The sequence below is a fragment of the Gossypium raimondii genome, chromosome 7, assembly GCF_025698545.1.
Source record: "Gossypium raimondii isolate GPD5lz chromosome 7, ASM2569854v1, whole genome shotgun sequence".
Classification (NCBI taxonomy): Eukaryota; Viridiplantae; Streptophyta; class Magnoliopsida; order Malvales; family Malvaceae; genus Gossypium; species Gossypium raimondii.
Window position 1 is genome coordinate 13,823,924 of NC_068571.1, and position 72,089 is coordinate 13,896,012.

Below are 72,089 nucleotides of genomic sequence, written 5' to 3' on the forward strand. Positions count from 1 at the left end.
CATTTTTCACAAATTCAAAATTTTACCATACAATTTATCACATTTTCAATTTAATTCTTAATTGATAATTTCATAAAAATTCCTTTACAAAAGTTGTTTATCTAACAACAATCATTCATTTTCTACCATTAAACTTTAAAACCCTAACATGTTCATCAATGGAAAAACTCAAATGCTTTAACAGTTTCAGAAATTAGTCCTCGGACTAGCTAAATTAAGTTACAACGATATCGGAAACATAGAAATCAATAAAAAACGGGACAAAAATCACTTACCAATTGCACACACAAGCTTGGTCGAATGTGAAGGATGAAAAAAATGGCTTCTTTTGGCTTAACAATTTGTTGAGGAAGATGATATCAAATCATATTTTAATTTGGTTTTAATTATTATAACATTAATTACATAATTACCTATTTAACCTATTAAAACATTAATAATTACACTTATGCCAAGCCATGTACATTCACTATCACTATTATTGGGTCAATTACCATATAAGGACCTCTACATTTAAGTTCCATAACTATTTAATATCTTTAGCTATTAGAACCCAACTTTTGTACTTTACGCAATTTAGTCCTTTTTATCAAATTAAGCATGTAAATAGTAAAATTTCTTAACGAAATTTTGTACGGTATTTCTATCGTACTATAGGACATAAAATAATAATAAAATAAATTTTTTAAGTTCAGATTTATGGTCCCAAAACTATTGTTCTGATTTCACTAAAAACGGGTTGTTACATGTGTGGACAGGCACACGCCCGTGTGAAAACCACTGCACCTATTTTTGCAAAAAAAAACTCGATTTAAAACCCAATTTTGCATATTTAAATGGCCATTTTAACCCGATTTAACTACGATTAACTTACATACATATACATACAACTTCAATTGAATTTATTGACATCAATTAAGCCTCAATTAAATAGAATTAGGCAATCAAATTCATACACATCAAACATCGAATAAATCAAACAAGTGGCGTACCTTAGGCAAGCCAATCCTGAGAGAAATAAATGAATTCCAAAAATCTTGGTCAAATCCAAAGAAGGTTTTCCTGTGCGCTCATCACAAAAAATTTCTAAATCCCAATATACCCAATGCCAGATAGCTGCCAAGAAGCACAAGCCAGAAAACACAATATGTGCTCCGGCCACACCTTTGTAACTCCAAACACCTGGGTCTTTTTTACATAATTTAGAATTTTTTTTTTTTTTGAAATCAAAGCACAAACAGTGAAAAAGCTTTTTCCCCTTTTCTTTCCAATTCTTTCCAAAGGTCAACAATCTGTTTATTATCTCGTCAAAACTTCCAATTAGGGATCAATTTGAGGAGTTAGATCTTTTCAGAATAAATCAAGAAAAAAAGGAAACTCTTTTGGTTTAATTTATTTATATATTTAATATTATATTCAATTTATTTATATATTACATCTATTTTATTATATATATTTTTTATATTTTTATATTTACACGAAAGCTTCATTTAAAGAATCATTAGTATAAATTTCATGCTTCACACACCATGTTATTAATTACCATGTTATCAAACAACAACACACCGTAAATCATTCAATAATTAAACTTAAATATGCCTCAAAACTATTATAAAATCATCCAAAATAAATGTCCAATGTCCAAAATCCAATTACAACCAAAATCAAACTAATTCCCTGGAGTTCCACAATGCCCGATTACAGTATCTAAAATGTGTAATAAAATCTCTACCAAGACTAAATCTCTTGGAACTATCTTGCCCGGCTCCTTAGCTCCTCAATCCCAACGATTATCTACACAAATTGTGAGGGTGTGAGCTTTATAAAGCTCAATGAATGTTAATAAAAAAATCACTAGTAAATTAACATCCAATTCATGCTTAATTCACAACCAACCATTCACCAATTTTCAGCCAAAATAATTAAACATGTCAATTTAATTTCCATAAGAATTTTCAATACTAAAAATAAATTATTCATGGCTTTCAATCATCAATTGAGATAGAAACAATCACACATAAATATATTGGAATACATTTCTCATGGCTTAATTGGGTGATCATACATCGGATAAACGAATTTCTAAACTCCCATAAATATCAAATACAGTCCACCGAGTTGAGCAGGCCGAAGCACACCCTCCCTTATAGTACCTCAAATAACCCATTGAGTGGAGACTCATGCTGAACACTCCCTTATCTACTCCAAACAAATCAGTCTACCTAGAGCCATATGCTCACAATGTCACAAATAAAGGTGAGTACCCACAAATCCTATGTCATGCCAACTATATCCAATGGATCCACCATGCTAATTTTGCCAATATATTTAGTCAAACATAGCATATAAATCAATCATTATTGTGCTCAATTTAATGTGACAAGAAGCTTATGTGTAACTTGTAACATAGCCATTTAACATCCAATTAAATCAAGTAATTCATTTGCCAATTTCCCATATTCAATTACCAATTGTAACACCAACATATCATGATAAAAAAATTTAGTACACATGCTTTAGATCATCCTTAAGATTAATCTAATTAAATAGCACAACACCACCCAAAAGCTTACTTTCCAATTTTTTTTTCCAATACAAATTCAAATTTTGCACATTTAATAACAATCTTGCAAAATCAACCATTCAACCATAATTAATTAATTGAAATCATTAATTAAGCTACTTATTAAACATAATTGAGGGTCAATTTACCAAATCTCCCATAGAAACACTCACCACACAATTTTATTCTATCACAACATGTGATCAACTAAGCAATTCCAAGCTTCAATTTCAGTTATCTCGGTTGTCTTCAAGATTCAGAGCTTCAAAAGAGGTAAAGTAGACATTACCACATTTCCAATGCTATAATAAACACAAATTTTAATTAACTATACTAATCAAAATTCTATCACAAAGATACCTTACCAGATTTGTAACATGAAGTCGAAAACTTGATTCCTCACAAAATCGATCTCTTCAACCCTCCTAATCACTTCCAAACATCAATACTAGACCAAATACAATTAAACTAAGCATTCGTTTCACATTTAAATTAATGTCACAAAAATCCAGAAAATTGATTCATAAAGATGATGAAATTCAGATTTCTTCAAATTACCTCACAAATCATGTTTAATCTTGATAAAGAAGACCAGAAACCTTTTAATAGATCCATTTTGATTGGGAACATGCATTGATTTGTGGATTTCCTCTGAAAATTCAAGATCTACCATTAAAGAATCATTTGTTCTTGGAAGAATATGACATTGATAAAAATCCTTTAATTGACTATCAAATCATGTAAAAATATTTCTATTCTTCATAAAAAAAAGTTTAGGATTGAAGATTACATTTTATTTTCTCTAAATTCGTTGATTGAAAATCTTGATTTAAGAAGCTTGAAATTTCAGAATATTTTGGGTGAATTGAGAGAGTATTTTAAGAACAAAATTGGTTGGATTTATTCACTGATGATAGATGTTTAAAAACATGCAAAAAAATTTAATTTTATAGCTTTCTAATCTGATGTAAATGGTGTGAAAAGTGGACTAGATGCATTGTGTTTAAAACTAAAGCAACCCACCAGAAATATAAAAATTGGGAAATTTACCTAGTGGCCACTCTCACATTTCCCTTACTTTACCAATTGGTTCTTTCCCTTAAAAAGTTTGAAATTTAAGGTTTATTTTCCAAATAAGTGCTCCAAAATTTCCCTTATTTTATAACTAAATCTAATTTAATTAATATTTAAATTTAACTCGAATTAACCTCCAATAAAAATTATTTTAAATTTCTTTTTCGACCCAAATTAATTACTCCCACTACTAGTTATTTAATTACTTTAAAATTGATTTTCCAATAATATTTTTATTTTTTGGATTATTGTTTAATCGATTTTAGATGAAATTAACCTCCTAAATTGAATTAAAAATTACTAGAAACCCTATAAATTCGTAGTTTCACACTCAAAACCTGAAAAATATACCCGAAACTTCTTCCTTGAAATTTACATGAATCAAATAGATAAGGATACTGATGTTTCATCACATCTTTCGTCTCCCAGGTGGCTTCCTGTAACAACCCATTTTTTTGTGATGTCGGAACAGTGGTTTTAGGGCTAGAAATCTGACATATGAGTCCGTAAATATTATTATTTAATATTTACAAGTAATGTATAGTGTGATGATAAAAAATTGATTCAGTGATTATTGTTAAATAGAAGAATAATTAGGTTTAAATGGTAAGACCCTAAAGTCAAATGATTTTAGAAAATAAGGTATCGGGACCTCATTTCTATAAACCGCACCATAAAAATTTTATTAAATATTTAAGGAATGTTATTAAGGTTGTATTAAAGTTTCATTAAGAAATTTTAACGTTTAGATAATTAATTAATTAAAAGGACTAAATTGTAAAAGTTACAAAAGTAAGTCTCTATTAGTTAATAAGATAAATTGACAAAGTACAAGGGTTTGTGAAGAAAATATACCATGGTTAAAAGGTTGGCATGGTTAGCATTGTTTTGTTATGTATATATATGTTTTAGTAATTAAAATAAAAAAAAAGAAAAGTTTTAAAAGTTAATAAAATAAAACAATAGGCATCATCTCTTTGTTTTGTTCTTTAAACCACAGAAGGTCACCATGGAAAAAGAAAAATAAAAGCTCCAAGCTTCATTCTTGCTATAGTTAATGCATGTAAGTCCATTTTTTTATTTATTTCTTGTAATTTTATGTTTTTGAGATCATTGTAACTAAGTCCAGTTAACCTGGGGGTCAATTTGTAAAAATGTTAAATGTTTAAAATTTTACCATGGATGAATTTATGATGTTTTGAAATTTTATAATAGATCATTAAGCTTGGTTGTTAAATATAAGTATTTTGTTAAGTAATTTTGATGGTTTTCAAGTTTACGACCGATTTATGAAAATGTAAAATTTAAGGAAAATAGTGTAAATTTTGGATTAATATGGGCTTTTATAAAAATAGGTAAAATTGGTTTGCATTAATTTTAATTAGAAATGATGAAATTGAAAGTTTGGGTTTAGGGACTAAATTGCAAAAAGGGTAAACTTTAAGGGTAATTTTGTAAAAATGTCAAAATAAATTAATTGCATAACTTGGATTGATTTTTTATTAGAATAGTGAATTGAATGGAATTACTATTTTAGATCAAGAATGAGTGGAAAATCGAGGAGAAGAGAAAATTACCAAATAGCCCTTATACTTAGTCGATGTTGTGATTTAGTAAGGTAAGCTCGTATGAACAGTTATCATTTTAATTCTATTTCAAATAGTATGTTAATATTTTATTTATCATGTGAATTGATCGATATATGAATAAATTAATGCCATGATGGTTATCAAGTCCTGATTGAACTTTAGGAATTTGTAGGATACAAATGACATGTCATTAGGGATTTCATGTTTCGGGTGCTAGTCTTGAATGTCCTACCGATGGTGAGGTCTTGCATTTGTTGTGGATTCTCCACAACTTGTGTGAGCAGCATCGTGTAGTTTACATTCCGACCCACAGCTCGTTTGAGCAGGCCCATTTTACAGCTCGTGTGAGCAATGATGTAAAAGAAAGGTTACGGCTATATGTTTAAGCACACTTCGTGTGAGTTTTCCCGAGTATTCGATGATATTCTAGATGGTTAAACGAGTAAGAAAAGGGATTGAAATGATAAGTTCTCAAGTGGAATTGTACTTATGTTCATGAAAATGATGAATGAATCAATTGATGTATGTTCATATGGAAATGAATTATCATATATTTAATTCAAGTGAATTATGTATAAATGCACTAACTTGTGTATTGATGATGATGCATAGGCTTGTGCCAAGCTTGTGGTTTGGGTTATATTATGCTTATACTTATTGTTACGAAAATGAAATGGTAAGTATGAAATTGCAAGGAGTTATGACATTATGGTGATATTGATTATGCAAAATGGTATGTTTATACATGGTAAATCATATATCTTATGGATGAACTCATTTATATCATGGATAAGTTCACTAACATGTGAATTGATGATGTTGTTTAGGTTATTGTAAAGCATTTGGAATGAAATGGTAAGAAAATTAAATGGAATGATTCATAATTTTATGAAAAGGTCGATGATTATGTGATATTGATAAACTTACCAATTTGTGTATTGTTAGTCTTTCAATAGGCTTATATTAAACTTATGACTAGGTTTGATTTATACCTATTCTATGAACTGTCTTAAAGAAGTGGTAAGTTTAGTTTAAGTTTATACGAGCTTACTTTGCAGATGTGCTTACTTATTTTCTTTACTATGTTTTTTAGGTCATCAGAATCTTGAATTGATTGGAAACTCATCGGAGATCTATCACACTATCTAGTAATCAAATCGGTAGTTTATGGGTATTATGATTTAGGTTTATAATGGCATGTATAGGCCTTTCGTATTGATGGCTCATAGGTGCATTAAACGATTGAATTATTATATTTATGTCTTGAAGTTTATGTTTTTATAGTGGAATTGTATGGCTTGATAAGTAAGGCCAACTTGATCACTTCTAGTGATTGATAAGTATGATCTATTGGTATGTTTTGAATGGTTGATGATGGTCAAATGTGGTATGTTTTAGTACCTATATGGGCTAAATTAGTAAGCATGAAATGTGGTTTATGAGCATGTTTAGGTAATGGGTGTGCATAGTCATATGGTAAGATAATGATGGCTTGGAAATGGTCTTTTGTAATGAATTCTATTTACATCATGAAATTAGGTATTCAAGCTTGTAATAAGACAATATTGACATGTTTGATAGGTGATGCTTGGATGCAAATGTGGTGTCTTTGAATGACACATTGGTTAGTTGACTTAAGATGTTTGAATGTCATTTTGATGTATTTTTAAGTGATGTTTAGGTACCTTTAATGTGTGCATGAATGGTTTGAAAGATTTAAGCATGATACGGTATTGAAATGGTTTGATTCTAGGTAAATTTTAGGTCCACACAGCCTAAGACACGAGCATGTGACTCAATCGTGTGTGACACACGGCCTGGCGACACAGCCATGTGTCATCTGAGGGTTCTTTTGTATGCAAGTCAGTGAGTTACACAACGTAGCACACAGCTTGTCATACGGGCATGTGGGTAATTTCAAGAGTTACATGGCCTAACACACAGGTGTGTGATACAGCCGTGTAACTCTACTCAGAGAGTTACACGGGTAAGGACACGGGCTGGGACACGGCCGTGTGTCCCTAGCTCAAAGGTTACACGGCCTGAGTCACGGGCGTGTGATGGATACTAAACTAACTATAAATATGACTAAGGCAAGTGCACCTATTGAATAATAGTATAGTTATGGTGAGTAGGGAATATCATATCCACGAGGACTAAAAGTACTAGTAATTATCGCTTTTCTATTTAACCGAAAAATTGGAGTGATTGTTTTTAATCTAAAATTACTAAACTAATTTATCTAAGAACTCAGTAGAGAATAAATCCCAGAAATAATCGAATAATAACCAATGAGATAAACAATACCCAGGAAAGAATCAACCTAGACTTTACCTTTTATTATGAATCTAAATTAAACGATTTATTCACTTGTGTCTTGATCAGTAGAAATCCCTCAGTTATGTTAATATCTCTTTTGAGAGTAAGAACAACTGACTCTAGGTTGATTAATTGAAATCTCTTTCTAAATAAAACCCCTATTTTTAGATTAACTCGATTTATAGATTCCTTTATTAGATTTGACTCTAATCCGATAGATTTATGTAGTCCTAGTTCTAGGATTGGATGCAACTCCACTCAATTATGCTAGATTTACTCTTAAACAGGGACTTTTGCTCTACTAAAATAAGCACATTAAACATGAATTAAAATCCCAAAAATATTAAAACAAGAAATAAGCATACATAATTGAGAACAAGAATCACGTATTTATAGCATAAAAATGCTAATTGGTATTTATCGACTTTAGAATGCTTAGAAAGCCTAAAAATTGGGTTTTTCCGTGCATTTGGGAAGCAGGGTGTGATATCGACACAGGCTAGCACATAGGCGTGTGGCCAGCCCGTGTGGCTCACACGGGCATGTGGCCTGCCCGTGCGGAAATGCCCAGGCTGTGTGGATCTTAAAAATAGCTCTATTTGTTCAATTTTTGCTCGTTTTTCACTCCTTTAACTCCCAAATGCTCTCCTAAGTATAGAAACATGAATTTAAAGGATTAGGAGCATCAAATTCACTAATTTGCATAATTAATCATCCAAAAACGTATTAAGAATGAGATTAAAATATGTTACTTTTACAGCTTATCAAATATCCCTACACTTAAGCGTTTGCTTATCCTTAAACAAAATCCTAAACTCATTAAAATTTCTTCAATCTCATCTAGATGTAAAGAATATTATGAACCATATCCAATTGGACATTATGAACCATTTTATCCTAACCAAGGATATTATGAACCATATCCAATGGTAAACCAACCGATTGGAACAAATGTTTTAAATTATCCAATGGTAAACCAACCAATTAGAACCTCTTTTTCATTAACTTCAAACATGGTGTATCAATCACCAATGTCTCAAGATCTGAATTTAGCATCACAAACCAATTATGCTGAAATTATCAAAGGATCAGAAAATTTGTTGAAAAAACAACAAATTGAAGAAGAAAAAGAAATTTCTAAAATTAAAGATTTTTATAATCCTGGTTTATCACCAGAAAATTATGATTTTATAAACGAGATATGGAAAACCCATATTTCAAATCAAAGAGCCAATTTCAGAAGAGCGCTTACCAGATTTTCACAAATTTTAGTTGAACAAACAACTAAGGAAAGTGAATCTGAAGATTTATTATTAAAATCTATTTTATATCGAGATTGGGATGAATTCCAACTCTTTATATGGATATTAAGGAGATAAACAATCTTCTTGATATTTTCCAATATTTTATTCATAAAGGAAAAATAATCCTATTATGAATAAGGTATTTAAAATATGTATGTATAATAAAGCTAGGAAATTATTACCAGTAGAAATATTCACAAAATAAACAAAGTAATTTGCAAACAAAGAAATTCAATTTCAAAAAGCTTTTTCGAATATTTTCTACAAGAATATGTTTTAATGATTCTTTAGATAACAAATTTCCTACTTTAAAATACAGATTAGATCATGAACCATTTGATATAACCAATATTGAATGGGGTTATACTAAGGAAGTAGTTGTACAAAACTTTTCTTTTAATCTTTTAAAAGACTTCCCTTCTATAGTAAAATCAGTTTTACAAAACATCATAAACAAGGATGATTTCTTTTACTATTTTCATATTGAAATTAGTAGTTTAATTGGTATAGCTGAAAAAGAAAGATTTTATCAGCCATATCAAATTTGGGTCATTAAAAAGATGATTGGAACTCCCCAATTATCTGCTGCCAATGAAGATAAAGAACATTTGGCAAAAACCATTGACGAATGTTATAAAATTTTTTAGCATTATCAAGTCCAAACAGGAATTGATTTATTATCACAAGCCCATTATCTTCTCCATGATGATGTTTATAAATTATGGACGGATGGAAGAAGGATACTGGCATTTCCTTATAGAAACATTCAAGAGGATAGAGATGAGGAATCTGTGAAGCTGTTAAAAAAGATAGCTGACATGGAATTAGAAGAATTTCCATCTCATATTATAGAAAAAATCAAATATACATGGGAGACTTGGAATTCACCACCAAGACTTTCATTTGATTCTTTATATCTAGATGAGATTGAAGAAATGAATCTCAATAATATGCAATAAATTTTAATGATTTATTAATATGCAATAAATATTAAAATTAATATTTCTCAACTCATAATTCCCATCAATAATGTCTCAAAATAATTCATAAATAATCATGCATTGACAATTCATCTAAAAGAGCACTAAAGTCTCCAACAATCTAAGCTAAAATTTTTAAACATGAAAACATAGGTGTCTCCCCTTATTTAAGTAGCTACCTTTAATTCAAAATTAATAAGAACTGACATCCTGACTAAAGATTCACTCAAGCACTAAAAGTGTTTAAGGTTCAAGAATAAGCACTCGATAGTCAAACAAGAAAGGTTATTACCATAGGCTTGCATGAAAATCAAATCTCCATCACTATAAAATGATATGAAACACAAATCAAAAGGTTTTTAAAAGGTTGTAATTGGGCTTAGGTTCAGGGTGTGGAGAAAGGCCGAAAAACATGGTTAAAATTGAGATCGATTTGAAAAATTACCAAACTAGAAAAATAACAAATGTTGAATTAAAAATAAGTGTATAAATCAAGAACTATTCAAGAATAAGAAAACGAGCTTCTTCTCAAAATATGAATTTAACTGTTCAAGCTCAATCATAGAACTAAAATAATAATCAATATATATATGTATATATATTTTTCAATTTTTTCTCTTTTTTAACAATAAGAAATAACTCAGCAAATTAAACAAAAAAGCATAGTTAAGCAAGTAACCAAATCAAATTTCGATAAAAAGGTAGTTAATAAAACAGGAAAAATTCTCAATGAATAAAAAATGAGTTAAAGGTTAACATTAATACGTAAATTAAAAATGGAGTGTTAGGCTCAACGGGGTTCACTAAGGATTAATTAAAAAGGTAGGTTATTTATGGGATAAGTGGGTTAAAACCTAAGTGGCTTTATCATCTCAGTATATCAAATCAAAGGTGTGGTTTGACATGCATAATCGAAGCAAGTTCTAGAATAACAAATCAAATTGAAACACTCATAACCAATAATAAAATGAGCAAGATAAATGTATGCTCTGAAGGCTCAAAATCTCACAAAAATTTATGTTTTTTGATGTCAAACTTGCAAATCTCAAACTTCAAGGTAATACTTCAATTTAGGGAAACAACCTAAACTTTTTCATTTCTGAAAATTAGCTTATCATGTTTAAGTCTCTCATGTCTTCAAGTTTAAATCAACCAATACACAATTATTGGAAAATTAATCTAAAACACATCAACAAAAATTCCAAATCCTCAAAAATTCATTCTAATGGAAGTATGAGAAAATTACTACTTAAATACAAGACATAATTCAGGGATTTTCGATAATTATATAAATAACCTCCCCACACTTAAGATGTACATTGTCCTTAATGTACAAACAAATATAATCATAATATAAACAGAATATCATATGAGAGAGAAAACACATCAACAAAAATTTCAAATCGTCAAAAATTAATTCTAATTGAAGTATGAGAAAATTACTTAAATACAAGACATAGTTCAAAGATTTTCTAGTAAATATATAAATAACCTCCCCACACTTAAGATGTACATTGTCCTCAATGTGCAAACAAATATAACCACAGTATAAACATAATATCATACGAGAGGGAGGAAACTGAAACTACCCTAAATATTGGATGAAATTTCCAGAATGGTGAAAAGAGGAATTGTAGACAAATCTTGACGTAGTGCATGATTTCGAGCAAACTAATAAGAAAATAAACACAAATGGTGAATAAGAGTAAAGGGTTATAACTCAAGTAGAAACAACCATAAAATGTAGTTCAAAAGATAATAATTAAAAGAAGTACAATAAAATAAAAATAAAAAAACAACTAAAAATAGAAATAAACATAAACATAAAAAAGAAAATTAAAAATAAAACAAATAAAACCAATGATCCTTATCGTCGGAGGCATCAGTAGGGTGAGTCATCAGTGCCGAAGAAGAGATGTGGAGGTACTGACAGATCTACTGCAATGTCGCATCAATACTATTGAACCTATGAAAGCAGTGCTACTCGAAGTGAGTGAACCGCTCGGATAGGTCCTCTAATGTAGCAGCAGAAGAAACAGGACGGTGACTTGAAGGTGGAGGTTGAGGTGGGTCCTCGTGATGGAAAGGGACATCATCAATGAAGTACTCGGGTTCATTCTGAGAGTCAGAATGAAATAATCGGTACTAAGGAGGATCCACTCCATAAAGTCACTTAATCATCCTCATATGGTTCATGCTCGATATTCCCTGTGGGGACATTGGACTAGCGAATTTAAGCGTAGAAGACTGCTCCAGTGTGTTGAGGAAACTGAAGTGTCGAGCAAGTTCAGTCACATAAGAGCCTAACAGATAAGACCCTTCCTATTGTAGTCTGTTTGACGGTGAAAGGTGAGAGCGATGAAGTAAGCCAGATCAAAACCATGCCTTGTGGCCATGCTCCGTAAAAAATAGGCATTGATGGTACTGACGACTCCGGTGCTCTCCCTCTTACCGGTCAATGTGTGAGCTAAAAGAGCATGAATATACTGTAAAGCTAGAGGGAGAGAAGTTGCCTTCGAGTGACTCGCGTCATATGGTGTCGTACGCGCTGTAAGATCTACCTAACAACGAGATGGCAAGTAGTGGATGTGGTGATGGCAAGGGTCGTCATGAATCGTCATCACATGCTGTAGAGTAAATATAAAGTAGAACTCTAAAGTCAACTCCATGTACGTAGGCTCGATGATGGAGAAAAACCGGTCCCATGGGGCTGTGGCAATAATGGCGCGCACATGATTAGCTAACTGGACCTGCTCCAAAGCGGCCCAATCAATACAGCGGCCTAAACTGAGTGTTAAAAATCGGATATAGGGGTCGCAAGCCTCGACAGTGGGGTTCGAGGAGGAGTTCATGGCAAGAGTCTTCCACTTTTTCGAAGCGAGAATGGTGACCTTAGACGTGCGGCGTGTGTTCGTTATGGTGAATCTGTGAGAAAAACAATGACCAAATTTTTAATTCCAGACTTTTGAAAGAGACATCAAGAATATATAAAGAAGAATGAATAGACAAATAAATAGTAAGAATAATAATGATTGAAAATAAAATTCTAATAGAATAGAATAATAACGTAAAACAAACATATAGCAATAATCAAACTAGGTAAAAATAATAGGAATGAATAAGAATAATAAAAAAACTAAACTAAAAGGAACAAACTAATTTTAAAGCATCAAAACATAACTTCCTAGCCAAATAAAGTAATAATAAAAAATAAAATAACAGTAAGAATCATAATATTAAGAACAACAATTAAAAAGAATAATAAGAAAACAAGGCATAAAAAATGCAAGAAAAATAAATAATAATAAAAATAACAATAATAAATAAATAACAATAACAATAATAAAAAAGGGTAAAAATGGGATGACCGGTGAAGGCCTGTGACGGTGGTCGGAGGTTGCGCAGCTGTGGAGAGGAGTGGGCCTAGTAGATGGCGATGAAGGGAAGTTTGGGATGGTAGGGGGACCGGTAGAGGAAGGGAAAGGGAACCGAGTAGGGGAAGAAAAAGGGGTTGCTAGGGCGTGGGAGAGGGGCGTGCGTGGAGAGGCATGTAAAGGCTGGGGTCAGTGCAACGAAGGAAAGGGCTGTTAAGGGAAAGGGTCGTTAGGGTCATGCGTGGCTCAAAGATGAGGGTGAGGGGCTATTGTGGATGGTGGCTCGGAAGGGTGAGGATGCGCGTGACTACGCGAATGGGAAAGGGAAAGCTGTGCGATGAGGGTGAAAAAGAGGAAGGTTCGGCGATGGAACTTGGTTGCGATGGGAAAGGGAGAAACGTCGTTGGCTAGAAAAGGGAAGAAAGTGGAAGCGGTAGCTAGGGGTAAGGCTGGAGAAGAAGACAAAGTAAAATATAAAATAAAAAGGGGATTAGGGTTTAGAAGATAACACGGTATGTTGGGCCACACGATCGTGTCACACGCCCGTGTGGCGCTTTACCAGCTTGTGTGCAATTAAGCAAACCAACCCAGTCTTCACACGGCCGTGTGTGGTCTCCTTTGCTTCTACCACGCTAGTGTGAGAGCCCACATGCTTGTGTAGCTCGATCATGTCTCGCAAATAGCCGTGTCTCTTTCCCGTGTAACTCTTTGACTTCGAATAAAATAAAAAAATTTAGCTCCAGGGTTTACACGGCCTCAGACACGCCCGTGTGTCCAAGCCGTGTGGGCCATATGGCTGTGTCACACGGCCGTATGGGTCACATGGCCACGGCCGTGTAACTCACTATTGAACCCCTTATAGTGCACATGGCCTGGGACGCGCCATGTAACTAAGTTTTACATTTTATTCAATTTAATCCCTAAAACCAAAATTGTCATAACTTTCAAATTTGAGCTTTGATTTCAAAACCAATCTCAATTTCATCCTTCTAAAGCCCTCCATTATCTATAATTATAGAAATTTATCATTAATTTTTAAATTTACACTTTAGTCCCTATAATAAAAACTAGCAATTAAACTTTATACACTAGTCAATTTTCAATTCTAAGCTTAAAAGCTAACACTTTAACATCAAGAACTTCAAGAAATAAACCATGGAAACTTTTGAAAACTTTAACAGCTTTACAATTTGGTACACTAGCTAGCTAAATCAAGCTCCCAAGACCTCAAAAACATAAAAATTACAATAAACAGATTTAAAAATCATGCCAAATTAAGGGCTGAAAGGTTAAAAGAACTCAACAATAGCTTCCAAGGGTTCTTGATACTTCAGTGGAGATGAGAAAGGAAAAAATAAAGATGATAACTCTTTAATTTAACTTATATACATGTGATTATATTACTTAATCTTAATTATCTTTAACTAAAGTTTAATTAGTTAACTTTTTTAAGCTTAATTGACAATTTAGTGGATAACCATGTGTAGTCAGCACCGAATGCCAATTTATAAATGAAAATTTTGATTAATTGGTCCTTGATTTAATTAAAATTCATAGTGATTAATTTTTACCACTTTTACAATATAGTTCTTATGCCTTAATTAGTCATTAATTCGGTCAAATTTCCTATCGAAACTTTAATTCACTTATACAATAACTCCGTAAATATTTAATAAAAATATTTACGACTTGATTTACATAAATGAGGTCTCAATACCTCATTTTTCAACACCACTGAATTTAGGGTCGTTACACTTGTACCTTAATTAACTATCTATTCAATAAAATTATTGAACCAAAAATCAATATAGCATTATAATAGACTCCTAAATATTAATTAATAATATTTTCGAACTCGATCATTGAAAATGGTGTTTTGAAATCGTATTTTACGATACCACTAAATTTTGGGTTGTTACAAAAATTGCTAAGTTCAAAGACAAATCTATATATTAAGCCCTTTTGTTTTCATTATTTCATGAGCTATGAACTTTTGTTTTCTTTCTTATTCAAATATGTCCATTTGTAAATTTTGATTTAATTACAACATGTATAATGATATATGTATAATAGAAATCATTATAAATATTGGTAATATAACACCCCAAAAATTTAAGTCTTTAATTTTTTTGCATGTTATGACACAAATATTTGTTTGCTTCAGTGGTTAAGTAATTTTAGTGTGTTTGGGAGTGTTTGAGAAGCTTGGGATCAAGTCTTAGCTTCTGTAGAATTTTTAGTTTTGCTCTTAAATGAATCTGGACACTGGTATATAGGCCTTATAAATAATAGTGCTTGTTTTTCATCACAAAAAGAGCTTGTGGTCTAGTGGTAAGGTGGCGTGTTGTGTAACTATGAGGACTGAGGTTCAAGTCCTGGGTTGTGCAATGGAGTGTTTATTTTACTGCTTGAGCTGTGTAGGTAGTGGAGTTGGACTGAAACACAGCTAAAAGGAGTTTGAATAGAATTTGAATGGGGTGGTTGGGGGAGTCAAAGAGAAATCGGTAGAGTAATTCAAGGAGGGATAAGGGGAGAGAAACTAGGAGAAATTCAAAGAGTTCGATTGAGAGGAAGTGTTGTGTTGTTTGAAGGAACTCTAGCTTTGAGAATTCGGTTGGGGAAATGTTTGTCATTTTCGGCATTGGAGAAACATTTTGGTGTTACCATCTATCGAATTCTCCTTTACTTTCTTTCATTTATCGGCTTTTGGTTCATTCGGGTTTGTATTGGTTGTTGCGCATTATTCAACAAAAGTCCCTTTCTTTTCGGTCAATAATTGTTAGTCGATTTTGTGAGCAACTCTTCCATTTATTTTTCTCTCTTCTTCTCTTCCTCAATCTGTGCTCTCTTTTAGCCGAATATCACCCTTTTGTTTTATCACTCTCTGCGCTGATCTTCTCTTTGCTATTTTTGTTGTTCCAGTGCTGCAACTGTTTCTGATTATTGGTAAAGTGTTTAAACTCCTCACTTTTTGATTAAACATGTTCTCTTCTATTCTTTTTCTTAAAACTGAATATCCTCCTTTTTATCCTTTGATTACCGATTGTTGATTCTTTCCTCACGATATGTTACTTGTTGCGGTTCCAGGGTTTTCCTCGAGGAGTGGTGGAGTGTAAGTGGTTTTGAAGTAGTCGCAACGCTTGTTCTCAGCATTCAATCGAGGTAATATGTTACCTCACTTTTGGGGTTTAGGTCGTATATTGATTATGTTCTTATAGGATATCATTTGTGGATTGAGGTCACTTTTATGGCCTACCTTAGTTAATGAGATCGGTGTTTGTGGTACAGATAATCAATAAAAGCGTGTAATCACTTTTGGTAAGCGGTCTTGGAGGACTAAAGTCGCCTCTATTCAAACAAGGTAAGGATGGTGTTTTTGGATTAAATGTCAATAAGAGGGTGATTTACCCTAACAATTAAAGAACTGATATTGGGTCATGTTTGAATCTAGGTTGGTGTACGTGAAGATTTGCACTCTTCTCGTAAACTGGTGTGTAAACACCCCACTGTAACTGTAGAATGACAAAAGCTAAAAATACAGTGTTTGAGAGCACACGAGCGTGCGATCGCTCGTGTGATAAGCCAAACCCACGAACCATGGGCGATAGACTGTAGAGGCCTCAATGAGCTTTTTCATTGGCTTAAGTCGTAATGGGCCACGTTGGGTCGAAATAGACAGTGTGGGCTCAATAGGCTCGTGGGCCTCACGCGGATGAAATCAACGATTTGTGGCAAATACTAGATTGGGCTATGTAGATCTCATAGCCATGGCGAAATCTGGGCTGAACGGGCCACACGAGCGTGTGGGCCCACTTGGGTCGAGTAATGGGCCTTGGGGCCATTTACACTGTTATGACCATTTAGGTTACCCGAGTAGCTCGAGGCGACTACGGACCTTTTGAGAGGTTGATATTCACACCGAGACCCCAAAATAGGTAAAATGACCATGACCAAAATATCCTTAAATGGTAAAATGACTGTTTTACCCCTAATTGATGGATGACCGTTATACCCCTATAGGTAGGTTGGTTGATGTGTTCATGATTTGTATATGACTGTTATTGAGTATGACATTCTACATACACGTATGATTTATGACACGACATAGTGCATGGGGTTGGGATACTGTTATGGAGGAAGTATACTGTACTGGTAGCTTTGTTGCGATACTGTTACTAGCAGCTTTGCTGCGATATTGGTGTGTTGGTTGGGTGGGTCAATTTTATCCCTACATGGTGTGATAGTGGTACGGAGTGGTGTGTTAGCTGGATTGGGGTGAGTTGCATTATTGCATTGTACTGATACTGTATTGGGCAAGGCCACACTATACTGTTACTGAATAGGGCTCAGGCCCAGACTATTATTGCAAGTTGTATACTGACTGACTGATAGGGGTTTACTCACTGAGTTTTCGTAAACTCACCCTTTCCTTTTAACTGTGCAGGTAATCCTCAGCCATAGGCGATTTGGCACTGCGAAGGACTCAGAGGTGGCCACACAACTGCAGTTGTTCTACACTTGCTTTTATTTAAATTTAAAGTTTTTGTTGGGTTTTTTTATGTAATAAGGCCATTTATGTTTGTTTAAATTTTTAATTGGGATTTTTCTTACTTATTTTAAACTGGTAGTTTAGGAGAAGACGAATTTTCAAAATAATTAATGTTTTCAAAGACGCGAAATTTAAACATTAAAGTTTTCAAAAGCTTCCGCGATTTTAGATCAACCTGTTATAACAATAGCAGATAACAAGGCAAACGTTTAGACTAGGTGATTTGTTAAATAATAACAAAGGGGTTTTTAAAACTTAGAAACGAAATTTTCACCAACAAGTCCAATTTTCAAAAGACACTTCAATGTGACATGCCAAATTCGACCATAACGTCTAGGCCGAGTTTGGGGTGTTACAGGTAAACTACAAGCTTGCCTCGTTGTCTCTTAACTTTGGGTCAAATTATCTTTTAGCCACTGAACTTTTAAAACTTTCTTATTGCTAACATTATCAAATTATTAAAAAACGGTTGCACAATCGTTATGGGCCAATACTTGAGTGATAAAAGTATGATGCGGCAAATTAAATTGCCACTTAATTTCAACATGAATTGCCACATAGTAGTCACTAGATTTTTTTTTCTCTTTTTTATTTTTTTCTTTATTTTTCTTTATTTCTTTCTTTTTTATTTCCTTTTCTTTATTCAATCAAATCCCCTATTTGTTTTTCCTTTCTCTTTTTTGTTTTCATTTCTTTATTCAATTATTTATTTATTTTATTTTATTTATTTTTCCTTACTTCCTTTTACTTCACCATTTTCCATTTTTTCATGAACCCTAGTCACCCTTTATTATCCTTGCTGCCACTGTCACCACCATTAGCATTGCCAATCATCTTCTTTAGTAAAATAGACACCAAAATGCTCCCCTTGACATCTTCTTCACAAACCCCCACTTAGTTTTCTTCTTTTTCCTTACTTTTTTTTTTGGCTTTAAATTTCATACTTTAAAGTGAATAAATGTTTTATTTAGAATTATTCATCCACCAATTATGGCACAATTTTTTGGACGATGTCATCATAATTGGGCAAAATGACCTGATGCAATTGGCATAAGCTGAAATTTTCATAAGTACAAAAAAAGTTGGTTGTTTCAGTTTACTATTGGAATAACATGCATCGGCCAATACAGTCAAAACTGGTGCAGAACTAACTATATTGATTTATATGTCATGAAACAACTAAGATGATAATGGTAAACAAACAAAGTAAGAAAATAACAAAGTGACCAAAGCCTGCATTCCTAACCCACTCATTAAAAACAAGAGGGATAGTGATTAGTCTACAAAAAAAAAGTCTTCAGATATCAAAGCTAACATAAATTGGCATTAGCCTTCAAATCAAAATGCCTTGATTTAGAGCATTGAGTCTCGTAACAAATTGAATAAACATAACTAACCCTTCACACCTTAAAATACAAAGGAAGATAAAAATTGCAACCAGTGAAGAAGCGAACACCTCAAATAGATCTTCCATTAGGGGGAACCAAAGAGCTACACCAAGGCCAAGAAAATATCACTCTAAAAATGTCTTTTCATGTAGGGAAAACAACCAAAAGTTGATGAAAGAAGTAATAAGAACAATGACAACAAAGAGGGGAATGCATAAAAGAGGGGAAATGACAGGAGATAAATGGAAGAGAAAGATGGAGATGAGAGATGTAACTAGTATTGTCCTTAAGAATATGCCATGGATAGCCTATCCTTCAATATTCAACAAGAACCTTTTTTTAAAAAAATTGAACATTAGATGGAAAGAAAATCATGAGATTGTAGCAAAAACAGACTGAGCCTTGTTTCACGTGCAAGAGGGGGAAGAAATTAACTAATTTTCACTCGACTATGCTTCCCATTTTAGCTCTTATAAGCCCAATACCAAGTAATACTATATAAGTACAACTCAAATGGCTTCACTAAAAGATGTGAAACTCTTTGAATACACTACTCCCAGAGAAAATAAAAGAAATAGTGAAAAAGAGGTTGAGGTGGGAGGGATGGCAACTAGACCTGTTCATGGGCCAAGTTACCCGTCAAAGCCAGAAGGCCCATCTGAAATTTGGGAGAATTTGGGCAAAAATTAGGGCAAAAAAATGGGTTTGGGGAAAAAATTTGGCCTGTTTAAAATTAGTGATATTTTATATTATGTTATTTTTATATATTATGTAATTTAACACATAAAAATTAAATTTATAGTAGTATTATATACTATTATAATGTAAAAATTAAAAAAAAAAGTTAAGATATATATATAATTTTAATAAATAAAAATTCATTAAATTATTAAATATTAAATTAAAATAATATAAATATATTTTTAAAAATTGAAAAAAATAATATGGGTGGACTTAAAATAGGCTAGGCATTTACAAATACGAGTGGGCTTAGGCAAAATTTTAGACTCATATTTTGGATCAAGTCAGATTTAGACAAGTATAAAGTGTATTAATATCATAAATAAGCTCGATTTGAAGCAGTCCATAAACACCTCTAATGGCCAGTTGTTGATAGTCCAAGCGGTTGACATGGTAAAGTTTTACCAAATAAGAAAAAATAATCACATATGTATTATCAATTTGCAACCTATCGTTTGCAAGATTGCATGTTTAAATAATTAACTTCAGATTATGCAATTAAAACAATTCATCTTGCTTATGTTGGTGAGTTTATGTCTCAAGCTTTCAATAATTATTATATGTCAATTAGGATAAAAGTTGAACATCCTGTAACTCGTGTTCACACACAATGATTTAGCTGAATTGTTTATCAAATGCCTCCAACTAATAGCTAAATCATTACTTATGAGAACAAAACTGTCTCTTTTAGCATGAGATTGTATTGATTTACATGTTGTACACATCAAGCGAATAAATTATAAATACTCCCCATTATAATTGATTTTTTGTCAAGAGCCAAATACTTCTCATCCTACAATTTTTAGATGTGCAGTATATGTTTCAACTGCTCCACCACAATGCACAAAGATGAGTCATCATAAGATATTGACAATCTATATTTATATGAGTCTCCTTATAATATTTTTGAGCTATTAATTCGATATTTGGTTATGACATGAGTTGTCAGTTTTCCCAACATCAGGAGGAGAGAATAAAAATTTGGATTAATAAAGTACTTGAAATGAATTATTAATGTCTAAGATCCTCGTACAAAGCAATGTGAACTAGAAGTTCAACAGATAATTCATTTTACAAATCAACTACCAGATTCATTAAATCTCACATACCAGCTGAAAATGCTCCAATACGAATTGATGTCTTAATAGGGCAAACTGTTGGTGGAAAAGAAAAGACCGGTTGGTTCCAAAGATAAAAATCCTTGTAAAAAAAAGAGCAAACATTCAAGATGATCATATAGTGGAGGCGGGGGTTCTTGAAGAGACCTATGATATAACTAATTATTAAACTCAAAAAGAGATTAGGTACCTAAAAGTGAAAGTGGAAATGATGAAAATAAAGAGATCTCGATATGTTATGTCAGTACGAGAAAAAGATGGAACCAAAGAAAATGTAGTTGTCGACAACAATTTTGCTTATAATGTTGCTATTGAAATAACAAAAGAAAATGAGGATCCTAAGCCTAAACTACTAAGGAATATAAAAATAGAAAAGATTGGCCAAAATGGAAAGATGTAATTCAAGCAGAATTGAATTCACTTTCTAAATGTGAAGTTTTTGGACCTGTAGTCCAAACACCTAAAGGTGTAAAGTCGATAGGATATAAATGGGTATTTGTGTGAAAATGAAATGAAATTAATGAAGTCGTAAGATATATAGCCCGCCTTGCAGCACAATGATTTTCGCAAAAGCCTGGCATTGATTATGAAGAGACATATTCTCCTGTGGTGGATACAATCACGTTTAGATATCTTATTAGGCTAGCAGTACGTGAAAAACTTGACATGCATCTAATTGATGTTATTACATCCTATTTATATGGTACACTTGATAGTGAAATTTATATGAAAATCTCTAAATGTTTTAAAATCCCTGAAGGATTTAAAATCCCAAAAAGATATAGAGTTTCTTGAGAAAATTATTTGATCAGATTAAAAAAAAGTTTATATGGATGAAAACAATCTGGACGTATGTGATACAATCGTCTTAGTGAGTACTTGTTAAAAGAATGTTACAAAATGATCCAATTTGTCCATGTGTATTTATAAAAGGTTTGGATCAAATTTTGTGATAATTGTTGTTTATGTTGATGATCTAAATATTATTGGAACTCTGAAGAGTTTTGAAATACAATAAATTATTTAAAGAAAGAATTAGAGATGAAAGATCTTGGAAAAACAAAGTTTTATATTGGCTTACAAATTGAGCATTTAAAAGATGAAATTCATGTTCATTAATCAACTTATAAGTAAAAGATATTAAAGAAATTTTACATGGATAGAGCACGCCCATTGAGTACTTCGATGGTTGTACGATCATTATATGTGAATAAATATCAATTTCACCCTTGCGAGAATGATGAAGAGTTTCCTGGTCCTGAAGTACCATATCTAAGTGCCATAGGGGCATAGATGTATCTTGCAAACAACATAAGACCTGATATATCTTTCGTTGTAAACTTGTTAGCAAGATTTAGTTCTTATCCAACACATAGACATTGGAATGAAATTAAACTTGTATTTAGGTATTTCTGAGGGACCATTGATATAGGGTTATTTTATTCAAATGATTCAACATCCCTATTAGTTGGCTATGTTGATGTCGGATGCTTATCAGATCCACATAAAGGTCGATCTCAAACAGGATATTTATTTAGATGTGGGGGTATTGTCATATCATGGCGTTCAACAAAGTAAACATTAGTTGTTGCTTCTTCAAATCATACAGAAATAATTGCAATGCATGAGATAAGTCAAGAGTGTGTTTGGCTACGGCTATTGACCCAACATATCCAGATGATATGTAATTTGCCTTTACAGGAAAAGTTGCTAACTATCTTATATGAAGATAATGCATCATGTATAGCTCAATTAAAGGGTGTTTACATCAAAGGTGATAGAACGAAACATATTTTGCCAAAATTATTCTTCGCCCATGATCTTGAGAAAAAAGGTGATATAAATGTTCAAAAAATTCGTTCTAGTGATGATTTAACATATCTTTTTACTAAGGCATTGTCAACTTCAACATTTGAAAGACTATTACACAAGATTGGAATGCGTCAACTCAAAGATGTAATGTAATGGCAATAGGGGAAGTCTAAAATAAGTTGTACTCTTTCCCTTTAACAAGGTTTTGTCCCATTGGGTTTTCTTGGTAAAAGATTTTAATGAGGCAATTTGTAATAGAAGATTGTATACTCTTTTTCCTTTATTAGGTTTTTATCCCATAGGGTTTTTTCTAATAAGGTTTTAACGAGGCACATTATCTACAAATGGACATCTAAGGGGGAGTGTTATGAATATCTTATTAAGTGGATGTCCATCATGATCAAGATAAAGTTTTGATATACTTTAAATTCTAATAGTTATTAGAATTAGATCTCTACTTCTTTTATACTTCATATGCCTATAAATAGAGGCACTGATGAAGCATTGTAATCATCCATTTTTATCAATAAAGTACATTCTCTATTTGCTTTCATATTTTCTTTGTTCTTTATTCTCTCCATCTCTCTTTATTTATAACATGTTATCAGCATGATGATTCTTTTTTTTCTTTTAAAACCTTTCGAAGTCGTCCCCCAAATCCAATTCCTCTTTCATCTTAAACTTTCACCCTTACAACTTCATCTTTAGGGAATATGCCAAAATCTTCAAAAAAAAAACATTTTAAATTAGTTAGTATGTTTTGTTTCCATCACAAAAAAAATGTATGATTTTCATTATTATTTGAGATGTTTGGTTATTATTATTTGATATTCCATGGTTTTACTATCATTTGATTTTAATAATATTTTTATAATAGTGAATATTGTTTATCTTTGTGTTGTGAAATATTATGTTAAAAACAATGAAATGCTTAAATAATGATTCTTTATAAGTAAATTTTGACTCGTATTCAAATTAAAAATAACTTATCTAATTACTTAACATTTTACTATTGACTGTTTCTCACTTTTTTAATTTTCATTACTTCTAAAATATTATTTTATTCTCTCAATTATTTATCAAATCAATAAAGTCTTATTATGACCTATTATCATTTAATTAGTAAATATATATTTTTAAAATATATAAAAATATATTATTTAAAATTTTAAAAATAAACATGTAAAGTCACATGTTAAAATATTGATTTTTTTTTGCTAGTATAAAATATTGGAGTTGATTGAATCAATTATTCTAAATATCAAGATGATAATATAGAAAAGCATCAGTAATCAAATTATTTAACCAGTTTTGCTAACAAATATTGATATTAATTATATAAATATATTTTAATAAGTGTGATAAAAGCTGCAACCACCATTTTATACAAGTTAAGATATCATCAAAGTTTAAATAAAAATATGACATAAACATAAAGAAAACATTGAAAATATCTTAAATCAGAAAACTTATTCAAAACTTAACCTAAATCTGAAAACAACACAATTTGAACCCCTTCCAGCGTTATCTTTGGTCAAAGTTGAAAGCGTCCATCACCATCTTATACAGGTTGTTGGAACGTAGAATTATGGTGAAAGCAATCCCAAACCTAAAAAGATCCAAAACCTCCCCCACCTTTGTAGACAACCTCGTACTTCCATTCAAACCAATATTCTAAAGGGAATCATATGTAATTATAAAATGAAATCGTCTATTTTAATTTTGAAGTTATGTTTTTTTTTTTTTTTTGAAACTTTACGAAGTTATGTTCTTAAATTCCAAGTGAATTCCAGAAACAAACACAAACATGCATTCGACAACACATTGAATTTCAGGAAAAAATGTTGTAAAAATCTAAGGTTAGAGAATGGGAAAATCAATAATTCCCATGAAAGAGCTGATAACACTAATAATTTTACAATTTAATGCCTAACCAAAGACCCAAAAAAAAAAATCATATTTTCATTGCATGCATGTTGTTCTGCCAAGCTCAAATTAACCAGTGACCAAGTCCATGCTACTTGCTAATGCAAGTGAGCATCTATGTGTCACCTAATTTCAGAATCTGTTCTTAACTTCAAAACAGCTACAGATAATTGCAAAGGAACAGTATAGTTAAATGCTATTAACAAATATTAGGCAAGCAAACACATGGCTTAGCAAGCATCTATGTTTTACCTACTTTCGGGGTAAATGTTGACAAGGGTATATGTATATGTGTAATACGATCATGCTCAATTTTTACATATCTTAGCCTCCGAATCATGTCCAAATATGTTTGATACACAAATATTATATTTCAAGGGAAATGAAGAGTTTGGGTATCATGGGTAATGAGTAAACAAGCATCTCATTCAAAATTGAAGCAAACTCACAACACGGATAAACAAGTTCGATATGGTCGTCAAACTCATCCTTTTTAGAAGGACTTTCAATTTAAAAGAAATAAAGAAGAAGAAAAAAGTACAAAGCCTCAAGTACAACTACATTAAATTTTCTAGAAGACACTTAAAAACACACACGATTATCAAACTAACAAACACCGTGCAAATTCTACAACAAAACAAACAAATAAACATAAAGTAAATAGTAAATCACCACTACAAGTTAAAAACCGTTGAAGAGAATACTGTTTAATGTCCAACACTGACTTCAGTGAATGCGGAAGTCTTCACCTTAGGCGGACGTCCCCTAGGCCTAACGGAGGCCGACATCATAGTTGTGGAGCTGGCAGCTATTCCCCCTTCGGGTCGAGCCATCTTCCTTGGCCTTCCACGTGGTTTCCCACTCCCAGAAGGCTTGGGGAACCTAAGGGGAGCATTGGGGTTCTTAGGAGGGCGGCCCCTAGGCCTTGCAGAGCTTAAAACCATACCAGGTGGCAATGGGACCTTGGGTTTTGGAGGCCTACCACGGCCACGCCTTGGTGGAGCGTTCGGATCAGCTTTCATGTAATTGTTTTTCCAAAACACAAGTTCCCCACTTTCTTTCATTATATTAAGGTGGTGAGAAAGGAGAGTGGAATGGCCAGCAGCCAAATCTCCGTACTTGGACTCTATGTATTTGGATATTGAGGTCTTGTTTGAACCATTCTTGTCGTTTAATGCTTCTATGGCATTAATAATTAGCTGCATGATCAAATTAAAGACGAGTTATTTCGATTTTCAAGCAATTTTTAAGCTAGGTAGCTTAAATTTTATGCTTAAAAGTGGAGGAAAATAAGTCAAGAAGTTACTATGATGTAAAATTACAAACGAAAAATAAAATCCTCATGAGATCGACAGAAACTTCTTTGATGAACATCAAAACTGCAGCCAGAAAAAAAAATGAAAATGAGAAACAAAAAAGGAAATATAAATTTTCTGACAATTCTCAAGGCAAAGTGTCTTTTTAAAAAATATATAAAAAGAAAATATCAGAAAAAAATCAATGAAAATGAAGAAATTTCTGCAAAAAAAATTTGAATTGAAGATGAGAAAATAAAAGAGAAATATTAAATCAGTAAAAAAATTTAAATTACATCAAAATCCATGAAATTTGAGGTTGAATGAAAATGGGTTTCTTTTATATTCCATCAAAAAGTACACACACAAAAACTTTAAAGATCAAAATTTTGATCATCGACTTATCATTAAGAAAAAAAAAAAGAAAGGAAAAAATTTGTGAGGAGTGAAGATGTGTACCTGTGGGTAAGAAGGAAGTGAGGGAGGGTTATTGACCTCTTCAGTAGCCATTAATTTTGCAAAAAGAATAGCGAAAATGAAAGAAAAAATTCCTTCAACAAAGCTTTGAACTTGAAAGGGCTGTCAGTCCCCAAAAAATCTCTCACTTCTCTCTTCGGTTTTCAAAATTTTCTACACTGAAAACTAAAGCCCAAAGCCAACACAGCTTTAGATACTGTTTGATGATCACTTTGCAAAGATGATATTTTATTTTGGATAAAAATGGACGGATGAGATTCGGTTCAGACGATTAGAATAGGGGTTCACTTGGATCGATGATGTGGCGGTATTATTATTTCTTCTTTCTTTTTAAAGGGAAATCACTAGATTATCCATTGTCTCTCTACTCTCTAGAGTAGTCCCCATTTTGCAATTGGTCTTAAGATTTTAATTTTAAAATATAAATGATTAAATTTCATCGAAAATATTTAGCCTTGTGCTTGCATAACTCTAGGTTGTCATAATTTTCCGTTTAACCATAAATTTTATTAAATTCATAAATTATATTATACAAAATTAAATATATATTCATTAGTATAATAATATGTTTTCAAAAGCGGGTTTATATTTACATCATCAAATACTTTTGTTAATTTACCGTTAAAGTCAATTTCATAATTTAGTTATTTTATTGTTAAAATGTGGTTGGTTATTGACGTGATATATTATAATAATAAATTTAATTTTCAATATTTTTATTTTGTTAATTTAGTTATAATTTTTTTAAATCAATTAATTTAATACTTAATGTTTACATATTTTGACAATTTGATCATGATTCTAAAATTAAAAATATATGAATTAAAAAATCAAAACTAAAATCAAAATACATAAGGGTAAAGTATAGAAATAATCACAAAACTATTCAAATCAAATTTTTTGTCACCAAACGTTCATTAACAGTCATTTGAAATTTGACGGAAGTGTTAATGTCATTTTTTTATTGGTCTAATAATTAATTTAGCACTCTAATGTCCACAAAATCTATCCATTTGATCCTAAATATAAAAAAATAACAATTTTAGCCTTCCATATTTACAAATTTTGTCATTTTAATTTAAAATTAAAAAATCAATAAATTTAGCTCACATCATTTACAAAGTGACAAATTTTGATTTTAAAAATTCTGTAAAATTTACAAGATCTACAATTTTTTTAAAATTTTGATATTAATCAAAATGAGAGCACTATTTACGTTTATATGTTGGTTTGAGTTAGAAAGACAGGAGGATAAATGGGAGATTTTGACAATAATTAAAATGAGAGCACCATTTTAGTTTTTGACAGGAGAATAGATAGGGGATTTTTCAATGGCTTGCTTTTAGTTAGAAAGTGGATTTGGATCTGGGTTTGTTGATCGGGTTAACTATGTTCAAGAGATGGGAATTGAATTCAAGGTCAATTTGTGGATTTCTTGTATTCTTGGAACCCATATATACTACTTTACAGCATATTTGGTTGGTTGTAATACTAATACATTACAGCTGAATTCAGTGGGCCCATCACTAAGCCATTGTTTGGCTGGCTATAATGAGCTATTACAGCCCTATTCCATATGGGATTGTTCAAGGCAAAATTGTCGTTTACAATTCGATGGTCTCCCCACAAAATAATGATTCAGCGAATGGGTGGGTGAAAAATTAGGTCAAACTTTCAACTTTACCATAATTTCTTTCTCACGTCTGAAGCATTTTCCTCTTTTTTTCATTCTTCTTCCCATTTCCTCCCAACCTTATCTCTTTCTTTTTCATGCTTCTATCCTCACCAACCCTATCTCCATTTGACAAACCCTAACAAGGCCTTCAATCTAAGAATCATTTTTCTAACTCCAAATGCCCTCAACAAGGCCTTCTCTTACTTTCGATTGAGGTGGAAACTTGAGAAGAGAAACAATCGGATAGTGGTTCGATGTGAGCAGTCCTCCCTCAAGTAACTCTTCTCCCATTTTGATTTCCTTTTTTTTCTAATTTTTTTGTTAAATTAGTAGAAATAATAGGTTTCTTTTTAGTTTTGAATATTGATACTGGTTTTATATTGCTAAACTTTAATGTCCCTTTCATGGTGTTTTGATAGTGATTCTTGAATTTTGATAGTGATTTTTTTTCTAATTTTTTGTCTTCTTGCTTGCAGTACTAACTAGAATATTAAATATTTACCAAAACCCATAAATTTTTCTAATTTTTTTCTGATTTTTTTCTTGGTTCGTAAACCCGCTCATTGCACTTAATTATAAAAAATGTAATTTAGTGCACTTAATATATTATATAATATAGTTTTAATGCTATATCTGCATGAGGATGGACCATCTTACCATATTGAGAAAAATATATATTATGCATATATGTGTGCTCAAATCATTGGTGATTGCTTACCATAGTAAGTCAATGATATTATATTTAATTTAAATCTAATTTGATTTAGTATGCTTCGTTCATTTATAATTTCAAAGTTTCAAATTTTTAATATCGAATTGGTACAATGGATCTCGAATATTTAATATTTAAGTTTGTAGTTGTAATTTTCTCTTGGTTTTCTTTGTTATTAGTCCGTCCCTACATTTTGAAGGCAACAGATAATTGAGTTTCTATTTTCTAAGGTTGTATAGTTATTCTCCTTAAAAACTAATGAAAGCATGATCATATTTTGTACCTATCTTCATCTATTTAATGCAATTTAAATTAAGGGTATCGTTCATAATGTTGATAGTTGATTGGACAGAGACATTATAACTTAATCACCAGTCCATCGTAAGATTTTTGTATTGAGTTACAGGAAATCGTTCATTACCCTCATTTTTCCACTGGTTTTGATCTATTTTCATTTATTCAAAAGCTGCAGATTTTATCTGGCATTTACATGGTTGATAAGGACATTTTCTTGGAATGATTAGTTCTTTATCCATTTCTATTCTCATTTTCCAGGTTTCATCTATTTGATTTCTTCAGAAGTTGATAGTGTTCATGTTTCTCTTCTGACAACTTATTTTTTTCAATGTTTCTCGATGCTATGTTCAGTTGTAAGTAATGCATGTTGTATCTTATCATGATTTATTGAATTATTATGGTTTTGAACTTCTAACATTGTGTTTCTCATTCTTCCTTGTTTGGCTGCTCATAAAATTGAGGGAAAATGGGTATTTAACTACTTGATAGAACTTGTAACATTGTGTTTCTCATTCTAGTCTAGTCATCTATGCAAGCCTTTTTCTCGTTAGCATGTAAAAATATATGAAAAATTGAAATCTAGATTCATTTTGGCTAATGTACTTATAAAAATCTTTAAACTATTTTACCTTCTATTTAAACAAACCTTCAAATTATTTTTGTAGTTAAATGATTTTTACTCATAAACCCTTTTGATTTTGATATTGAAGTAAAAATATTTTGAATATCTAGATCCAATCTAATTTCTTATTGATGTAATAGAAATTATATACACTTTAACATCAATATAAAATTTAAAAGATCAATCAAAATTTTCATGTATTTGAATGATGATATAGCTAAGTAATTTAATCCTTATACAAAAATGTTGGTGCAAACAAGTAAAATTGATAAAATGCGTTCAATAAGAGTTCAATGTTGGAGCAAACAAGTAAAATGTTTGTCGAACATGGCATTGAATAAGAGTAATCCAAGCAAAATGAACAGATAGTAAGGGTTGCTGTTGTTTAATACTATTGTTGTTCATTTTTTTTACCATGTAATCTTACGAAACTTGCATTTCTAGTTGTCGAAACCATCGTTTTTGAAGAACAAAAAAAATTTTAGTTGTCGACTTAAAAAATTGAAAATTGGAGTCGCCACCGATCCTTTATTAGGGTGTGATCGGTACACTTTAAAACGATTTAGGTCTACGAGATTTGAGAAAATAGGTTCGGGAGTCGGTTACGCACGAGGAAGGGTCAGCGCCCTCATAACGCCTAAAATTGGTACCGAATTGATTGTTTGATGTCTTAATGTTAAAATTCTGAAAAGATTATAAGATACGATCCTTTGGTGAGAAAACTTTAATGGTAATACGCATTCATTTCGAAGAGATAAATTGTCACACTCAGTGAGTTAGGGTGCAAACATTCAATCTTCGAAATTAGATTTATTCCTTTTTAGAAGAACATGTGCTTTTTAGAAGGATACTTGACTATTTAAGTCAATTGAGAAATCCGAATCCAGTAAGTTAGGGTTCATTTTCTCGAAATTCTTAAACATCAAACATTGCCTTTTATCTTAAAAAAACGAGATAACAAAATGTTGTATCCAGTAAGTTAGGATCAAACATTTTGAAACCTTAAGAATTTTATTTTAATAATCATGATTTTAAAAAAATGGACGCTTGATCATCTAAATTCATCGAGAAGAGTCGAAGCCCAGTAAATTAGGGCCTAATTCTCTTTTGTGAAAGTTTTATTAGTCCATTAATCATTATTCCAATGCAACATGTTTGCAAAAAGATCATAACAATGGATAAGAATAAAGTTGGTTCTGATCATAACTCGAAAGAAATAAAATATCGAAGATAGCGAAAGAAGAATAACAAAGAAGTTGATTGAGAATGTGTATCTCAACAAAAAGAAAAAGGTATTTTCAAGAATAACACATTCAATAAAATAAGAACTAGGTGCCCCAGTTATCGCAGCTTGAATTTCTCTGTACAAACTTTCTGAAGACCATTTTGAGTTTGATATGTGTTTAGGAGATCTGCAATACTCTGTCAATACTCCAAGATGTCGTATACCCTTTCTTATTGGTTCAGGTATAGCAAGATCATCATATGCCCTAATCAAAATTTGAGCAGCTCAAATCACCTAATGCCCCATTCCGATCAATATTTGAGCCGCCCTTTGGTCTCAATGCGCCCTTTGCGGGTTTTCACCTTAGCCTCTCCAAATCTTTTTTTTAGGAAGCAAAGCGCCCTTTGCGGGTTTTCACTTTGGTCCCCTTTTCTTTCAAGTGAAGTATTTCTTGACGGAATCTGCGTTTACGAGGTTTGACAAACTTTTACCATCCATCTGACTTAGGATCAAAGCTCCACCGGAAAATGCCTTCTTTACAACATAAGGACCTTCCCAATTTGGCATCTATTTTCCTCTAAAGTCTTTTTGCATAGGAAGAATCTTTTTTAGGACCAAGTCTCCTTCGCGAAATTCTCTGGGGCGAACCTTTTTATTATAGGCTCGCATCATTCATTTCTGGTACATTTGCCCATGGTGAATGGCTCTTAACTTCTTTTCTTCTATTAGGTTCAACTGGTCATATCAAGATTGGACCCATTCGGCTTCGTCCAACTGAGTTTAGATAACATCCGTAGAGAAGGGATCTCAACTTCAATGGGTAATACTGCCTCCATTCCATAAACTAGAGAAAAAGGTGTTGCCCCGGTAGAAGTTCTAACAGATGTTCGATAGGCAAGGAGAACAAATGATAACTTCCCATGCCAATCCTTGTAAGTTTCAGTTATTTTCCCCACAATTCTTTTAATGTTCTTATTGGCCGCCTCCACTGCACCATTCATTTTTGGACGATACGGTGACGAGTTATGATGTTTGATTTTAAATTGGCTGCAAACCTCCGCTATTGTGCTATTGTTCAAATTCAACGCATTGTTGGATATGATTTTCTCAGGCATTCCATATCGACAAATGATCTCCTTTTTCAAGAACTTGCTGATTGCTGACTTCGTGACATTTGCGTATGAAGCGGATTCTACCCACTTGGTAAAGTAATCAATGACTACAAAGATGAAACAATGCCCATTAGAAGCCTTTGGTGATATCGGCCCAACAACATCCATACCCCACATGGAAAACAACCATGGAGAGGTCATGACGTGAAGTGGTGAAGGGGGTGCATGCATCTTGTCTCCATAAATCTGACATTTATGACATTTCTTGGCATAATTAATGCAATCTCCTTCCATAGTGGACCAATAGTATCCAAATCTCATGATCTGTCTGGCCATTGTGAAACCATTGGCGTGCGTCCCACAGATACCCTCATGGACTTCCTCCAAAATTTTCTTGGCTTCCACGACATCCACACATCTTAACAGTACTTGATCCTTCCTTCTTTTGTATAGCACTTCCCCATCTAAGACATATTCAATGGCTATTCTTCTTAGGGTTCTCTTGTCATTCTCTGTTGCTTGACTAGGGTACTCCCGATTCTTCACATACTGTAGGATACTCTGATACCAAGGATGATCATATTTTCCCTCCTCCTCAATACTGTAGCAATGAGATGGGGTTTCATAGATACTCATCTGAATAGGCCTCATTACCTCAAATATGTTCACCTGAATCAACGAAGCTAGAGTAGCCAATGCATCAGCCATTTGGTTTTCCTCTCGTGGGAGATAACAGAAGGTGATATCGTCAAACTCATCAACCAATTCGAGGACCAGCTTTCTATAACTGATTAACTTAGGGTCTCTATTTTCCCATTCCCCTTTGTGTTGGTATATCACCAATACAGAATCCCCATACACTCTTAGCATTTTGATGTTCCGTTTAATGGCTGCACGAATGCCCATAATACATGCTTCATACTCTGCCATATTATTTGTGCAATCAAAGTCCAACTTGCTAGCCACAGGGTAATGATCTCCACTTGGGGATACCAAGACTGCCCCAATTCCATTACCCGTAGCATTTGAAGCTCCATCGAAATTTAACCTCCACACGTGATCCCTTTGAGGATTTTCTTCAGTGTTTGCCACAAACATCAAGTCCTCGTTTGGAAAATCAAAGTTCAAAGACTCATAGTCCTCCAAGGCTCTACTAGCCAGGAAATCAGCTATTGCACTCCCCTTTATGGCCTTCTGACTTACATATACTATGTCAAATTCAGAGAGCAGGATCTGCCATCTAGTCATTCTCCCGTTTAAAGCAGTTGATCCAATCATATATTTTAAAGGATCCAACTTTGAAATCAGCCAAGTCGTATGATACAACATATATTGCCTTAGTCTTCGTGTTGCCCAGATTAAAGCACAACACAATTTCTCAATTGATGAGTATCTTATTTCACAGCCAGTGAATTTCTTGCTGAGATAGTATATTCCCTTTCTTTCTTTCCCGTTTCATCGTGTTGGCCCAATACACATCCCATGGAATTCTCAAACACCGTTAGATACAAAATCAATGGCCTATTCGGACTTGGCGGTGATAGTACTAGAGTATTAGCCAAATATTGCTTTATCTTGTCAAAAGCCTCTTGACATTCCTCATCCCAATCGCCCGGATTATGCTTCTTTAAAAGACAGAATACTGGATCACATTTCTCAGTCAATTGTGAAATGAATCGAGTAATGTAATTCAATCTTCCTAGGAAACTTCAGACTTCTTTCTACGTGCGTGGAGGAGGTAGGTCTCGGATTGCCTTCACTTTGTCTGGGTCAACCTCAATCCCCTTTCTACTAACTATAAAGCCTAATAACTTCCCTGATCTGGCTCCAAACGTGCATTTTGCTGGGTTAAGCTTAAGCTAAAATTTCCTCAATCTCAAAAAAAAATCTTTTTAAGACTTGAACATGCTCTTCTTCAGTTCTAGACTTTGCAATCATATCATCAACATAGACTTCGACCTCCTTATGCATCATGTCATGAAACAAAGTTACCATAGCTCTTTGATACGTTGCTCCCGCATTCTTCAATCCGAAGGGCATTACTTTGTAACAAAATGTTCCCATAAGGTAATGAATGTTGTTTTCCCCATATCTTCGGGGTGCATCTTTATTTGATTGTATCCCGAAAAGCCATCCATGAAAGAAAATAATGAGTGGCTTGCCATATTATCTACCAAAGTATCAATGTGATGCAACGGAAAATTGTCCTTTGGACTAGCCTTGTTCAAGTCCCTGTAATCCACGCACATTCGTACCTTTCCATCTTTCATGGGAACAGGGACGATGTTTGCTACCCAATCTGAATATTTGATCTCTTGTAAGAATACAACATTGAACTGCCTTTTGACTTCTTCTTTTATTTTTAGCACAACATTAGGTCTCATCCTCTTGAGCTTCTGCTGAACTGGTTTACAATCTTCTTTTATGGGTAGACGATGTACCACAATGCTAGTACTTAGCCCGGGCATATCTTGGTATGACCATGCGAAAACATCTTTGAACTCTCGGAGCAATTCAATGAGGTCTTGTTTTGTCTTTGCGGTGATTTCAGTTCCAATTTTCACCTCCTTTCCTTCCTCTAGGCTCACAATTTCTAATGATTCCTTATAAGGTAGGATCTGCTTATCCTCTTGTTCTACCATTCTTGACAAGTCCGGAGATATACCACAGTCTTCGTCATTTTCAAAGTCATGAGATCCCTCTAAACAGATGTCTTGCTTAAAAAGAGGCTCTGTGTTTGAAGCAGCGTCATTCATGTCATTGATATCTGAGGACCTATGAGGGAATATATCAAAGAATATACCAAGAATATATAAATTTATGAATAATTATTTGTAAAATAAGGTTACAAATGAAAGAATTATTTGGAAGACAATCAATCAAATGGAAAATATTTACTTGCATGAAAAGAAAAAAAATAATTGCTCGAAATGAATGTAAGGATGTATTTCATTAGAATAATGATATTCAGGCTCAAGCCTATTTCACAAAGGATTTCCTATCATTTCTAGGCTAAAAACAACAAGAATGTTCTGAGCATTACTCTGAATAAGCCCTAAAGACTACAGGGATTTCTTCCGCAGTCCAATTGTTTAGCTCGCTCCCAGGTTCGTAAAGGCAGATCTCCAACAGGGCCTTTTTCTCCATTGTTTCTAGAGCGTTGATATGAACATTTTCCAACATTTCTTCAATGCCTTCACTTCTGGACACTCTTCGCTCAGGGTGAATAAACCCACCGACATAAAAGATGTAAATATGTGGGGAAAGGTCAAAGGCTCCCACTTAACTTCATATCCGCTCAAACGTGCCCTTCTTCTTTCTTGTCTTGTCTCTACTTCTTTCTTCTTCTGCTTCATGTCTAGTTTGTATCCTAAGCCAAAAATATCAAACTTTTCCTTCAGCATCGGTGCTTCAATCTTTCATTGAAGATATTTTCCCAATCCTTTCCCAGGTGAAGCTCCTCTTCCAATCATCAATCGCAACCCCATCTCTGTGGTCCTGGATATTTTCGGTACCAGAATTCTGCTTCCTTCAGCAATAAACATTGCGTTCACAAATTCTAAAGACCGAAAAGAACATTCCACTGCCTCATCATTAATTTCCATATAAGGTGCATCACCCGTTACTGTTGCGATGATATCTTCCTCCGCATTTATTGTTATCAATCAACCTTCTGATACTAACTTCACCTTCTGATGTAGCGATGAAGGTACTGCCCCGGCTGAGTGTATCCATGGTCTTCCCAATAAACAGTTGTAGGAAGGCTTAATATCCATTACCAAGAAGTCCACCTCATAAGTAGTTGGGCCAATCATTAACGGTACCTCAATTCTCCCCATAACCCTCTTTTCCATTCCATGAAATGCCCTTACTATGCTCTGGCATGCTTTCATGTGTGAACTGTCCATTGGTAACCGACTAAGAGTAGATAAAGGCAATATGTTCAGTGCAGATCCATTATCAACCAAGACCCCCGGGAGTGTGTACCCCTTGCATCGGGTAGTAATGTGCAAAGCCTTAGTAGAACCTCTACCACCAGACGATATTTCGTCATCATTGAAGAAGATAAAATTGTCAGCACTTATATTGTTGACCAACCGATCTAGCTTGCTTGCTGAAATATCATTAGCCACATATGTTTCATTTAGTACTTTCATCAGTGCACTTCAATGTACTTCTAGCTTAGGAGCAAGGCTAATATAGAAATGCGGGCCGACTATTTATGCAGTTGCTCCACAACACTATATTCACTGTGTTTCAAAAACTTCAAAAACTCCTTTGCCTCCTTTTCTTTTATTGGTTCATTAACCAATGGCTCAACTTCCACTGCCTTCCCTTTCCTCTATTCTTTCTTCCAATTCTCTTCTCTTGACGATTCTGCTTGAGTGTCATATCGTTTCCCATTGCACGTGTAAGAACCTATTTCATGATTTCTCTCCGCTTCTCTTCCCAAGATTGTCACATTGCACCCATAATTCCACGGCACCATTTTGCTATCCTTATATGAGAAATTTGACGGTTTCTAAATTACAATTTTTGGTGTTATCTGAACCCTAGACCCATTGCTCCGAGGGCATGAAATAATGATCACAGAATGATTCATTTCAGAAATCTTCGTTGCCGACTCTGATGCGCAAATATTTCTTTTACCCTTCACTTCTTCATAAAACCTCATCTCTTTGTTATCCATCATGTTTTGGACCAGAGCCCTGAATCCCTCACATTCTTGAATCTCATGTCCTATTTCAGGGTGGAATTCACAATAGTTTTCAATCCCATACCTTTCTTCAAAATCTGAAATAACTAGCCCTCTCTTCGCCATTTCTCTCCAAACCCATTTTAAAAGAGTTTTTACTTCAGAAATGTCGTTCTTGACTTCTTCTCCCCTACTTTCACTCGTCATATTCATCCCTTTATCAGCATGATTAGGTAATGGATTTTCTGCGTTAGGTGAGTCATCCAATTTGACAACACCCATGCTGATGAGTCTCTCAACTACCTTCTTGAAAGCCGTGCAATTCTCTATTGAATGCCCTGTAATTCCTACATGGTAATCACATTGTGCGTTCGTATCATACCATTTGGGATATGGGGGTTGTAAAGGGTTTAAGTAAAAGGGAGAGACAACGTGTGCATTGAACAACTTCTGATACAACTCTTTGTATGACATCGGAATTGGTGTGAACTGGGGCTTCTCAGTACCTTGTCTTACGCCAGATTCTTGTCTTGCTGAACCTTGTTGACTAGCAACCACCTTTCTTAGCTGGTTCACCGTAATCGACTTATTGTACGCATTCATGTTGTTTACCTCATTTTCCTTCCTTCTCGAGGCTAGCCTTTTGTTACTCTCTCCTGTTTCTATTTTCCCATTTCTTATGGCATTCTCAATCATTTCGCCATTCATTACTATATCTGAGAAGCTTCTTGTTGCACTTCCCAGCATGTGCGTGATGAATAGGGCCTTTAAGGTATTGATAAAGAGCATCGTAGTTTCTCTTTCTAGGAGCGACGGTTGGACTTGGATAGCAACTTCCCTCCATCTTTGTGTGTACTGCCTGAAACTCTCTCTTGATTTCTTCTCCATGTTTTGTAATGTAATTCTATCGGGGGTCATCTCCGTTACATGGCTGTACTGTTTTATGAATGCCTGTGCTAGGTCCCTTCATGAACCAATCTTGGTACGACTCAATTGATTGTGCCATTTAGACGCTGCCCCTACCAAACTATCTTGGAAGCAGTGTATTAATAGTTGATCGTTATTAACGTAGCCAGTCATCCTTCTACAGAACATGGTGATGTGGGCCTCGGGGCAACTGGTTCCATTGTATTTTTCAAATTCAGGCATCTTGAATTTGGGAGGAAGTACTAAATCTGGGACTAAGCTTAGATCTTTAGTGTCGATTCCCTGATTACTATCAGTTCTTTCTAAGGGTTTGAATTTTTCCTCCAACCATTTATACCTATCTTCCCACTGTTTTGGCAATTCCGCGTTCACCTTTCTTTCTTCAGTTGTTTCATCAAAATCGGGAATAATAGGATTAATTGGGTTTTCTCCCGGGCTTAAACTCGATCGTTCCTAGAAAATTGTAGGGATCGTGACACCAGTTTGTAATTGTTGCGGCCTAATTATGACAGACGGTCCTTTTGGGTATATTTCAATTTGGGTTCGTACATTTGGTGGAGTGAAACCCGGAGGATATAACGGATCCTCACTACCTTCTCCATGATCGACCATAGGGCCCTTTTCTTTATCTACTCCTCCCGTCAGTAGATGGGCCAATTCAGCCATCGCATCTTTTTGAGCCTTGATCAATTTTTCCATCATGTCTTCTTGGATTTTATCTAGTCGCTCTTGCATTTGTACTTGTAATCGTTCTTGCATATCCTTTTGCATTTGCTCCAGTTTCTCTAATCTTTGGTCCATTTCCTTATTTTTCCAACGAGTACCGTATTGATGCTTAATTGGTGAGCTTTTGTCAGTTTCCAAGTTAACTGTAATGATTTTAACCAATTAGGGTCTTTCAGTGGACTTTAATGCATATGATGCAATGCATGAATGCAAGAAGGCGTCAACTCTAATTCAATTTCATTTAGAAAACTTCATTTAGAAAACAAAATTCTTTACATAAAATAGATTACATATACAGTTTTGCCCTAACGCTCAGAATTTTAATTTTTCTAAATAGCGAAGCAAGCTCTTTTCCCCGGTCTGATTCCAACTCGTATTTTACACTCAAAGTGTCAGCTTGTACTGCCAAGGTCTGTAAGTAATCGGCTACCTCCCGAATCTGGGCCACAGCTTCTCCCATAACGTGATCTCTATCTCTAACTTGGGTCTGATAATAGTGGAGTTGCTCTTTCTGACGTTCTTCATTCGCTTCAAAAAATTCAACCCGCATCTCATAGTCTTATAATGTCGCCTCTAATTCTTCTACTCTTTTCTTTGTTTCCTCAATCTTGTTCAAGCTCGCTCTTAGCTCTACCATGGTATTACGATTTCGGTAACGATGAAGAGACCTTTCAAGTTTAGCTATTCTTGCCTTTAATTCATCCGTCTCACTCTGGCTTTCTAACAGATTCCTCTCTAAGGACTTGTTTTGTAACTGAGTCTTTTGGCATTTCTTTTCCCATCCATCGGCCTTGTTTCTTTCTTCCTGGATCTTCTGTCGCCATTGCTCTGAAGTCTTTCCCAGCCCCGCGGTTCTCATTGATACTCGTAGCTTTTTGTAGTCTGTCTTTAAGCTATCCAGATCCTCCTCTACTTTATTCTTCCCTTTCTTTAATTTTTCAGCTTCTAACTTTTGGACGTCAGCGTCTAGCCTTAAATGCATCTTCTTTTCTTCCAACCGCTCTATTTTCTTTTCGAGTTCTAAATTCCTCTTTTCAAAATCTTGTTTTATAATCTCCAACTCTGATGGGATCACTTGTAGGTACTCTTCCATTGGTCGAACACCCTCTAAGTTTAACTCCGGAATGTCAACATTAATTCACTTATTTCGCCACTCACCGTACTCTAGAGTTGTCATCGAACCCACAGCTAGCCTTTCATCTATGAACCTGATTCCAAGCCTGAGAAATTTCTTTCACCTTTTTCTTGTAATTGTCTCCTCGGTACGAGAACTTACATTGAGCTAAACCATGCGTTGCCGGCACAAACTGTCTTGAATTGTATTGCCTTAGGACCAACAAAGGTGCATACCCGACGGCTCCCCAAATCCCAAGCAATGGAACCCAATCAAAGCTCCCACAACGGTAGAGAATTCCATCTGGAATCAACCAAGGATCTCTCCACTCCATATCATCCTCTTGAAGATTTTACAGAATTGCTATCCAATTTTCCTCTAATATATCGTCCCTTCTTGGCGTAGCCACTATCTCTTTTAACGGGGAGTAATGCCCAGAGAAAACCCGATACGAAACTTTTTCGACCTTCCAGAAATGACTATAGAACCAAGCTATCAACAATTGTGCACAGCCTATAAATCTGCCTTCACCAGCTCGCCTACACGCATTCAAAGATCTAAACGTTTCAGCCAAAATCGCAGGAACAGGCGTGACCCCTTTACCCAACCGATCAAAGAGAGCTGAAACCGCTTGATCAACATGCCCCAATGCTCTAAGGAAGATCACTAACCCGTAGATACTCAAAGCAAACACATCGACCTTCTTTTTCCCATCCGGATGCGCTAAAATCAAGTCTCGCAAATTCTTCCATGGAATACAATTACACTTCCCCTTCTGCTTGATCCTGGCTGTGATCCACTGCTCGCTCATGCCAGTAATATTCATCAGTTTCTTCCAAAATGCCGGGACGTAGTCAGCTCTAGAATATGCTTTATTCACCTGAAGCCTTGGACAATGTAGTAAAGTCGTATATTCCTCCACCGTAGGCATCAGATCTACTCTACCAAAATTGAAACAACTATATGCAGGATTCCAATATTGAGCAAGGGCCCGAAACAATTGCTTATCCACCTTGATGTCAAGCAAATACGGCAAGTCTCCATATTTAGAGTAGAACAATGCTTAGTCTCATCATTCCATTTTTCCCATATCTCTTTTAACTCCCGAAGGCAATTTTGTGTCACACTAATACGAGTGTAGTCCCACAGCTCTGACACATAATCCTTAGCTAGACTGTCTCCCTTTTCCAATTGCACTTTCTCTGACCATATTCGGACAATGGCATTCTCCTCCACTTTATCAAGAAAGTCGTTCTCCATGAAAAACTTCCTAATTTAACAATCGAACTTGAATCGACACTCTTTCGAATATGAAATGACATGCAAACAACAATAAAACACCATAAGTCAGTATAACATATAAACAAAATTTGCAACAAATACGAGAGAAACAAACATTTATACGGGCAATCCCTAGGGTTTGGGGAAGTTCTACCTAGGTTGGGTTCCTAGGCTATCTATATGCGGCTTGGTTCTAATAATCACGGTACCCAAACCAGTGGATTCCTCAATCTTCACCCATTATAGGCTCCTACAGACTGAGTTCAGTTTAGGGGAATACATTTCCCTATGGCTGCACGGAGATGAAAATCTCACGAAGACATAGGTACAGATGTATCCCGAAAATGATTCATTATCCTGCACGGAGGTGAAAAGCTCACGAAGGAGTAGCTTCTCACTCCCACTTAAAAAGGGTAAGACTAAACAGTCTTTATGCAATATGATGCCAAGGTATAAAAGCACAATTTACAATGATCATACAAATAAATGCAAAGAGAAGATCGTAAAATTTTTTTTTAAAACCCAATTTTTAATTTTCGACAATAAGACAAAACAATCAATTTTACGGCCTGACTCTCTTGGCTGTCCCCAGTGGAGTCGCCAAGCTGTCGAAACCACCGTTTTTGAAGAAGAAAAAAAAGTTTAGTTGTCGACTAAAAAAAATGAAAATTGGAGTCGCCAGCGATCCTTTATTGGGGTGTGAGCGATACACCTTAAAACGATTTGGTCTATGAGATTTGAGAAAATAGGTTCGGGAGTCGGTTACGCACGAGGAAGGGTTGGCACCCTCGTAACGCCCAAAATTGGTACCAAATTGATTATTTGATGTCTTAATGTTGAAATTCTAAAAAGATTATAAGATACGATCCTTTGGTGAGAAAACTTTAATGGTAAGACGCATTCATTTCGAAGAGATAAATTGTCACACTCAGTGAGTTAGGCTGCGAACATTCAATCTTCGAAATTAGATTTATTCCTTTTTAGAAGATCATGTGCTTTTTAGAAGGATACTCGACTATTTAAGTCAATCGAGAAATCCGAATCCAGTAAGTTAGGGTTCATTTTCTCGAAATTCTTAAACATCAAACATTTCCTTTATTTTAAAAAACGAGATAACAAAATGTTGTATCCAGTAAGTTAGGATCAAACATTTTGAAACCTTAAGAATTTTATTTTAATAATCGTGATTTTAATAAAATGGATGCTTGATCATCTAAATTCATCGAGAAGAGTCGAAGCCCAGTAAGTTAGGGCCTAATTCTCTCGAGAACCTACGAACGCCAAGCCTTTTTAAAGTTTATAAAATAAAACGATTATGAAGCTTTAATAAAATACAACTATTACAAACGGAACATGATTGAATAAAGATACATCTAATAATTCGAACCTAAACTAGAAGCAATTAAACGAATAATAGGCAAATACAAACATCGACTTTGATCCTATTATACAAACATCCATATTAAAATTTAAGCATCCCACAAATTCATAATCAATTTAAAACAACAAAAGACAACAATAATAATAAATAGTACAAATATTTGATACAATTTGGTAATAGATCTAAGGAAACAAATAAAATGTTTGAATGAATTTTAATGATGATTAAAAAATGAAATAAAGGTGAATAACTTAAAAGTAATACCTACATTTTGATTTATATAAGTAAAAATCTTAATGTAAATAATAGTATATATAGTCATAATATATAATAAAGTTAAAATAAGTGAAATAGAATAGCAAATTTGAAAGGAATAGAATATTTGTACATAAAATAATTCAATATTATATATATGTATAAAAAACATGAGATATTATTATGAAAATTTTGGAGCTAAACGATATATATATAAGTTATACTAATATAATATAGAATGTATATAGTATAATGTTTGTGAAAATAAGTACTAATAGGTAAAAACATAAAATAATATCATATAATAAAATAAAAGGATCTATATAATAAGATTAAATAAAAAGCTAATAATAATAATAATAATAATAATAATAATAATAATAATAATAATGGAAATATTAAACTAATTGAAAAGTAACAAATAACACAAAAAGGATTAAATTGCAACTAAAACAAAATTAATCAGAAAAAACATAAATAAACAAAATAAGGGCCAATGTGCAATGCGCGAATAACATGGAGGGTTAATGTGGAAATATTCCCAGCCCTCCAAAACGCTGTACACAATCTGGGCCAAAGGGATACAAAAGCAAAATATGGAGCAAAATTGAAGGGATTAAAAGAAATTATTTAAATGCATCAGAAAATAGGCGGACCAATCGATCAAATATCCCTTCCCTTGCCAGAACACGCAGATCTAGCCGTATCCGGGTTGGATCATCGGGCTATGGCACAATACGACACCGTTTCGGAGCCATTGGAATGACTTCAAACGGTGTCGTTTTATAATATGCATAAAATTAAAAAAACAAGGCACTAAGCCATTTTGACAGATCTACAAACCCTAAGCAGACCTCCCTCTGTAAGCTGCTCAGCCAACCCCCGTTTGGAGACCCCGATTCCTCGCCTGCCTCCAATTGTGACAGAGGGAGCAAAAGATCGACCCCCAGGTACGCTCTTTGTTTTCTAATCTCCTATTATTGTAGCGAATAAGGATCAAAAGAGTGAAGAACAGAAAAGGAAGAAAGAAAACTATTCACCTTTCGATTTCTCTGAATATTTGTTTTTTCTTTTGTATTCAATCTATGTATGCATTTTTTGTGTGTTTGTAACCGTTTACAAAAGCTTTTGCCTTTTTCTTTTATAGGCCAAAAAAGCTAAACTAAAAAAAATTAAAAGAATACAAATTTCTCTGTTTTCTTTGCAGCGTTTTTCGTTTACGTTTGCTGCAGGTACGACCGTACGGTGTCAGGGACGTGGCCAGCCTGGAGAAGGCGTGTGTGAACCTGGCACGGAGGCGCAGCACGCGTGGGGATTTGACTCTGCTATGACGCAAGGGTAGAAAGCTGCTAGGGTTTCTGCTTGTGGTTAAGGCTAGTGGGCTTAGGTGATTGGGCTAGGCTAGTGTTAGGTATTAGGAAATTTAGATTGGGCTATTTTGGGCCTGTTATTGTAATAAAAACTGAACATTTTATTTATTTTATATATATTTTTATATTTCGTTTTTAATACTTGGGCTCGGGCCGGGCAAAATTTGGGCATTACACTAGTGTGATATACCTTAAACCATTCCTTAAATTGGTTTTTTTCCATGTTTTATCAGTGTTGTGTGTTTGCACTACTTGCTTGAGTTATTTTAGTTAGTCATATGCTAGATGAGTATGCTCTAATTATTCAACCTTATGTAATATTATGTGTTATTTTTAGTTTTATTGGTTTCATGTTTTCCATTCATTTTGCCTTTGGTTTTTTGTTAAGTTTATTTTTATTTAGATTTTTTAGTTGGAACCATTATGTGTTAAATATGTATCCTCTTGAAATAATGAAATGGTTTGTGTGTTTTAGCTAAAGGAGTGGTTGAAGGTAGCAACAAGAAGGCGGAAAATATCACTCAATGGTATGCTAAGGTAACAATATCCTCCCAATGTCTTTGTTGTAAGTTGGTTATGTGTTCGACTTTGGAAAGATGAAATTTGTTAATGGAAAGGAGGCTGCCAAGGTAAAGAGCAGCACACCCTCGTAGGCTGCGAAAAGTCAACAAAAAATAAATGAACAAGGAAAAGGGACATAAACAAATATCTCCATTGGAATGAATATACCATTACTCTTTTCTAGTAATACGGGAAAGACAATATATACATGTTAAACTACATTTACAATTCATATTTGATCTTTTTACTTTAAACAAGAACATTTTGGTTATATTTAATTTTCGATATGTTTTTATTTTTGATATGTTTCATTTAAAACTATTTTAATCTTTTAATTATATTTAATTTTGGTCTTTAATTGTTTGATTAAAATTATAATTAATACTACAAACATATTTTATGTAAAAAAACTTTATCTACAATTGTTAATATAGTGTATTTAATTTAGTATATTTTTAAACTAAAATTTTAAAATTAATAATAATAATACCAAAACGCATGTGAACTTATTACCTTTAATAGGAGAGTTGAACTTCTTTTATTCAAATATAAAATCATCTCAACAAACGAAACAAAAGAAAAATTAAAATGCTACAAACAAATCATGTTATGGTAAGAATGTAATGTATATGGAGTTTTAGATTTTGTTTAAATAAAATAATAATCGAATATTTTAAAATACATAAATTTTAAGATATTTAACACACTATATACCTATAATCGAATTGAGTTAATATAAAATAAAAGAAATTAAGACATTATTTTCTTTTCTCATAAAAATTATTAAATTCATATTATTTTTTCCTTTTACTAATTTTAACTATTCAAACAAAATAATATATATTTTTCTATTCACAATTATTAATTCAAATAAAACATTAGTTAATTACAATGTGAGGATGAATACAAACTTTTTAAAAGGTAAATTAAAGATCGAATATTTTAAAAATTTCATATAATATATGTATATTTCTATAGAACTGAAACTATGTTATTTGGATGTGGATGTATTAAATGGGTATTTTTTAAAAATAATTATTAAACGTCATCATCAATTAATCAAATCCACAAAAACACATTCTTTTCTTCTCTTTCTTTTCTTTCTTTTTTGGGTGATTGATAAATAAATGAATTTCAAGTTTTTTACTTGCAAAGATAGTTGTAATTTCTATTTTTTACTTTGTAAAGATTCTTAATATGTATTGTTCATTTTTCTTTGATAGTGTGTTATTGCTTCCTCTGCTTCTTTGGTTTGTTTGATTGCTTCCTCTACCCACAGTTGAGCGTCTTGTATTCACTGAATCACTATAAGTTCTTTGGCAATTAAATTCTTTGATTTTGTTTTACTGTTATTGAAATTAGTGTTGGAGAAATGTGACTCTTTTACTACGATTTGAAGATATGTAACACTTTAATATCTTGCAGTAATGACTCGTCTGCCTTTAATAGTACAAAGTGTGAGGCGTAAAAGAATTGGTCTTGCATTGACAATATGGTTGCAAATGTGTACAGTTACGAGTTGGTTCTTAGTTTCATTGAGTGTCATCCATAGCCTACATACTTTTATGCTAGTGACGAGACATGTATTGAACAAGTTAGGATGAATAGAATTACCCTTTTTAAACTATGTGAGATGTTACAAACTTTAAGGGGATTGAAGTTGTCAAGGAACATGCTCGTTGATGAGCAATTGACAATGTTTTTACATATCATTTCTCATCACCTTAAAAATCGAGTTATCAAGCATCACTTTAATAGGTCCGGGGAAACCATTAGTAGATTATTTCACAATGTTTTAAATGCTTTCATACGCTTACAAGATGTGTTATTTAAAAAGGCAGAGCCAATTACAGCTAATTCTACAGACCCAAGGTAGAAATGGTTCAAGGTATTGGAGTGAGTTCTATATATAGCTCATACATAATTTAGTTGATTTAGTTTTAAATATAGTATCCTAACTCAAGGTTTTATACATGTGATGTAGAATTGCTTAGGTGCTGTAGATGGAACCCATATCAAGATTAGGGTTCCAACAGTTGATAAACCTAGATATCGAACGCGAAAAGGTGACATAGCAACAAATATGTTAGGTGTTTGTACACTTGATATGCATTTTATTTATGTTATTCATGGTTGGGAAGGTTCTGTTGCTGATGGATGGGTTCTTCAAGATGCCATTAGTAAAAGACATGGACTAAAAGTTTCTCATGGTAAAGTGAAAAATTAAAGGACTTTGAATTAATCTTTAAGATCATACTTTTTTGGGAAATTAACCATGACAAATAGTTTTTTTATAGGTTGTTATTATCTAGTTGATGCTGGATACACAAATTGTGAGGGATTTTTGGCACCTTTTAGAGGACAAAGATATCATTTGAATAAGTGGCGTCAAGGTTACCAACCATGTACTCCGGAAGAATTTTTCAATATGAAACATGCTTCAGCACGTAATGTTATTGAAAGATGCTTTGGGTTATTAAAACTTAGATGGGGAATACTTAGGAGTCCATCATTCTATCCTGTGAGGGTGCACAATAGAATCATTATTGCATGTTGTTTGCTCCATAATTTTATTCTAATCTATATGAGTCTTGATCCTATTGAAGCGAGTTGGGAGAAGGATTACCTAATAATGTGATAGATGACGATGAACCAAATATCGTAAATATTCATCCATCAGATGCATGAGCTACTTGGAGGATGGAACTAGCCAACCAAATGTTCGATGAATGATTAGTTAGGTTTAGGGTAACAATAGTTTACATTAATTTGTTTATGTTATTTCATGTATCTAGTTTATGAAACTTTGGTGGCGTTTGAAAACTTTTTTGTATTGTACTAAACTTGTTGAATTATAAATTATTTTCTTTTGATTTATCATGTTTATAATTTTATAAAGTGTTGACCTTTTGATTCATAATATTGAACTTAATTTTAATTTTTTTTCCTTAAGATAGTTACGTCAGATTTTTCACAATCAAGTGTTTCCCTTATTATGACCAACTTACTGTCATCTACGTAAAAGATTGAGCCACTGGGAAAGATGCTCAAACAACCGCTGATATTATTGAAAAAATAGATGTTGAGGATGTAGCTACTAAAAATACTCATGAAGAAAGAAACGATTTCCATGGATGCGAAGCTGATGTTTCTTTGGATGACAAGGATCTTTCAGCTATACAACCGCAACCAGCTAGAAACCAAGGTGATTCCACATTTTCAAAGAAGAAAAAAAAGATTTTTGATGCAAGTGATCATATTTCTTCTACTTCATTTAATGATGCTGCCACTTTATTGGCGGAAAACATGCGGGTCGTTGGCGTTGAAATCAGTAGAAGTATTGCCTCCGAAGTGCTAATTCAACAAAATTCAGAAATGACCATTCAAGAAAGTGCTCAAAAATTATATCCAACATTATGTGAAGTAGAAGGTTTAACTGAGGATGAGAGCTATCGCGCATTGAGTAAAATTCCAGATCATCCAACGCAAATGCTCATTCTCTTTAGTTTACCTTCTTCTGTGCAATTGGAATGGGTCAGAAGATTTCTTGCTGACCATTAAAAATCATGGTTGTGTTGATGATATTTTGGTAACTTTTTGTGTTTGTAATATTTGGATCGTATAATGACATGATAGAATGTCATTACAATGTTGTAACTTTTTGTTAATATATGAATATTATGTTTGGATGTGAAATATAATTCTCAATTTATTTATAACTTCTAATATTTTGTTTTTTATTGTAGAATAATTAAATTATTTGTTTCACTAATGATATTTTAGCATATTAAATACGTATTGCAATTTAAAAATAATAAAGTAGATTATATATTATTTTTATAGTATTATATATTATGATTTTTAATTCATATAATAATTATATTAAGAATTTTATTAAATTAAATATTATTTTATTAAATTATATTTAATAATAATTATGTTAAAATATGGTTATATTATTCATTATTTTATTAAATTATTTTTAATAAAAATCTTATTAAAATTTAATAACAATAACAATAATCATCTACGTAAAAAAAGTTCTGCTAAGGGTATTCTGCCATTTTAGTTTTTTTCTTATGCTATTACAACCTCATTCCATCCAACCAAACGCAAGAATACTATTACAGTTCTATTCCATTCCATTCAACCAGACAATTGGATTACTGATTACAACTCTATTACATTACAGCTCTATTCAATTACAACTCTATTTAATTACAGCTCTATTTCATTACAGTGAACCAAACGTACTATTAATGTTTGAATTGAAGTTGAAGGTGTTCAAATTCCAATTCTAAACCAGCCTCTTTTTTTCTTTTAGAATTATTTTTTTTGCTTTCATTTTCAGTACCATAACAGGTAAATATACTAATAATCCATGTTTTCATATTGTGTTCAAGGTGTTATTCACTAGAATTTTTAGTCCAATATTGGAACCATTCAACTATGCAAATTTAAGCTATAACAGGTATAATGGGAGTTAATATATGGAATTCAAGCTCAAATGTACAGTAATGCATGCAATTATGTTAATAATTTTGACCAATATGTATAATAGGTATAATGGGAGTTAATAGATGGAATTCAAGCTCAAATGCACAGTAAAGCATGCAATTATGTTAATAATTTTAACCAATATGTTTGTGGTTTTGTAACAATATGTGATGATAGACTAACGGTGAATTTAGTATTATTTCTCATAAGTATTTTTGGATAAAAGTGTTTTAAGCAAAATTAAAATCTTTTGCTTCGGCAAAAAAATGTTTTAAAAAGTATTTTTTTCTAAAAGCATTTTGAAAAGTTCAAAAATATCTTTGAGGAGTTAGATCTTTGCAGAATAAATCAAGAAAAAAGGAAACTCTAAGAAAACTCTTTTGGTTTAATTTATTTATATATTTAATATTCTATTCAATTTATTTATATATTATATCTATTTTATTCTATATATATTCTAACTATTTTAGTTATTTTTATATTTATATATTATTTTATATATTATTATATATATTTTATTTCTATTTTTGTATACATTATATACAATACAAAAAGTAAAGTATGGATATTAAATATGTTATATTTATATATTTATATTAAGTATGGCATTAAAATTAGAAAAAATTCTATCAAAATTTGAGTCTATAATTCATATTAATAATTCATATTAATTATGAATAACTAATAGATAGTTAATAGATAAGATCCTAATAGTTTGCTGAATCCCTATGGATACCAAATTTCTATTATTTGAGCCCGCTTAGCTCAGAGGTTAGAGCATCGCATTTGTAATGCGATGGTCATCGGTTCGATTCCGATAGCCGGCTTTCCCTATTTGTTTGCTTTTTGCCTTTTTTACATAATTTAGAATGTTTTTTTTGGTGGAATAGTCACCTTATGTATAATATCTTCGCTCTCAATAATTACATACAAGTCCAGATAACATAAAAAAGCAGGATGCCCGTGACGTGTGCGTGTAGGATGAACCAAATCCTCATTGAATTTGATTTTTCCATTAAAAGGGGCTCGTACATGTTCTGCAGTACCCCCTGTAAACACTCCCTTATTTAGTAATATTTTTATCTAAAAAGTGCTTCTAAGAAGTAATATTAAACTGGCCCTAAATAAAAATAAACAAAGCTAAGGATGACTTTCCATCGGATTAGATCAGTCGTATTTTCATTGGAGTACCAAATATTGACTGCGGAGACAAGAATCTGTTTGTTCGTCTATTAGATAGAATGGAATGGTGATGAAGGTTTCCATGGATATTGCTAGCATGACCCAACAACAAACTATTTAAATTGTAAAAATTTTGTAAATTTATCATTTTGTATTGGAAGTTAAATTTATTGATTTTTGCAGAATTTGAACTAAAATTATAATTTGTGTAAACATTAAGAGTTAAATTTGTTAATTTTTTATATTTAGTATCAGGTTGATAAAAATATATAAACATTAGAGGGTTAAATTTGTTATTAGACCAATAAAAAAAATTTCACATCAACACTTCCATAAAATTTCAAACACTTGTTAACGTTCAGTGACCAAAAAAATTGATTTCGATTAGTTTAGTAACTAAATTGGAAAAATTAAAAGTTGAGTAACCAAAATAGAACTCGTGCAATAGTTTAGTGACCTTTTTGCAGTTGAATTGAATTCGAATGCGACTTTTCTTCAAAACTAATATAACGTTACTCTAAATTTCTTCAAGTTCTTTGGCTTATTCAAATATTACTATAGAGATCTTCTAGGCTTTTTAAGCCTGAATGTGTAAAATGGCTTGAGGTGACCTCTTTTGATAGTAACAATCACATGAATAAAATAAAATTATAATAACACTACACCAAAATAGGTTTTTAGCAGCATTTTTTTGGCTGTTGACAACGTCGCTAACATTTGCGGCGTTTTTAGAAATAAACGCCGCTAAAGGCCATGACTTTTAGCGGCACTTTTATAAAAACGCCGCTAAAAGTCATGACCTTTAGCGGCGCTTTTCCCACAAACGCCACTAAAGATCATGACCTTTTGCGGCGCTTCTACCACAAACGCCACTATAAAGAATGACCTTTAGCGACGCTTTTTCACAAACGCCGCTAAAAACATGACTTTTAAAACAAATTAATTAAATAATATTTATTTCTATCATAAATAATATATTATGTTTTATTTTGAAATTTAAACTTTAAACTATATAATTTTAAGGATAAAAATATTAAATTAAAATTTCTATTAAAAATTTAACTTAAAGCTAAATATAAAAATTAATGAATTTAAATTAAGAAAATTAAAACAAGATACATTCTATATTAGAATTACAAAAGAAAATTGTTTACATTCTATATTAGAATTACATAAGTTTTGTGACCGCATTTAGTATAGTTCCTTAATCTTAAAGATATTTCAAAAGACAACAATTTCACAAAAAATTGGTACAATATTTAATATAAGTGCAACAACAAGCACATTGCTTATCATAACCTTCTCCAGACTCTATACATAGAGAAATGCATGTATCTCATTCTGCCAAATACATTAGACAATTTGTGGTGAGGAGAAACCAAAAAAAATCATAAATTGTAAGAACAGATTATGCCTGGACTATATGCTTCTATGCCACCTTAACTAGAAACTATTTCACAGGATTGATTGCCAAATACTCAAGCATACACTTAGACATCAAGTTTTGAACCAAAAAAATTGGAGCCAAGGGAATAGGAACAATAAATCTTCTCATAATCAGCATATGGTGATTTAGGAACAAAAATATATATAGATTTTAAACAACTGAACTGAGGACCCAATATAAAGTCCTCATTAATCATAGATTTCTAAAGAACTTCAAGGAATAAACATGAAACTAAGATCGAAGCATTGTTTATCTTTTCTATGGCTCTAAACATGAAGGGAATAGTAGCAACCATATTAGTTATTGTAAGGCATGGAAATTGAAGCAAGCATAGAAATTGAAGCAAATGAAAAATAGCATCCACATTTACAGCAAATCAAGAATAATTTATTACTTATAAGGCATCAATCTTTGATGTTCACATTTTCTTCATATTTGCACATGCATCCTTTTCTTTATTATTATTATTTCCATGACCAACTTATTACTTAAGCATTAGGATAACACGAATTACATACCATGGCCAAGAAGATGAGCGGATAATCTTACGGTTTCTTGAGATCACGCTTGCAAAAGACAAGGCAATGCCCACCTTAATTCAAGGAAATGGACATTCTTATCGCCTCTAACTCCGTAAAGTTTACCACTCTCCGCATGTAACCTTCCACCTTAAACTCTAGCTTTCCTTGAGAACCTTGTCTCTGTTAGAAAATAATTCAACAACCCAAAGGTCAAAGTACATCCAAAGACTCGCACCATCAAGAAGTATTATCATGATTATGCTATTAAAGATGTAAACAAATAATTTAGATAACAATTACACCATAATTTTCTTCCAACCGACATATGTACAATAAGCAATGAAATTCCTTTAAAAATTAGAATAAAATTCTTAAGTATGTTTAAGCTTTTCATGGAAAAGTTATAAACTTAAAAAATTAGTTAAAAATCAATTGTCTAAACAAGGTAAAATGGCTATGGAAAATAAAACAAAATTTTGGATGAAATAGAGGAAAAAGTGGTAGTGAAAATAAATGCCATCCAAGTTAAAAGCATTGTTGCCTCGAGACTAGAAAGAGAGAGTAAACAATGGCCACAAATCTAGAGAATCATAACAAAGTAACTTACCACCACCAATTACCACTAACTTCATCAATCGCCATGGTAATAATCATTATACGTTCTAGTATTTGTTTGCATAGATCAATCCCTTTCTCAACAAAGATCAACCGTGCTCTTCTTGTTTCCTTCCATTTAAGACAAGGAAAATTCCCATTTTCATGCCGTGAGACATAAATGAGTTAAAAGTGAACAAATATCAATTGGATGCGAAACTAGTAGTTAATGGAATAAGCAGATTACCATGTCAACATTGAATCGCTCAATCCCGGCCGAAATCTATGGTGCTAGAAAGCAGATCTCGCCGCAAACAAAGTCAACAGCCATATTTATGTATTATTCGAACATTTCAAAATAAATAGTTTCAAATATTTCTTATTCTACAGTACATTAGGAGTGAACTTCTTAAAGGGTTTCATAAGAAGCAATAGAAGATGATATTAGCCAAGTTAAACAGAACTTAGATCTATGGCTAACTCATTTCATCTGAAATCCAAAGGCATATATAGTTCAGGGGTAGAATGACATCTAGATGATGCCTGATTTACATTTTCTTAATCACATATTGCTACAGGAAGCACCCCTTCAAAAAAATAAAAATAAAAATAAAAATAAAATAAAATCAAACCACATTAATTCAGAGGCATGGAAACTTCATCTCCAGTCGCATATTTTCCAGCATGATCTTTTAACAGCTTCTCAAGCGTTGAAACAAAGAAGCATTAATCAAATCGATATGCTAGATCTATTAGAGGAAACAATAATCCTGATGGCATTTAATCTTAGTAAAAGAGTAAAAGTAGAAAACTATGAGACCCAAGAATAACTTGAAAATTGTAGAACAAAACAAAAAGAAAAATGAGGAAAATAACATTCTATCTTTACCCTTTGTTTGGTCAGTAGGAAAATGTGAAACAAAAAGAAAATCAACAAAGCAAAACCCAAAACTTTCAACTACTTTTTTCCTACACTTCCCACTTGATTTCACCACACCAGATGAAGGTAAAATTACACCTGAAGTAAACGAAAGCATAGCTTCTTTGTTGCTCCCTCTTGAATTAGGCGACCTGTTCTTGTTCTCCCTGAAGAACGGAGAGTTTCCTGTGAACAAATTCCCATTCCCACTTCTCTTACTCTCACCAAAATTCAATATCTGTCCGGATTCAGGTTTCAACAAATGAGAAGAAGAATTCCCATTCCTCACACTGCTACTCTCATCAAAGAAGATGAATCATCTTTGGTGCCTCCATTTTAGGGGGAAATTTGGGATTTTTTCGTTTTTGGGTTTTAGGAGGAAAATTTTGGGAAAAATCAGCGCCAATTTTTTTAAGTGAAATGAATTTTGCGGCGTTTTTATAAAAAACGCCACAAAAAATTATTGCATTTGGAATAAAACGACACTGTTTTGCTATATAAAATGGCGCTATTTTTTTAAAAAATTTATTTTTGTGGCATTTTTTATAAAAATGTCGCTATTGCTTACCTAACGCCGCAAAAATTATTTCATTTGGATTAAAAGACACTATTTTGCTATATAAAATGGCGCTATTTTTTTAAAGTAAAATTATTTTTTGTGGCGTTTTTTTTATAAAACGCCGCTATTGCTTACTAAAACGTCGCAAAAAATTAATTCATTTGGAATAAAACGACACTGTTTTGCTATGCTAAATTTTTTTTGTCTTCTAAAATTATTAGTTAAGTAATTTTATAAAACATTTATTATAACTATTTTTATAAATTGATTTTTTATAAAATAAAAAACTAAGTACTCTCAAAATAAATATTTTATATTTTAATAAGAAAACAAATGATAAAATGATCAAATAATTATTAAGTTAGAATTATCCAACGTAAGCAATCAATCTCTCACATATCAATTTCTATTAAAGATTGAGACGTTAATCATGATTTTAAATTATTCTTTTCCGATTAATCTCTATTTTATTAGAGATATTTTTTCTAACTAAAATATAATTACTATTATTTTGCTTTTATTGATTTATTTATCAATAAATAGTTACCTACCCATATCAATCATTTGCTTTTATTTATTTATTTATCAATGTTTTTTAAATCTAATATTTAAATATATAAAATAAAAACACCAATTAATCTAACCCCTATCTCCTAAACCCTATATAAAAAAACATAAACCCTAAACCCCTAACCCCTAACCTCTAACCCCTAACCCCTCTTTTACAATTATATAAGAACTTAATTGATATATAAATTACAAAATACTAATTAATCTAAACCTTAAACCTTAACCCGACCCCGAATCTCTAAACCCTAAATTACTAACTCTTAACCTCTAACCTTTAACCCCTAATCCTAAACCCCAAACCCCAAACCCCAAACCCCTAACTACTAACCCCCAAACCCCTAACCCCTAAACATTATTTAATATAAATTAAAACACACTAATTAATCTAAACCCTAAACCCTAAACCCTAACCTGACATCGAATCCATAAACCTTAAATTAATCCTTAACTCTTAATCTCTAACCCCAAACCCCTACCCCCTAAATCACAACCCTTAAACCAGAATCCCTAATCCATAATCCCTAATTCCATAATCTATAAACCTTAAAATTGTAACTCTTAAACCGGCCTTAAATCTTAAATTAACCATATACCCTAAACCATATACCCTAAAACATATATATTAAACCCTAAACTATAATGATAATTAATTAAATATTTTAAAATTATTTAATATATAAATTAAAAATCAATCAGTCATGTACCCAAAAATTTTAAAATTATTTTAAATAATAGTATTTTAATTTTTCCATTTTTAACAAATATTTTCTATGTTTTTATAAATAAAAAATTATTTCTACGTGTCATTATTTCAAATTTATCCATTTTAAAAATATTCAATTAAAAATAAATTGAATTTTAATTAATATAAATAAACAAATTAAATAGTAAATAGACAGATAAAATGTTTTTGCGGCGCTTTTTTAAAAACGCAGCTAAATCCCGAGCATTAGCGACGCTTTTCTAAAAAACGCCGCTAAAGCTCTGAGCATTAGCAGCGCTTTTCCAAAAACGTCGCTAAAGCTCTGAGCATTAGCGGCGCTTTTTCAAAAACGCGGCTAAAGCCCCGAAAGGTCAAAAAACGATGTCGTTGGGCTTAGGTTTTTTGCGGCGCTTTTCTAAGAAACGTCGTTAATGCTCATTTTTAGCGGCGTTTTTCAAAAAGCGCCGCTAATGCTCGATCTTTAGCGGCATTTTTTGAAAAGCGCCGCTAATGCTTGATTTTTAGCGGCGTTTTTTATCCAAACGCCGCTAAAAATGCCGCTAAAAGCCTATTTTGGTGTAGTGTAAATTTTAATTATTTTATAAGAATTCAAACTCTTTTATTTATTATTAATTTAATTAATTGAAGATAAAATTATATTTGATATTATTACTTAATTATTTTTAATTAGTGATAATATAAAATTTTTATTAATTATCTCTTACTTAATTTAAATTAATTAAATAAAAATAATTATAGCAAAGATATAATGTCATCATTTTTGTTCGTGGTAGCTTTGACTTTACTTGTAGTAATTTCGATTTGGTACGTGGTGCTTTATGATCAATTCAAAATTTTTCTTATAAATATTCTTTATCTTTTTGGTAAATTATAAGATAATACAAAATTTTAATAATAACGCTACTAGAACTCAGACCAACACACGGAGAGTTAATATCATATCAATGCTCCTTTTAAGACTTGAACACTTACACAAATTTTGAAGTGTTGTAAATCCGTGTTTGTTTAATTATCCTGCGGCTTATATGAGAATGTGAAATTTATGAGAATTTACGATCTTCGATCCTCTACTTAAATGGGAAATTTAAAAGTTTTAACCTTTCCGTCAAGTCAATTGGCAATTTAATGTCCATTGGCAATTAGAGGTATAATTAATTACGATAACCATCAACGTTTTAGCCGACTCACCTTTGTTACCCTGCTTCAACTTGGTTTCATATCCTTTATTAAACCATATTTTAATTTAATTAGAACTCCCAACCAATTTGAATTCTTCATGTGCATCTCCAAAATTGTAAGAAGTTGGTACTTTATCACACACCAAAATTTGTGAGTTCAATCATAAATAAAATTTTTAATTAATAAGATTTAGTTAAAATCCTTAATTAATTAAAAGTGTGGAGTGTGTCTTGCATTTTAGATAAAATATAGTCGAAATCATAATGAGAAAGAGCTGACATTATGATGACACGACAACAACATCCTTGTGAGAGGAATCGTCTCGTCCCAACGACGAGAAGAATGGCGTCCCGACAAGGGAATATATCTTATAACGGCATGACGATGTGTACTCAACTAATTGGACTTCTTCTCCTCGTTAAGCACTGCTATATTTTCCAAGTCAAACTCTGACAAGTCTAGGGATATTCTAATCAGATTAGCCACGGATGTTAGTGTAACACCCTCTACCTAACCAAAATCACCGAGTTCGGATGCCAGATGTTACGAAAATATGTAGCATAATTTTAACAAACTGTGAATAATCCTTTTTCAACATACTTCTTGTTATTTTAATTAATTACAAAAGATATAAATAAAATATCCAAAAATACAACAGACTCTTAAAAATAATATAAAATATTATTTCACAAAAGTTTCTTAATAACAGACTCCCATTAGCGTAGAGAATTATACGCCATACTACTAAGATGTCCTCTGTATGCATAATATCCATCTCGCCATTTCTCTAGCACATCTGTAATAGCCCGTTTTTACTGAAATTGGAACAGTAGTTTTGAGACCACAAATTTGATGAGTAAATTATTATTTTATTATCATTTTAATGTCTACGGTATGTTAGTAGGGTTGTATAAAAAAATTGATAAGAAATTTTGACGTTTGCATGCTTAATTAAGTGAAAAAGACTAAATCGTAAAAGGTGCAAAAGTAGAGTTCTATTAGTATAAGGAGTCAAATTGTTATGAAACTTAAATGAGTGGATTTAAATGGTAATTATACCATTCTTATTGTTAATGGACAAAGATGGACATAAATTAAGTGAAATTTAAGTTAAAAACAAAAGGTTAAAAAGGTAAATAGATAAATCATAATTAAACTAAGCAAATATTAGTATCGTCCTCAACATTTGTTCTTCCACCGAAAATAGGTTAAAAAAACACCATTGAAGGAGCTTGAACATTCGGCTAAGAACATCCTCTGCATGTAAGTGTATTTTGTCCAGTTTTTAATTATTTTTTATGTTTTCAAGATCATTATAGCTTAATCTAGCTAGCCCAAGGATTAAATTGCAAAATTTTTAAAAGTTTAGGGTTTTTCCATGAATATGTTTGCATGATTCTTGAATTTTAATGGAAGAATATGAATCTTTGTTGTTAAATAAACAAATTTTGTAAAGGGATTTTTATGAAATTGTTATTTAGGGACTTATTAGTAAAAGTAGTAGTATACCATGGTAAATTTGTGAAATACTGATTTTTATGGGTTGATATAGGTCCCTAGTACATTCGGCTAATATGAAATGTGGATGAAATTACTTAAATTACAATTTACGAGCTTAAGGACTAAGTTGTAAAGAAGTTAAAACATTAGGGAAAAAGTGTAATTTTTTCAAAAGTATGAATTTTGGACTGAATTGAATAGTATATGTATTAAATGAATTGAATTTTCTTATTTAGATCAAGATAAACTTGGTACGAATTTAGATTAGGGAAAAGTGAAAGCCTCGGATTAGGTGATCTCATTTTTACGTCTTTATCATCGAGGTAAGTTTGTACAATTAATTAGCGTTTTAATGTTATATTGAATTATATATTCATGTATTATTTTCCATGAAATCAAATATGGAAATCCAACGATGTTTCGATGATTATCGAGTCCTATTTGAATCTTAGGAATTCGTAAGATGGAAATGACATGTCATTAGGGTTGCCATGTTTCGGGTGCTGGTCCTGAATATCCTAGTGATGGTTGAGGTCTGACATTTGTTACAGATACTCAATAGCTTGTGTGAGTAGTATCACATAGCTTACATTATGACCGTCAACTTGTGTGAGCAGACCTATTTCACAGCTCGAGTGAGCAATGATGTAAAGGAAAAGGAAATGTTACGACTATATGTTTAGCACACTTTGTGTGAGCTTTCCTTCATATCCAATGTTATTCTAAATGGTTCAATAGGCATGAAAAAGAAAGGAACGGTAAGTATTCAAATGACTTATGTCATGATTCTTTGAAAAGGATTGAAAAGGAAGTGTTAATGAAAGTATATCTATGTTCATGAAAGTATATCTATGTTCATGAAAATGATGATTTCATGTGATGTTGATCATGTATAATGACTTACCTATTGTTAATTCAAGTGAATTGTGAAATGATGCACTAACATGTATTGTGGATGATGCTTAAACTTGTGCCAAGCTTGTGGTTGGATTCTATCATGTTTAATTTTAAGGTTATGCATTGAAATGGTAAGTTATGTTCATGTTTTACATAATTACTAAGCATTTTATGCTTACGTAGTTGTCTTTCCCATGTTTTATAGATAATTGGAAGTCTGATCAGTTTGGAAGCTTGTCGGATATCTATCATACTATCCAACGATTATATCAGTAGTTTTTGATGTTTTGCCCAAGGTTATAATGGCATGTATAGGTGGACTTGTGTTTGGTGTTAGTTGATAAGTTTGGCATGTATATGTTATTTTGGTTGATGAACTTTTGGTATTTCTAGTGCCTTGTTGTTATGTGTTAATATGGTTAAGTTGATGCATGTTTCAATAGCCAATTTGGTATGTGATGGAGTAGTTATAATGTGGTCAAGTATGGTATGTTTTGAGATGGAAATGAGCTAGAAGCGTATGAATGAAACCTGACCAATTATGCATAAGTTTAGGAATGTTTGATTAATTGTGATTGAGGTGCTTGTATGGCATATTAGTTGTATGATAATGGTCTATTGGATTGGTTCATTTATGCATGTTTTGGTATGTTTTTGATGCATTGGTTATGTGTGTAAATTTTTTTAGGTACAAGCTTGAAATGGGTGATGGAAATGGCTTGATTTTGGGCAATTTCTTGTCCACACGGCCTAAGACACGAGCGTGTGTCTCAGCCGTGTGTGACACACGGCCATGCAACACGGCCGTGTGTCCCCTATAGGTTTCAAAGGTTGCAAGTCAGGCAGTTACACGGCCTAGCATACGGCCTGGCAAACGTGCATGTGAGGTCATTTCGAGAGTTACACGGCCTGGCACACGGGCGTGTGGCTTGGCCGTGTGACCCAACTTCGAAAGTTACACTGGCATGGACACAGGCTGGGACACAGCCGTGTGTCCCTATTTTGATTATTACACGGCCTGAGACACGGGCGTGTGTCTCAGCTGTGTGAGTCATACGACTATATGACTCTTGCAGTTCAAAAATTTTAACTTCTTCTTGAACTTTTCAATCTATTTCAATTTAGTCTCGAATTGTTTCCAAAGTGTTTTAAGGCTTTAGGGCCTTGAGGGCTCGATTAAGGGACGTTATGCATGTATATGAATGATTTATGATATGTTTATGTTGAGGTTTGAAATGTATGTTTTAAAGTCATGGTTTTACAGTAATGCTTTGTAACCCTATTTCGACGACGGGTATGGGTTAGGGGTGTTACAACATCCCTAGCTCAATCTCTCCTCGCGAAATCTTCTTACAGCAAAAGCTAAATCAAGAACAAAATGCTTGTAAGTTAATGCCAACATAGTGAGTTTTAATACAAATTACCTTGAAGCCTTTCAAATTTAATTCCTCATCTTAAAAGTTTGAATTACCCTCTGTCCTTGGAGGATACATTCATATTATTGGATATATACTTATATGCCTACTTTCATACTTAACATGTAACATCCCGAAATAGGGCCTAAACAGAACAGTGGTTATGAAACCAAGAATCTAAGATAGAAAAGTTTATTGTGATTAATTTTTATGATTTACCGATTGATTGGATGCATGTGTTAGAATATGGACTAAGAAATTTCAGCGGTTGCATGTCTGAATTGCATATTAGGGTTTACTTGCAAAAGTGAGTAAATATGAGCTTTAGTTGATAAAACATTTAATAGAAGTGCATAATTGAAGTAGAGGTCCTTAAATGGTAATTAGACCATTAGATTTTCATGGACAAAAAATGGGCATGCATAGATAAAAATAACTAAAGTTTTAATGAACGACATTTTAATCATTTGGTAATAAAAAGAATTAAAAAGGGAAAAAGATGGAAAAATGTGCTAATCTTCTTCCATAAGGGCCGAAGCTTCAAGGGACTCCATAGCTAGGGTTTCTTCACTTTCTCAAGCTCATAGTGAGTGCATCTAAGCCCTGTTTTTAATTTTTTTATGTTTTTGGAGTCCTCGTAGCTCGATTTAGCTTATTCTACAATTAATTCATGTTAGGGTTCATATTTGGAAAAATACCTATAGGTGAAATGTGCTTATTTTGATGTTTTATGGTAGAATATGAAGTTTGAAATTATGTTAAACAACTTTTGCTAGGCGATTTTAAGTGAAAATGAGTAAAACAACATAATCGATAAAAATACCTAATGTTCATAAGTAAATGTTAGAGTGGGAATTTTATGTTGCCATAGAAGGGAAAGATGTTCAGCATATCATGAAACATAAGAATAAGAGATGAAGTTTAATTTTCCAGATTTGAGGCAAATATGTAAATATGCAAAAGTTTAGGGGCAAAATCATAATTTTTGCCAAAGTTTGAATCAAGGACTGTTTTGATGAATGTGAGTATTAAATAAGCTAAATTTGCTATTATAGATCAGGAGGAACGAAATCTGAAGTTAGACCGGGGAAAGAAAAAGGTTGAGGAGTAAGTTGCTAGATTTTATCGTATTTTGTACCAAGGTAAGTTTATCGTAAATAAATGCAATATTTCAATAATTATTGTTAATGTTGTTATTTTCAAGCAATTATGTACTTATTTCATGAAATTATTTAATGTTGACTCAAGTATGAGATGATAGAGAATCAGTGTTAAAAGTCCCGTTGAAATATTAGGAATGTATCAGATACAAATGTCATGGGCACTGATATGAGAACTCTCATGTCAGACCATATCTGGGATATGGCATTTGTAGTCAGGAGACATCCCATGTAAGACCATGTTTGGGACATGGCTTTGGCATGTTATTATCAGACAAGAGTCCTGAGTATCCTTAGTATTCCAAATGGTTCAACGGGCTAGTAAATAGACTATGTTACGTGAAAGTTCAGGTAAAAGTATAATAAATAGATTCAGGTGAGTTATAAAGGTTAAGAATATCTCAGTTATCAGTTGAGAAAAAAAATTTCAGCAAGAGAGGAGTAAGTTATAATCATGAGTTATTTAAGTAAGCAAGTAAGTAAACAAGTAAGAGAGTAAGTAAAGAAGAAGGTAAAGATCATGATACTTGATGATAATTTATGAGTATGACTATTTATGATAAATGTTGTAATTTATTTGCTTGTAAACTTTCTAAGCTTTATGCTTACCCCCTTTATTTTCCTTCTTTTTATAGTATCGCCAAGCCAATTCGGATATCATGAGGGCGTCGGGGATTGTTTCACACTACCAACAGACCATCTCGGTATTTTGTGATTCGAAATGTTTTAAGTTATGTCATGTATAGGGACTTAGTCATTTTGTGTGTGTGTCCTTATGATATGGCTAATGAATAGCATGTAAATACTTGATAATGATTAGCTATTGAAATTGTAATATCCCGAAAATTACTACTGTAATACCCTGAAAATTACTACAGTAAGAAAGTAGGTATCCTTGATAGTAAAATAAGGAAATAAAGTGACAAAAAGGGAAATTTTGAGTTATGGCAACATTGAGAATTATATTATGACATATTAATTCAAGAAAGGATTAAATCGCAAAAGTGAGAAAATTTTTGTTGCCCAAGAGTAAGTACTCGAAATTTGAGGGGTTAAAGTGTAAATACAAAAAAAGTTGAAGGACCAATAGTGCAAATATTTTAAGGGTGGAATAATCTAGAAACTAAGGAAAATGAATGAATTAGGACCAAATTGAAAAGGTGAAGAATTTTGAGTGACTAAATCACAATTTTACCAAATTAAGTGATGACTCAAGGATGAAATTTTTAAAGATTATAAATGGCAAAATGGTCAATTAGAAGAGAGAGAAATCTAGAAGGCAATGATGATGTTGGTGATATTTTAGATTAATTAAATAAATAAAATTAGTTTATTAATATTTTAATTTGATTTTAAATGATATTTTATTAATTTATTATTATTCTATTTAGTATATATATGGAAGGAAAGATGAAGAATCTTCATCTTCTTCCCATGCATCCAACGTATGAAGAGAAAAGAAAGAAAGAACCCATGCATCCAACGTATGAAGAGAAAAGAAAGAAAGAAACTTTCTTTTCTTTACAATTTGATCATTTCACCAAAAAATCACCATTTTCACTTAGAAATCAAAAGAATTTTCATATCCATCAAGAGAGAAAGATAACAAGAAGACAATGGGGAGCTAGAATATCAAGTCAGATTCAATAAATAGAAGCTGGAGGAGAGAGAAAATCAAGTTAAAGATTGAAATCAATAGGACAAGGTAAGAACATCAAGATTTCAATATATTTTTAAGTTTGTTATTATTGAAAAGCATGGAAATGATGTTGTAGTAGAGTTTTCTTAAATGAAGTCTTATGTTCTTGATATATTAGTGAAGGGAAATAAGAGAAAGTGATGGAAAATATTATAGAGAAAATGAATAAGGAAGTTATAAACTTAGTAATCAACATTTTGCAGTAAAACAATTTTGGACAGCAGCAATAGGCTAACTTCGAAAAATCACCATAAATTATGGAAATCTAATTATAGGATGAAAAAAATGGAATTAAATCTTATTCAGTCTAGTTTCTCATAGAAGAAACGGTGTAAGTAATGAAATTGTAAATCATGAGCTATAATAAATTATGTGAGATAAGGTCAGAATGAATTCGGGTACCCCTGTTCTGAATTTGGAAAATCATAAAAAAATTAAGAAAAATAATTATGGGCTTAAATTTATATTTTTAAAATCATGAATGAGTCTATTTTCAAGAGAAACAAGCGGAAACATCATCCAAATCCTTTACGAGGAGATAATTAATTTTTAGTGAAGAAGGGTCAAAACTGTCAGACACCAGAACATGGATGTATTTAAAGAATAAATTGTACTTATTTACTAAACCAAAAATTCTGAAAATTTTATAGTAATAATAGATGTGAGTCTAGATTCAGAGAAAATTAACAGATCTCAATTTGAAGTTACATAGCTCAAGATATAAATAATTTTGTGACAATGACTCAAGTGGACAACTTTGAATGAACAAATAAATAAATAGTGAAATTATAGATAATGTTACATATAAGCATGTTATATACATTAAGGATGTGGAATGGAGAGGAGGAGGAGGAAAATATATGATTATTCAACAAGCATGAGTTTTCATTAAAATGGCTAATTTGCATGTTTTAGGTTCAGGGACTAAATTGAATAAAAGTAGTATTTTAAGGGTAAATTTGTAAAAATGTCAAAAGTGACCAAATTGTATGAAATGAATTGTTTTATTATTTAAATTAATAAATTGAATGAAATATTAATTTATATCAGGATTGAGTGGAAATTCGAAGGAAATAGAAAATTACCAAAATATCCCTGAATTTTGGTATTTCGGTAATTTAGCCTGGTAAGTTCGTGTAACTTGAATTATATTCTTAGATGATTGAAATATCTATATTGGATTGAGCAATTGATTTGAATTGTGAACATGAGAAATTGTGAATTGAATGAAATGGAAATGAAGCTTTAATTACATGAGTAAATATCGGGTCTCGTAGGCCCTATTTGTTATGAATATAATATTTCAAGGATATGCTGTAAAGAATTATAAAAGCACGTTAATAATTTAAAATTTTTAATTCGGATGAAATTTTGTAACTTGGTTTAATACGTATGCAAATGTATGTCTTCTAGTAATGCCTCGTACCCTATTTCGACGTCGAATACGGGTAAGGGATGTTACAATGTGACATCGCCAGATTTGGTCATAACGTTTAGACCGAGTTTGGGGTGTTATAGAAATGACTATTTAAGAACATGTTTTGGTGTTATGTATGCCTAAATGATAGTTAATACAAATAAATTATAAAAGAGTAAAAATTTGCAATGGAACAGTTTTTGGATAACTGCATTGACGTGAATTTGAAAATTCACCAAGTATAGTAGAAATGAAATTAGAGAGTGAATGAGATATAGATTTGAAGCTTATCGAGTCTATTTTCACATGAAAGAAATGGTGTAGGCAAAGGAATTTTATATTTTGTAATATTTGAATTTTAGTGAGATAGGATCAGAATGGTTTTTGAAGTCCCCTATTCTGACTTTAGGAAATAATTAAAAATGATTCAGAAAGAATTATGAGTCATATTTTATATGTATAGATTTCTTAGTGAGTCTATTTTCAATAAAAACAAGCGGAAGCACCATATGAATCCCGTACAATGAGATAATTGATTTCTAGTGAATAGAGGTCAAAACCGTCGGACAGTTAAATAGGGGAGACTTTAATGAATTAACTGTACTATTTGGCTAACCCAAAAATTCTGGAAATTTTATGATAAGAAGATATATGAGTCAGTTTTAGGAAAAATTTACGGATCTAAATTTTGAGTTTCATAACTCAAGTTATAATTAAATTAGTGACTGTCACGCAAGTGTGGTGCGACCATGACCCGGAGCGCATCAAGCTCAAGCAAGGAGCCCGAGACGCTTCCCCAAGGCCCAATCACACGAGCTCGAGCCAAACAATTCAAAGAGGCCATTTCGGCCTTAGTGGAGCAAGTTTGGGGCGAGACCTTGGCTAGACACTTCAAGAAGGATCGGACCAGTTCCATGAGTTCTTCTTGCAACCTTTTGCAAGCTGAACTAAACTCGAATTCAGCTCCATGAGCTCGTTTCAGCTCAATCGAGCTCGTGTTTAATTTTATTATTTATGCGATTTAGCTTGCTAGACTTAATTTAATTATTTAAATAAGTTAGTTAATTTAGTTTCAGCATGAACATGAATTAAGTTGAGCCTATTAATTTTATATTAAATATGTTTTATTTTTTAATACATGGTTTTAATATGTTTTAATTAGTACATATTAATTTGTTCTAGTCTAAGACATGAATTTAATTTGTCCTTGTTCAGCAGAATTTAATATGTAGGTAATTAAGTTGTCTTAGTTCATAACATGTTTTAATTGTGTCCTAGTGTGGTTATCGAATTTAATATATCTTGTTGTCCAATTTTATTTTGTCTTAAACATGAATTAATGGCTGATTTAATTGGGCGCAGGTACATGGACATGGGACGACATTAAAGAGGTGGCTGCTGGTTGTTTTCTCCAAGCAACCCTTCGTGAATAGCAAAGGACACTTGGGGCTGCTCTTGTACTTTTCCAAGCTAATCATTCAGCTCACCGATGCATCTTTGAAAGCCCCACCAGCTGAAATGTTCCATTCACACATCAAGGCCCTTCAGTTTTGTGTGTTCACACACAAGGGCTGTTCATCTCCCATTATTCACACCTAGAAACTGTTGGATAACCCAAGTTGACTTTAATGAAGTCTAAGCTACTCAGCTGATCAAGAAGCCACAATTAAAGCCAAATTTCAATCCCTAGGCCGAACCTACCTGCACTATTCAGCTCCCAAGGCCCCCAATTATTCCAACTGATTTTCAAGGCATCTAGAAGCTGATTTTTGGCCTCCCCAAATGCGCAAGGAAGCAACCTGGAATTTTCATGAACTTATAGCCTAATTAAGTGAATTTAAAGCTGACTTTTCAGCCAAGTTTTTTTGTCCATTCGGCTAGCCCTTTCTTGGCTATAAATATTGAGTTCAAAACATCTATGAAGGACTTTTGACATTTTTTAATGAATTGCTGTCGATTTTGTGAGACAACTTTCTCTCAAATTTTTTTCGAGACCCGAACAACTTATCTAGGTTCTAGTGGCATCTTTTCGAGTCTTTTTTTGAACTTATCACTCCTTAACCGAGTGTGGCGTTCACCCACTTATACCTTTGGTTCGTACTTATCCAAGTAATGGGTCAAGGTCCTAAATTGCCATTCCGAAAACCCTTAAGCCCATATAAGTTTCGGGTTAACACTCGTTTCTAGTGTTGGTTCACTCTTGATCTTTAAGTCCCATTCATACCATTCCTTCTGCAAACCAAATCCTGATTTCATTCTTTGTTAGCCGAACCTAAAACAAACCCATTCTCACTATTCCGAACCTATCTTTGATTACCTTAACCCATACTTAGCCTATTCTTAACTAAACTCCTAAACCGAGTGATACTTTTTCGATTAACGATCGTGCATCGATTCGACTCGGATCAATCTATGAAGTCGAGAGTGTATCATTTGGTATTGGAGCTGGTTAAAACAAGAAGTACAAACGTTTGAAGCTATCCCAGAATAGGTTCATAAAAAAATAAAAAAAAAATTTCGTGGATCAAAGTAGTCCATTGTATTTAGCATTTTGTAATTAAAAAAAATTGAAATTAAAAAAAGAGTGTTTAGTTTTTGTTAATGAGTTTCAAGTTCTGTGAAGTAAATAATAAGTTTGTATTCAATTTTTTTGTAGTTCCCAATCACCCCTCTACTATTTTCCCTTCTCCTTTTCACACCACACTTCTAAACTCGTTCTTTGTTTCTTTCAGCCTACCCTCAACCAAACAATCAATCCCTTGCAAACCAGTTTGAAGCCGATTCCCTAGACTACGATAACGTCTCATCAGTCTCTTACGAAATCACGAGAGAAAGGTGAGTGGAAAAAGGCATGAGTGCGTGAGCGCATTAGAGAGGAGGTAAAAGCCGAAAAGAGCGCAAACATGAGTGTGAGTGACCTATACTTTTCTTTCCAAGTGAAACGTGAGGATTTGCTGTGAGGTTTAATTCACATGTCTAGAAGCCCAGAAAGAAATATGGCGGAAATGCAACTTGTACGCAATGTGCCAAATCTTAAACTTCAAGTTCTACTGCGAGAGGTGGGGCGCTTATTTGATTGTAAGCTCGAGCCTATCCTAGAAAGGCTTGACCAAGAAAGCCTATCCAATGAGAAAGGATGCCCTAAGGTCCACAAAGGCACCGCAGATGGCAATGAGACCTCGAGGAAGAATTAGATGACCCTAGTGACGTCAACAGTGACCAAGGTCCCAATCTAAGCGACCGGCAGAGAGGTCAAAGAAATCGAGGTCAAAGGGAATGTGAATGAGTCGACGACGACCTGAGGAACATCAAACTTGTCATTCCTCCGTTCCAAGGCAAGTCTGATCCGGAGGCATACTTAGAGTGGGAAAATAAGATAGAACTAGTTTTTGACTACCACAACTACTCCGAGGCCAATAAGGTGAAGTTGGTAGTGATCGAGTTCTCCGATTACACCATGATTTGGTGGGACCAACTCACCACAAGTCGACGAAGAAACGATGAACGACCCATATCCCCTTGGGGCAATATGAAGGTGCTGATGCGGAGGCGGTTTATACCATTGTACTATCACCGGGAGCTCTACGAAAAACTCTGAAGCCTTTCTCAAGGTTCGAGGAATGTAGAAGATTACTACAAAGAGATGGAAATCACAGTGATTCGTGTGCATGTCCAAGAAGATCGAAAAGAAATGATGGCTCATTTCTTAGCCAGTCTCAATCAAGACATAGCAAATGTTGTGGAGCTTCAACATTACGTCGAGATCGTGGACATGGTGCACATAGTCATCAAGGTGGAAAAACAACTTAAGCGCAAAGGAGTCGTTCAAGCCTTTCTAACCCCAATGTCTCCAAATGGGGCCAAGGCAATAGTAGGAAAGATCCACCGAGCTATACTAAGTAACAAAAGATGACAACGAAGGTGAACAAACCAACGGCAAATCCAACAAAGGCAAGGCGGCCGAACCAATCACCAACCGGAAAAGGGACATTAAATGTTTCAAGTGCCTCGGGAGGGGGCATATCGCCAGCCAATGTCCCAATCGGAGGAAGATGAAGAAAACGAACATGAAGCCACTACTGAAGAAGAAGAGGAGTTGGAACATGCGGTAGACGGTGAACTCCTTGTCGTCAAAAGGAGTTTAAGTCTCCAAGGTGTGGAAAATGAACAACAACGAGAAAATATTTTCCACACTCGGTGTCAAGTACAATGAAAAGTCTATTGTATGATCATCAATGGCGGGAGCTGCACTAACGTGGCGGGTACCCTCATGGTGGAGAAATTGGGGCTACCTACATCCAAGCACCCTAATCCTTACAAACTCCAATGGCTCAATGACAGTGGTGAGCTAAAGGTGACCAAACAAGTGCTTGTGACATTTTCCATTGGAAAACACTCGAATGAAGTGCTGTGCGACGTAATGCTAATGCATGCGGGGCATCTCTTGCTCGGACGTCCTTGGCAGTTCGATAGGCCAGTCATCCACAACAACTATACCAATAGGTATACTGTCAAGCACTTAAGTAAAATTGTGACGTTAGCACCGTTAACACCAAAACAAGTCTATGAGGACCAAGTGCGACTGTAACACCCCTAATCTGAGTCCGTTACCGGATCAAGGTTACGAGGTATTACCAGACATATCACAGTTCATACATATATTCATTTCATGTCACAACTCAGAATTTAATCACATCAAAGCTCGATCTAAACATATCATATATCAAGTATATATCAAATATATATAATACATAAGCAGACATACTATTTCTATTGCCGAATATTCACATATCAATTATTAATTCTACACTAGCATATAATAAAACCAACCGAACCAATTTTCTTATTATAATAATAATAGTCAATTACATATGAAATCATAATAATATACACATGACCGAACATACCAATAAAGCTTATATAAATATATATATGGTGCACATTTTATCATAAAATCAAGAGCCATATTTTAAAATTAAAATACAAACAACATTTCATTGTACACCTAATTCGCATATGTAAATTAGTATGCAAGAACTTCATATCACATTCTTTTAACTAATCATTTATTCGGTCACCCCATTATCAAATCATATAATTATCATAATGGACCAATATAGTAACCGAATTTATAACACACATGTACACATACCTATTTTAACATTAGCACCAACTTAACCTTTTAACTATCCATAAAAAAATAACTAGCCAAAACATACTTAAACCATATCCACCATTTACCCTATTTGATTCATATCAAAAGAATTATGAAACACATTTATCGCTTATTATTTAACAATAAAACGTATATAACCAATATACACTCAAATACATTATCAATACAAGCCAAACAAAATGACCTATACATTCAAACTTATAATCAACCAACCCAATTGGTTACCAAATCCATACATACCACACATATAATATATATATCAATTCATTCACCACATCATTAACGAAACATAGCAACCATATTCCACATATAAATAAGTCAACCAAATTGCTAAAACCAAACACATAAAACATTTGAACAAGAACTCATAAAACCGAGCCTAAATCTAATGATCAAAGATAAGCCATTTTCACATGGCTATATACATATACAAGTCCCAAAATCAAATATTTCATCTATGCTATACATGCCATAAGCCCAAAATTCAACTTAGAAAAATACCAAAGAAATAGTCGATAGTGTGATAGACTTTACTTACGATCCTCGAGCACATAACGACCTCCAAAATCTAAAAAAAAATAATGACAAATAAATATACAAAGTAAGCTAACTTAGCTTAGTAAGCCTTAAGCAAATATATATATCATATAATTTCATAAGCAATTTATCAAGGCCGAATATACACATATATAAACTTTACTAATACATTCAAAAATCTCAAATCATTTTTGTCATGGCTAATTGTTTATACACAAGCTTCCAATCATATACCTATAATTAACATAAGGTTTGAACATACCTTTCATATACACTCATATACTTATAATAGCATTATGTATAATTTTTGTTATATATAAAACAAATTTACTTACCTAATTATCAAATAGGTAATTAAACATCACATACCTAATCATTTTAACTCATTAATCACATTTGATACCACATAGGCATAAAGCCTTCTAGGCACAAAGCCAGATATGATACACTGGCACGAAGCCTGCTAGGCATAAAGCCTGATATGGTACACCGGCATGAAGCCTGCTAGGTATAAAGCCTGATATAATTCACCGGTATAAAGCCTGCTAGGCACAGAACCTGAATATCACTGATACAAAGTCAGTCATACACATAATTCATATATAGGAAATCCTAATTATTCTTTAAGCTTCATACTAAGCTTTTCAAACATCGTATCTCTATTAAATTGAACTTGTACCCAAATCTCACAAGCATTTATACATTCGGCTATTAATATAAAAATTCATACAACTAAATTCAGCATATAAAATTCATATACACTTTAATTTAACGACGTTTATTTGCTTATAGACTTACCTCGGACGATGAAAATCGGAATAGGACGATTAATCAACAACTTTGGTTTTTCCTCGATCCAACTCTGGTTTCTTTGGTTCTTGATCTAAATGTATTCAAAATAAAATAATTTAAATATAATTCCATTCGATTTAGTCCAAAAACACATAAATTGGAAAATTACCATTTTGCCCCTGACATTTTACACTATACATTTGAGTCCAAATTTCACCAAACAAAAAATACGCAAAATCTCACAACAACATAGTGAGGCCAAATCTTCCTTGTATTCATAAAAGTCCATGCATTTCATTTATTTCACATTTTAGTCCTTCAATTTATTATTTTTTCAATTTAGCCCAAATTACTCAAAATCATCAAAAATTTCAATACAAAACATATATATCCAAAACATATATTTCATAATTCATCATCAAACATCACAAAACACAATTATTCATCAATGGAATAACTTAAAATATTCATCAAAATAAAAAATTCTAGCATGGGTCGGATAGTACTCGAAGTAACAATCTCAAAAACATAAAAATTATCAAAAACCGAACAAAATTCATACCTTAATCAAGCTTTGTAAGTGCCGAATGTTCCAAAGCTTTAAAGCCTTATATTTCTCTCTTAGTTTCGGTCAAAAAGATGAAGAACATGGTTTTAAATTTGTTATATTTAACATATATTAACCTTAATAATTAATTTACTTAATTAAACTTTGTAAAAATATATATAACACATATTATAAGGTCATTCTTGACCATTTCCATCCACTCACCTAATAGTGGACTAATTGGTTCTTAAATCCTCCAAATTATAATTTTTTATTTTACGCGATTTAATCCAT

General features: G+C 32.7%; 2 protein-coding genes and 1 non-coding gene across 4 annotated transcripts; 1 reads left to right on the top strand and 2 right to left on the bottom strand.

The window, feature by feature from the left end:
• Positions 1 to 25,209: 25,209 nt before the first annotated feature.
• On the bottom strand, positions 25,210 to 26,738 carry LOC105800898 (HMG-Y-related protein A). Of its 2 annotated transcripts, XR_008197597.1 has the most exons (3): positions 26,492 to 26,738; positions 26,044 to 26,116; positions 25,787 to 25,936 (listed from the first exon to the last, which is right to left on the bottom strand). XR_008197597.1 is itself a non-coding variant. In XM_012632265.2 (2 exons), the coding sequence occupies exons 1-2, from the start codon at positions 26,540 to 26,542 to the stop codon at positions 25,445 to 25,447; spliced, it is 543 nt and encodes a 180-aa protein (XP_012487719.1). In that variant the 5' UTR covers positions 26,543 to 26,714; the 3' UTR covers positions 25,210 to 25,444. The 2 variants fall into 2 exon arrangements, 1 of the variants encoding a protein (XP_012487719.1); XM_012632265.2 differs by lacking the exon at positions 26,044 to 26,116 and having other exon boundaries at positions 25,210 to 25,936; positions 26,492 to 26,714.
• Positions 26,739 to 32,282: 5,544 nt separating this feature from the next.
• Positions 32,283 to 33,400, bottom strand: LOC128042498 (uncharacterized). The gene is made up of 3 exons (XM_052633850.1): positions 33,169 to 33,400; positions 32,497 to 33,075; positions 32,283 to 32,398 (listed from the first exon to the last, which is right to left on the bottom strand). Exons 1-3 carry the CDS (start codon positions 33,398 to 33,400, stop codon positions 32,283 to 32,285), a joined length of 927 nt encoding a protein of 308 aa, XP_052489810.1.
• Positions 33,401 to 49,714: 16,314 nt separating this feature from the next.
• TRNAT-UGU (transfer RNA threonine (anticodon UGU)) lies at positions 49,715 to 49,787 on the top strand. Its single transcript has one exon. It is a non-coding gene; the product is annotated as a tRNA-Thr (tRNA).
• The last annotated feature ends 22,302 nt before the right edge of the window (positions 49,788 to 72,089 follow it).

What these genes read in the sequence shown, in the direction of transcription:
- LOC105800898 (XM_012632265.2), bottom strand. Translation starts at nt 26,542, where the DNA reads ATGGCTACTGAAGAGGTCAATAACCCTCCCTCACTTCCTTCTTACCCA. An exon ending in CACTTCCTTCTTACCCACAG is followed by an intron (nt 25,937 to 26,491) that starts GTACACATCTTC and finishes TTGATCATGCAG; the next exon opens with CTAATTATTAATGCCATAGA.
- LOC128042498 (XM_052633850.1), bottom strand. Translation starts at nt 33,400, where the DNA reads ATGACTAGATGGCAGATCCTGCTCTCTGAATTTGACATAGTATATGTA. An exon ending in TGGAGCTTCAAATGCTACGG is followed by an intron (nt 33,076 to 33,168) that starts GTAATGGAATTG and finishes ATAATATGGCAG; the next exon opens with AGTATGAAGCATGTATTATG. An exon ending in CTGTGGGACGCACGCCAATG is followed by an intron (nt 32,399 to 32,496) that starts GTTTCACAATGG and finishes CATAAATGTCAG; the next exon opens with ATTTATGGAGACAAGATGCA.